A 72089-nucleotide genomic window follows, 5' to 3' on the forward strand; every position below is an offset into this window, starting at 1 on the left:
GGCGCTCGGGTCGGTGATACCGCATTACTTGACTTCAGGAAAGCATTTGACACCGACCCCCATTCCAGCTTACCGAGTAGTGGACGAGATTTGCATTTGGATTCCAGACTTCCCTGCAGACAGAACTCAAGACGTCGCTCTCATCGGAATAATCGACAGATGTAAATGTAGTTTCCGGAGAACTCGAATGAAGTGTGATCTACATCTACGTGATTACTCTGCTGTTCATAATAAAGTACCTGGCAGAGGGTTCAATGAACCACCTTCATGCTGTCTCTCTACCGTTCCACTCTCGAACGGCACGCGGAAAAAATGAGCACTTAAATTTTTCAGTGCGAGCCCTGATTTCTCTTATTTTATCGTGATGACCATTTCTCCCTATATAGGTGGGTGCCAACGGATTGTTTTCGCAATCGGAGGTGATTGAAATTTCATGAGAAGATCCCGTCACAACGAAAAACGCCCTTGCTTTAATGATTGCCACTCCAATTCACGTATCATGTCTGTGACACTATCTCCCCTATTTCGTGATAATACAGAAAGGGATGCTCTTCTTTGTACTTTTTCGATGTCATCGGTCAGTCCCACCTGATGCGGATCCCACACCGCACAGCAACACTCCAGAATAGGGCGGACAAGCGTGGTGTAAGCAGTCTCTTTAGTAGACCTGATGCACCTTCTAAGTGTTCTGCCAATCAATCGCAGTCTTTGGTTTACTCTCCCCACAGTATTACCTATGTGATCGCTCCAATTTAGGTTATTTGTAATTGTAATCCCTAAGTATTTACTTGAATTTACAGCCTTCAGATTAGTGTGACTTATCGCGTAATCGAAATTTAGCTGATTTCTTTTAGTACTCATGTGAATAACTTCACACTTTTCCTTATTCAGGGTCAATTGCCACTTTTCGCACCATACAGATATCTTATCTAAATTATTTTGCAAGTTGTTTTGATCATCTGATGACTTTACAAAACGGTAAATGACAGCATCATCTGCAAACATTTTAGGACGGCTACTCAGTTGTCTCCTATATCGTTAATATAGATCAGGAACAATAGAGGGCCTATAACACTTCCTTGGGGAACGCCGGATATTACTTCTGTTTTACTCAATGACTTTTTATTACTACGAAATGTGACCTTTCTGACAGGAAATCACGAATCCAGTCGCACATCTGAGGCGATACTCCGTAGGCACGCAGTTTGGTTAGAAGACGCTTGTGAGGAACGGTGTCGAAAGCCTTCTGGAAATCTAAGAAGACCGTTACTGTGTACAGTGTATATAAATGATGTAGCAGGAAGAATCGAAAGCTCTTTTGGAGTGTTCGCAGATGATGCGGTTGTCTATCAAAAAGTAACAACGCCAGAAGACAGTATCAATTTGCACAATGACCTACAGAGAACTGATGAATGGTGCAGGCTCTGGCACTTGACTTTGAATCTCAGTGAAGGTAGCATATTGCGCAATACATAGCAAAAGAAATCCACTACTGCACAACTATACTATTGATGAGAAACTGCTGGTAACCGTGTGTACCGTAAAATATGTAGGACTAACAATCCAGAGAGACCTTAAATGGAATGACCACGTAAAACAAATAGTAGGAAAAGCAGATGCCAGACCGAGATTCATAGCAAGAATGTTAAGAAATTTGTAACTCAGTTACGAAAGTGGCTTACAAGGTGCCTGTTCGACCGATTCTTGAGTACTGTTTATCAGTCTGGTATCCTAACCAGGTACGACTTACAGAACAGCTAGAGAAGATCCAACGAAGAGCGGGCCGTTTCGTCACAGGATCGTTTAGTTGGCGCGGGAGGGATACAGAGATGCTCAACAAGCTCTACTGGCACACTTTACAAGTGCGGCTTCGTGTACCACGTAGAGGTTTACTGTTGAAATTTCGAGAGAGGACTTTCCGGGAAGAGTCGGACAACATACTACTCTTGCAACATACATCTCAAATGGTACAAATGGCTCTGAGCACTATGGGACTTAACATCTGATGTCATCAGTCCCCTCGAACTACTTAAACCTAACTAACCTAAGGACACCACAAACATCAGTGCCCGGGCCAGGATTCGAACCTGCGATCGTAGCGGTCACGCGGTTCCAGACTGAAGCGCCTAGAACCGCTCGGCCACATCGGCCGGCAACATTCATCTCGTGAGACGATCACGACGAGAAAATTCGAGAAATTAGTGCTGATACTGATCTTTACCAACGATCATCCTTCCCACGTGTCATTCGCCAGTGGAATAGGGTCGGGAGAATCAGTTAGTGGTACCATAAGTATCCTCCGTTGTTTGACTTATTAACATTTGAATTTATTCTCGTTCATATGTTTCACATTTTCAGAAAAGATTTTCTTTCAATTATCAATCTGTTTCACACATACCCTCTTTTTTGCTGAGTCAGTTATTTTTCTGTCAAAATGGTAAAATTCATTTCGTTTCATACTTTCAAGAGCCTCATTTCGTACTCTGATTCACCGATTTCATACGACTTAATTCCAGTATTATCCATTACCCTTGTTATGTTTCTGTTGATATTCGCCATATAACTTCTTTTCAAGACAGTGTGCATTCGTTTTAACAGATCTTTCAAGTCCTTTGCAATCTGTGATAGATTTACAATATCGGTGGTTAAATTACACGGCTGTCTCACTCCCTTTTCAGCTACTACTTCCCTTTCATGTCCATCGACTCTTGCAAATGCAGTCTAGTTTTACACTATGATAACTTCAGAATTTCAAGACCATACTCTTGTCAACATTGTCTAGAACATTTTCTAAATCTACAGATTCTGCGGCTAGCACGACCACTATCGTTCTTCCTTCTTAAACCATGTGTTTATTGACTCGCAGCTGACTTTGTTCATCACTTTTATCAATTCTACCTTCCGCTGTGTTACCGATTAGAAGTATACTTAAATTAATGCATTTTAGTACCTGCTCTGATATGGTGGATTACCGAAGGTGGTCCATGCCTGCTATAGTACCAAAATTTCGCAGACGTTGTTTTTACATTTACTACTGGAGATGCCTAAATAAAGCGAAACGCGTCTTTATTACAGTCGCAAAAGACAGAATAACTCCTATAGGTGAAGTATAGGTAAAGTCTGTGATACAAGCACGTGACCGAGCTATTGGCCTAACTGTGTGGCACTAGGTGGGGGAGGATGGCGAGTCCTTCGCCAAACTGGAGGGTAGCTCAAGGGGAAAATATATATATATATATATATATATATATATATATTTAAATGGCCTAATGTTATGTGCCTGAACGAGGTTAGTTTTCTCCATTTGTTTCATTTCCTTAGTCAACCACAAAAGCGCATCGTCTGATACCTTATAACACAGCTTGGAGCCTTGTCAGTGAACTCAAATCAGCGAAAATGTAAGAAGTTCCTTCGTGCCCATGTCATGTTATATCCAGCTGAACAAACTCCCTGATTAGAGCCCGTTTAGTTACCAGATTTCGAAGATGATAACTTCAACCATTTTAGCGGACGCGTCGAGGTGTGATGAAGCGCCTTCGTATTCGTCAAACCATGAATACTTGCCTCCCAGTGAACATGGTGGTTGTTATCTTGGAAGAGGGAAGTGTCCACAGCATACTACTACTCGTGATGTGCAGAAGAAATAGGAACACTTGTCACCGAGAATGACATAACGACGCAGGTTCATATACAAGTTGTCTTTTTGTTTTCCTGATTTCCTGTCTGCAATCGCAGTTTTCCAAGTTATATACGACTTATTCGTGGACATGGTGGTCTAACGGGTAGAGCACTAGACTTCGGTGTTGGAGGTCTCCGGTTCAATCCCAGAAAGAAGTGGAGACTTTTCCACGTTCCAGTCTCTCGAAGACGGGTCTGGGTCCACTCAGCATGTTATCAAACGGGTACCCGTATTCTTTCCCGGGGGGGGGGGGGGAGGGTTGGGGGGAGGGGGTAAAAAGTATAGGGGGGCGATGAACCCGCCACCCTCCCGCTCCTAGTGCCACATAGTCAGGCCAATGGCCCGGCCACGGGCTTGCATCACAGGCTTTACCTTTACTTTACCTATAGGAGCTATTGTGTCTTTTGCGACTGTACCAAAGACGCATTTGGCTTTGTTTAAACATCTTCAGTAGTCAATTTTTAGGCTACTGTGTTTCCATGCGTTCTTATACAAAATCATTCGAGATTTAGTACACTGTACTGCACTGACACAATATTTTCTCTTTATGTGTTTTTATATAAGAGGGGATCAAAAAGTTTAGAAGGCCGCGCAGTCCAGAATCGGTATGCCAGTTAGACAAAATCACCGTGAGCATTGAGGCAGTCATCCCACCCACGCAACAGGTTGAAGATACTCGTCTAGTAAACCACCGTGTCCTGCTGCGTGAAGAAGCCCATAAGTGCCTGCTGCACAGCCTCGTCCGCCAGGAGTCGTCGATCCTTCAAGGCATTTTTGAAGGGAGCGAAGGCGTGACAATCGTATGTGGAGAGGTCCGAACTATAGGGCGTGTGTAGAGGGGCTCCCATTTGAGTTGGCGTAACTTCTCTGTTATGACATTTTAGATATGGGAAAATGCGTTATCATGAAGCACCGTTCCACAACGATAGTTTTGGACAGACATGCTGCCGCATAAACACTCTTTATTCTCCGATATAAGTCGGACGATGTTTATTCATCGTAAACCCAGAAAAGAATAACAGTACGTTGGTCTTGTTTGGAAGCATTCGCTAATAACGTCGCCATAGTTCACGCTTCCGCTTTGATTGAACGCGTGGTAAAGGCACGACTGCCACACTAATCCCAAATGCCGGTGTTTATACATCTGTGTCGGAGTCGCGCTAAGTTGCATACAGAGTGTTACAAAAAGGTACGGCCAAACTTTCAGGAAACATTCCTCACACACAAAGAAAGAAAATATGTTATGTGGACATGTGTCCGGAAACGCTTACTTTCCATGTTAGAGCTCATTTTTTTACTTCTCTTCACATTAATCATGGAATGGAAACACACAGCAACAGAACGTACCAACACTTTGTTACAGGACATGTTCAAAATGTCCTCCGTTAGCGAGGATACATGCATCCACCCTCCGTCGCATGGAATCCCTGATGCACTGATGCAGCCCTGGAGAATGGCGTATTGTATCACAGCCGTCCACAATACGAGCACGAGGAGTCTCTACATTTGGTACCGTGGTTGCGTAGACAAGAGCTTTCAAGTGCCCCCATAAATGAAAGTCAAGAGGGTTGAGCCCAGGAGAGCGTGGAGGCCATGGAATTGGTCCGCCTCTACCAATCCATCGGTCACCGAATCTGTTGTTGAGAAGCGTACGAACACTTCGACTGAAATGTGCAGGAGCTCCATCGTACATGAACCACATGTTGTGTCTTACTTGTAAAGGCACATGTTCTAGCAGCACAGGTAGAATATCCCGTATGAAATCATGATAACGTGCTCCATTGAGCGTAGGTGGAAGAACATGAGGCCCAATCAAGACATCACCAACAATGCCTGCCCAAACGTTCACAGGAAATCTATGTTGATGACGTGATTGCACAATTGCGTGCGGTTTCTCGTCAGCCCACACATGTTGATTGTGAAAATTTACAATTTGATCACGTTGAAATGAAGGCTCATCCGTAAAGAGAACATTTGCACTGAAATGAGGATTGACACATTGTTGGATGAACCATTCGTGAAGTGTACCCGTGGAGGCCAATCAGCTGCTGATAGTGCCTGCACACGCTGTACATGGTACGGAAACAACTGGTTCTCCCGTAGCACTCTCCATACAGTGACGTGGTCAACGTTACCTTGTACAGCAGCAACTTCTCTGACGCTGACATTAGGGTTATCGTCAACTGCACGAAGAATTGCCTCGTCCATTGCAGGTGTCCTCGTAGTTCTAGGTCTTCCCCAGTCGTGAGTCATAGGCTGGAATGTTCCGTGCTCCCTAAGACGCCGATCAATTGCTTCGAACGTCTTCCTGTCGGGACACCTTCGTTCTGGAAATCTGTCTCGATACAAACGTACCGCGCCACGGCTATTGCTTCGTGCTAATCCATACATCAAATGGGCATCTGTCAACTCCGCATTTGTAAACATTGCACTGACTGCAAAACCACGTTCGTGATGAACACTAACCTGCTGACGCTACGTACTGATGTGCTAGTACTGTAGAGCAATGAGTCGCATGTCAACACAAGCACCGAAGTCAACATTACCTTCCTTCAATTGGGCCAACTGGCGGTGAATCGAGGAAGTACAGTACATACTGACGAAACTAAAATCAGCTCTAACATGGAAATTAAGCGTTTCCGGACACATGTCCACATAACATCTTTTCTTTGTATGTGTGTGAGGAATGTTCCCTGAAAGTTTGGCCGTACCTTTTTGTAACACCCTGTATACACTGCAGCAACGCCCTCAAACGGAAACTTTTTCATCTCTCCTTATGCATACACATTCATCTCACGATTCATTTCGTGTTACCGAATCAAAGCACACGAGGGTAATATGAACGTATAAAAACTTGCAAAGTAGAAAATTGTCAAAATTCGTGTTAAAACCTTTGGCTGTCCTATATCTTGCACAATTTGCTACTGGTTTCGCTCAAATGACCATTATCAATTAAGCTGCCACAAACGCCAGGAAAGTTATACCGTAATTTGAACAAAAGTAATTTTGCTCTTTTGAGCTCACCATAGTACGTAAAAATTTTTATTATAATAATTGTGTGCAATAGTTTTTGCGTGTTACTAGCTGTTGATATGGACTCCGCTTCGTGAGAAAAACTATTGTACACATTTATTATTGAAAAAAGAGCAAATTACTTTTATTCAAATTATGGTATAACTACCCTGCCGCTTACGCCAGCTTAGCTTGATAACGGGCATTTGACCTAAACTAGTAGCGAATTTGCGCAGCCGCGCGGGATTAGCGGAGCGGTCTCAGGCGCTGCAGTCATGGACTGTGCGGCTGGTCCCGGCGGAGGTTCGAGTCATCTCTCGGGCATGGATGTGTGTGTGTTTGTCCTTAGGATAATTTAGGTTAAGTAGTGTGTAAGCTTAGGGACTGATGACCTTAGCAATTAAGTCCCATAAGATTTCACACACATTTGAACATTTTTTTTAATTTCCGCAAAATAAAGGACAGCCGAATGTTTTACCATGAATTTTAATAATTATTTGGCGGCTGAATTTCCTCACATGCAAACATACACAAAAGTAGAAAGTATTGTACATTAGTGGAGTGCAGTTTGCTAAAACTCGAAAGCCTGTGCGTAAAGGAACGAAATGATCCAGGAACACACAAAAGACCACTGAATACGCTTTAAATAAAACAAAATTTTCTGGTCTAAATGAGACACTATTATAGTCGCAAAATACGGAATAACTCCCATATTACTCGTATCCTGGTTCATGTTCATGGTGACGTGAATGACTCGGCTTAAGTTAAAGGTAGGAAAAAAAAACTTGGTCACGGCTGCCAGCACCACTTCGCTCGACGCCGCGACAGATCCGCGGCACGCACGGAAGGAATGTTTCGGCATGTCGAGGAGAGTGTCGGTGACGGATCGTGCCGAACGTAACAGCTCTTCTCGGAAGAGACTGGAATGGAGCGCGGGCCGTGAAGACGTCCGTGGGCTGGAGCCTCCAGCTGCAGCTCCAGCTGTGAAGCCCGGAAGCGTCCTTGGCGCGTCGCGGCGTCCTTGCCGCTGTCACGACCTGCACCGCCGCACGATTGTAACGCGCCAGCTGCTGCTGCTGCTGCTGCCGCCGCCTCAGGGCGCCAGCACGCGGAAATGCTCGCTGCTCTATCTCACATCTAGAAAAAGCACACGGACGAGAAACGAGAAACTCTCAGGCGCAATAGGATCTCATTACATAGGCGTCCAAGGGTGAAGGCCGCATCGGCACTTCGTTCCGGACTGGCAGCCCTGTAAGTCTCCAGCTAGCTAGAATGCAGGCTCACACTAATTCCCACAAGCTTTAGAGTCGTCTCTAACCTCGATTTGAAATGTACCGAGTGATCAAAAAGTCGGTATAAACTTGAAAACTGAATAAATCACGGAATAATGTAGATAGAGAGGTACAAATTGACACACATGGTTGGAATGACATGGGGTTTTATTAGAACCAAAACAATACAAAAGTTCAAAAAATGTCCGACGGATGGCGCTTCATCTGATCAGAATAGCAATAATTAGCATAACAAAGTAAGACAAAGCAAAGATCTACATCTACATCTACAGTTATACTCCGCAAGCCACCCAACGGTGTGTGGCGGAGGGCACTTTACGTGCCACTGTCATTACCTCCCTTTCCTGTTCCAGTCGCGTATGGTTCGCGGGAAGAACGACTGTCTGAAAGCCTCCGTGCGCGCTCTAATCTCTCTAATTTTACATTCGTGATCTCCTCGGGAGGTATAAGTAGGGGGAAGCAATATATTCGATACCTCATCCAGAAACGCACCCTCTCGAAACCTGGCGAGCAAGCTACACCGCGATGCAGAGCGCTTCTCTTGCAGAGTCTGCCACTTGAGTTTATTAAACATCTCCGTAACGCTATCACGGTTACCAAATAACCCTGTGACGAAACGCGCCGCTCTTCTTTGGATCTTCTCTATCTCCTCCGTCAAACCGATCTGGTACGGATCCCACACTGATGAGCAATACTCAAGTATAGGTCGAACGAGTGTTTTGTAAGCCACCTCCTTTGTTGATGGACTACATTTTCTAAGCTCTCTCCCAATGAATCTCAACCTGGTACCCGCCTTACCAACAATTAATTTTATATGATCATTCCACTTCAAATCGTTCCGCACGCATACTCCCAGATATTTTACAGAAGTAACTGCTACCAGTGTTTGTTCCGCTATCATATAATCTTACAATAAAGGGTCCTTCTTTCTATGTATTCGCAATACATTACATTTGTCTATGTTAAGGGACAGTTGCCACTCCCTGCACCAAGTGCCTATCCGCTCAGATCTTCCTGCATTTCACTACAATTTTCTAATGCTGCAACTTCTCTGTATACTACAGCATCATCCGCGAAAATCCGCATGGAACTTCCGACACTATCTACTAGGTCATTTATATATATTGTGAAAAGCAATGGTCCCATAACACTCCCCTGTGGCACGCCAGAGGTTACTTTAACGTCTGTAGACGTCTCTCCATTGATAACAACATGCTGTGTTCTGTTTGCTAAAAACCCTTCAATCCAGCCACACAGCTGGTCTGATATTCCGTAGGCTCTTACTTTGTTTATCAGGCGACAGTGCGAAACTGTATCGAACGCCTTCCGGAAGTCAAGAAAAATAGCATCTACCTGGGAGCCTGTATCTAATATTTTCTGGGTCTCATGAACAAATAAAGCGAGTTGGGTCTCACACGATCGCTGTTTCCGGAATCCATGTTGATTCCTACATAGTAGATTCTGGGTTTCCAAAAACGACATGATACTTGAGCAAAAAACATGTTCTAAAATTCTACAACAGATCGACGTCAGAGATATAGGTCTATAGTTTTGCGCATCTGCTCGACGACCCTTCTTGAAGACTGGGACTACCTGTGCTCTTTTCCAATCATTTGGAACCCTCCGTTCCTCTAGAGACTTGCGGTACTCGGCTGTTAGAAGGGGGGTAAGTTCTTTCGCGTACTCTGTGTAGAATGATGATGTTCTTTACAGGAAATCCTCAATATGTCCACCATCATTCGTCAACAATAGCTGTAGTCGAGGAATAATGTTGTAAACAGCACTGTAAAGCATGTCCGAAGTTATGGTGAGGCATTGGCGTCGGATGTTGTCTTTCAGCATCCCTAGAGATGTTGGTCGATTACGATACACTTGCGACTTCAGGTAACCCCAAAGCCAATAACCGCACGGACTGAGGTCTGGGGACCTGGGAGGCCAAGCATGACGAAAGTGGCGGCTGAGCCCACGATCATCACCAAACGACGCGCGCAATAGATCTTTCACGCGTTTAGCAATATGGGGTGATTCTAATAAAACCCCATGTCGTCATTCCAAGCATTTGTGTCAATTTTTACCTCTCTATCTAAATTATTCCGTGGTTTATTAAGTTTCCAAATTTATACTGACTTTTTGACCACCCGGTATATTAGATAGAAAAATCATCCATTTTTCTCTTTTTTAGATTTCTGTGAAAAATTTTTGCTAGTGGTGTAGGTGAAACTACGAGTACAAACAGGAAGGTATGCCACAGGCACCCCTACTGGTTCACCCATTGTAAAGAGGGGAAGAAAAGGCCAAGCGTGAGCTATCCTCCGGACGAATGCCCTCCAGAATGTTTGATACAGTATTGAACTCCGAAACCGACGTACCAAGGGCCAAGGTGACTATCTACATTTACAGCTAGCCATCAAGCGGTGTGTGGCGGAGTGCGCAATTCGCGCCAAAGTCATATTCCCCCCTCCCCGTCTGTTCCACTCCCGGATCGTGCAAGGGAAAAACGACCGTCTGAACGCCTCACTACGAGCTCTTATTTCCCTTATCTTTGAATGGTCATCATTGTGCGATTTGAAAGTTGGTGGTTATAATATATGCTCTACATCCTCGGTGAAGATCGGATTTCGGAATTTAGTGAGTAGCCCCTTCCGTTTAGCGCGCCGTCTATCTGCAAGAGTGTCCCACTTCAAACTTTCTATGATATTTGCAACGCTCTCGCGATGGCTAAATGTACCAGTCACGAATCTTACCGCTCTTCTTTGGACCTTCTCAATCTTCTGAATCAGACCCAACTGGTAAGGGTCCCATACAGACGAACAATACTCCAAGACTGGACGAACTAACGTATTGTAAGCTATTTTCTTTGTTGAAGGACTGCATCCCTTCAGGATTCTACCAATAAACTATGCACACTCACTCGACATACTGGCTCTGCGGTTCAAATGATGCCTTCGCCCTCCAGTAATATTTGCGTTCAAACTCATTGCACATCCGCAGCGAGAGATCCCTATCGACAGTCAGTAGCCTAAGTTGTCCTGTTGAGCACTCCCGCTTCAGGACTTCAGATATGAAATCACTCAGAGCACCTTTCGCCCAGGGGGTAGAGGAGTAATGCTAATGTCACATGGTGAGGCGTCCCCAAGGCATCCGCATGAAATTAAAACCGCACCAACAGCCACAAAAACTGCTGGACACGGCCCCAGGTATCGAGTTAAAGCTCTGAAATACCGCTGAGTAGGTACGTAATTGGGTCGGGTAGTCTAGCGAAATGATTAGCCGGAGGGTTACCTAAACCTTGGGACCCGGGCGCCTCGTCAAAGAATTGATTGGTGGGGCTAGCTGCTGGACGTACCTTCACTTCCTGACTTTCCAAGCTTGAGGACTGTGCTTGGACCTGCAGATTCCTTGCTCCATCAATCAACTGGCCACCCTGATAGATTCAGTGTGGCTAAGTTGCAAGGAGGTGCTATGTGGGCTGAAATGAAGCAGTTTGCGTAACAGTAGGTTGACTGTCCTGCAGAAAGGACAAGTTCCGCTGCACCTCATCCAACGTCGCGGAAGTATCGAGAGGAGCACCTGCCTCCCCATTGGTGTTCGCCGAAACGCAAAGCGGGGAGCCCAACGCCGCGCGCAACGTGACCGCCCTTCTCTGGAACACTAACTTCGATACTAAGCTCCCGAATTCTAAGCTCATACTGCAAGTGCTCCTTCTTTAGAGGTCAGATTCCGGGACAGCCCCTTGAATCCATAGCAAGTTAGGTCCCTACGAAAATCGGAATAAATTAATACAATGCTCGACAGATAGTAAGGGATTCTTATGCACTACGAAATTATCACAGAAAAGACGAATGACCAGAGAAAAGTATAGACAATTCTGTCCCTCCCTCCCCCCCCCCCCCTCCCCGTAAACAGAATGCAAACGCAACTACGCTCTACCTCCAGTTGAAACCTAAATTTATGGATAAAGGGATGTAAGGCGAACGGTTAGGGCCCGTATACCATCATTCGCCATTTCCTATTACTACAAAATTGTTGAACTGGCTCTGAGCACTATGGGACTTAACTTCTGAGGTCATCAGTCCTCTAGAACTTATAACTACTTAAACCTAACTAACCTAAGGACATCACACACATCCCTGCCTGAGGCAGGATTCGAACCTGCGACCGTAGCGGTCGCGCGGTTCCAGACTGTAGCGCCTAGAACCGCTCGGCCACTCGGGCCGGCCCGATTACTATCATTTGGCATAAATGCCTCTGAAACAGGTAGGCCTTTGACAATCACAATTTCAGTTAATTACGACACAGACGGAGTAAGATATCAGATCTTAATAATAGGGCAATGAAAACAGGTACGCCTTGATTAAAAGAGTTTCAGCTAACCTATATTAAGAAATAGCTCTTTATTTAATTAAAAGGGAACAGGCAGGCCTTCAATAACAATAGTTCAGTTAAGTAAAATTACCAAATGGAAAACCGGTAGATCTTCAATGACAACAGCTTCAGTTAAGTAGAATTGGCAAATAGAAAACAGGGAGGCCTTCTTTAATAACAGCTTTAGTTACGCAAAATTACCTAATAGAAAACAGCCAGGCCTTCTTTAATAACAGCTTTAGTTAAGTAAAATTACCTAATAGAAAACAGCCAGGCCTTCGATGATAACAGCTTCAGTTAAGCAAAATGATCAAATGCAAAACAGGCAGGCCTTCAATAATAACAGTTTCAGTCAAGTAAAATCACCAAATAGAAAAAAGGTTGGCTTTCTTTAATAACAGCTTCGGTTAAGTAAGACCACCAAACAGAAAACAGGTAGGCCTTCATGAATAACTGATTCAGTTAAGTAACCAAGAGTTTGAATTGCCACCTCACAAGGGATGGAGCTGAAGAACTATACGCAAAGAGCACAAGACTACACTAAATAGGAAGGCCAAGAAAGGTTACAACGAAAGGGGAAGGGGCGGCCTCCCACGGTCCTTTTCGTTGGGTACAGTCCGGCAAAAGAAATAACACACTAAGGTTAATTAGGAGAAAGCAACGATAACTAGCCAAACGGTATACCCGCATCACTGCAAGACAACGCCTCTACAACGACGGCGAAACGCCCGAAAGAAAACGAGGTCGCCAAACCCAATTACATAGCCTAAGCAACTCCAAATTTTGAGACCCAGGCACCTCCTAAGCCAATATAATTAGCAGAGCGATGACGTGTGCAATGCCCGAACATATCTCGAAACCGGCACCCGACCGTTTTACAAGATAAAGGTACTTACCCCGTGTTCGAAGACGTTTTGCAGGGAGGCCGGCTAAAACCCAAACATCGAGGCACTACGTCACGACAGGGGGGTCTGGTCACAGCATAGAAGGAACACGTCATCGCTCCGGCTCAGCAAACACCATCGGCTCACGCAGTCTAAGACATCCTTTTAGAAAACAACCAAGGCCAGTATCGACTCAGGAAAAGCAAACGACAGCCACAATTCAAGGAATCAACTGATTGTAAAACAGATCAGCTAAGAAATCGCAATGATTGCAACAGACCTATAGGCATCAATAAGAAAAAAACAGTCAAGACCTCAAAACTCGGCCGCCTCACCTCGAGCAAACTGTTTCATCTTCCCAGTCTCACTGTCACTGCCCACGTGTTCCCGCGGTAACCACGCTCTGCTAAGGCAAAGATGTTCTACTAGAGATCATGACGCAACCTAGCGATTGCGCAAGGTTCAGTAAACATATTTTGGCTGAACAAGATGGAGGAGATCGTGCTCTAGGATCGGATATCGCACCACCGTGGGGTCTCCATAATTTAAAAGGTTCTTGCCTCCCTAAAACAGACAGGCGGTCACCGGGCCTTCCACCAAACGACGCCGCGGCTACGCCCCCGCCTGAGGCTGCCCTAGTGTTTTGTCGCAAATGACTCCGGCATCCACGATTAAGACCGTTTACAACTGACTGGTCATGTTCAGCCCATAACGGCTTCACTGACGACGGGGCTCTTAGACTACGTAGCGTGTAGACCGTTATTTCCTTCGGCGACGCCGCGCTGAAGCGTCGGGCGATCGCCAAGGCACGAAGCCTAGGCTAGATACCTCAAGGTCCGGCAGATGGCAGCCGCGCGTTTTGCAACGACTCGCTTTACTACGCCGTGCTTTCACTTTGCCTGTAGCCGTCTACACAGTGCATCTTGTCACGGAACACAGACTGCGCTGTCGCTGCCTCGGAGAGCTAGCCTTGACAATTCACTCTCTGGGAGTAGGAGTAATTTACGTCTGACACTTGTTAACTGAACAAATACAAGGTGTTGTCAGCGGGAATACAATCGAATGTACCGTTCTAGCTGCACTGTAGAAGCCATAGCGTTGTACGTTCGCAGCTCCTGTTAAAACACTAAATAAGGGCTCGTGAGCGATGAGTCGTCTGTATCTACTTGGTGCGATTTCTGTTGCCGACTACTGTTGACTCTTTTACGTCCTTTATTGCTTACTTCCTTATCGTCGCTGTTGGTTCTTGCTGGCTGTTTTTCTACGAGTTGGCCGCGCGGTGTTAGCCGGGCGGTCCGAGGCGCTGCAGTCATGGACTGTGTGGCTGGTCCCGGCGGAGGTTCGAGTCCTCCATCGGGCATAGGTGTGTGTGTGTGTTTGCCCTTAGGATAATTTAGGTTAAGTAGTGTATAAGCTTGGGGACTGATGACCTTAGCAGTTAAGTCCCATAAGATTTCACACGCATTTGAACATTTTTTCTACGAGTTACTTATACGAGTCTTCTCCTAGCGAATCCTTAACCCATGAGCAGGTCCTGTATCCCCAATACTAAAATTTTTCTTTTTTTTCCCAGTTGAGTTGACGTACTGCCACCGTACACACAATAGGCGATAAGAAGCTTCCGTTCAGCGGACGCCAATGTTTTGCACCTTTTACAGAAAGTACAATAATAATTCCCTGTATCAACGTAATCACTCAGAGTCTTGGTGGGATCTCGCGATTCCGTCCCGTAAAACCGAAACCAGTTAGGTATGGATAATACCAGTAAATATAGCTGACGATGTTATTCGTAATCCACTGTAAGACAAAAAAAAAAAAAATGACGCACCAAGAAGGAGTTATGCAAATTGGTGGAAAACTGATATTGACACAGGCAAAATTGTAAACTTTAGCATCTAACTGATGGATGCGTAACGCTGCAGCGCAGTTTTACCACACAGTTGGCAAGGATAGTACACAGGGAATATTTCGATACAAGGGCGTAAAATCTTTGCGAATTTTATTCCGTGTACTCAGTAACTATGACTCACTGTTAGGCGCATGGACAATATACGCATATAAGAAGATGGTATCTGTTCTATCGGACATGTACTAAAGAACAGATACCGTCTTCATATTGCTGAGGCTAGCCGGCCATTAACCTTCTTCTTCTGTGCGGATGCACGCGTATTGCCCGAACTCTTACGGAACTCGGTAAGATTGTCTGCCGCGAGTAATGAGTGTAATGGGCAGGTGCACTACGAATGTAGTGTGTGGACATTAAGTTGGGAATGTGGGTCTCACGAGGAGCGTGCAGGGGATAAGTCCCTGCAGTCGCACTATCCTCTTTGCCCTCTGTGGCTCAGATGGATAGAGCGTCTGCCATGTAAGCAGGAGATCCCGGGTTCGAGTCCCGGTCGGGGCGCACATTTTCAACTGTCCCCGTTGATGTTTATCAATGCCTGTCGACAGTGTAAAGTCTTGATTTAATTATCATTTCAATATACGCATATTTCAGCGTTTGAGAGAGGACATTTAGTTGGGCTCGAAGAAGACAGTCGGAGTGATCGGCGAATTGCTCGACATTTGAAAAGGAGCGATGCCACTATGCGATGATGTTGGCAGGAATGGGTGAATCGCGGCCGAACATAGCGTCACGACGGAAGAGGTCAACCAAGAGAAACGACAGGACGTAAGGACCAAGGAATCGTCAGAGAGGCACTCAGAGCCCCGGATTCATCATTGTCATAGATTCGACTTGCAAATGGTGCTTCAGTGACCAAAAGGACCGGTCTCACAGGAAGGAGGCTGAGCTCTCGGCCCTCCTTATACCGACCACCAAGCCAGTTTGTAGCTGTGCTGCGCACATTCGGCCTGGAATCTGATTAACTGGCGTAGTATTGTCGTCAGTGATGAGTCCCTTCACTAATGACCAGCAAACATGTGTCTGGAGACGCGGTGGCCAAGAGCCCCGGCAACTAGGAGTGATGGTCTGGGATGCCATTCCTTCTCGTAGCAGGACCCCTTTGGTTCTCATACCCATACAGCACAGCGGTACGTCGACGATATTCTATGGCCCATTTTGTTGCCCTTCATGGCAAGCCATCCTGGCCTTACATTTCAACAAGATAAAGGCCGCCCGCACACCGCGGGATTTTCTAATGATTGTCTTCGTGCTTGTCAAACCCTGCCTTGGCTCCCCAACTGAGCATTATGTTCAGGGCCTCCAACCATCTCGGTGTTTTGACTATGTAACACGTCAGTTGTGCAGAATTTGACACGATATCCCTCAGGAGGACATCCAACAATTGTGTCAGTCAATGCAAAGCATGAAGACCAGAGGTGGACCAGTGCGTTACTGATTTGCTCAATTTGTGAAGCTCTTTCTCTGGAATACATCAATTTTTTGTGAAGTTGTAGTCATTGTTTCGTATGTACATGTACATCATATGTACAGATTTCCTTCCTATTCGGATAATTCCTTTGTGGTGCACCGTTTTATTTGTGTTAGTGTGTGCATGAAAGACTAATGTCTGTCTTCTCAGGCGCTAGTCGCGCGGGCTATTGAGACTTTTCATAGCGTTGCATATGGCCCTCCTGAACTCACTGATTCCATATTTACATGACATTCGTGAAATCCCAACCGACACTAGCAGCTCAGGAGGATAAAGTGTGTAGCCTCGAAAGATCTCGATTTTACCGCTGTCGAATTCCGACACGAGCTGGTAAATGTTCCGTCTCATTACGATAGGCATAACACGATTTTCTCTACAAGCAAATGACATTCAAACTCGATGTCTTAATGATAAGTCACCTGAGTAATACATGGGGATAACAGTATGTTACAGGGAACAACTTTTATTAGGTAAAATGTTCGCTGACGCTTTCCGCGGACGCTAAACGTCGTTTTATTGAATTCGCCGGCCATGAGATTTCACTGAACTAGTAGTGTCTACTTACCAGGTGTGCTCCATCTGCATGTTACCTATTCCAATAGACTGACAGAGTGATTTTCAACAACAAAACTTTAAGAATGATTATCTTTGAGTGGAGGAAGATCTTTTAGAAGCTTAGTCTATTGCGTTTCATGTAGAGCATGTGACTGACTTACATACAACACATACTGAATATGAACGCCACAGAGTGGCTACGGCCGGCCACATCAGAGGCATGATAAGTTATAAAAGATGCCTAGCTTCGCTGGGATGGGTCAGTGAACATTTCATCTCCAACACCTAGAAGTTTGTTACAAAGAATTTGAAATGTGTATACAAGATGTAATTGGTATAAGTGCAGATATGTGGTACATTAATATGACACGACAGTCTTCCCAGAAACACGTCACAAATTTTACAACCTGATGTTTTCTGCATGGCTGTGACTGCATGAGTAAGTGGACTACCCCTGTCAGTATAGAGTAACGGTATTACATCCTTCGATTTGTCTGTACTTAAGCGACTGACAAGCTGCCTAGGGTGGAATAAGCATTAATGGCTTGCTCTTGTCACATGTACCTGGAGGTACTATCGAATATAAAAACATATGGCTTGTAGTAGCTATAATTATTAGCCTGCAAATGGCATAAATAATGATGTAAGTCGTTCAGTACACCATCGTCAGTTACTGAGAGAAATATACGCACTTATACCGATTACACACACACACACACACACACACACACACACACACACACATAGGGTAACCCAGAACTGCACCGAGGTTGTTCAGGGAAACCTTCTTCATATTTTGCCGGCCGGAGTGGCCGAGCGGTTCTAGGTGCTTCAGTCTGGAGCCGCGCGACCGCTACGGTCGCAGGTTCGAATCCTGCCTAGGGCATGGATGTGTGTGACGTCCTTAGGTTAGTTAGGTTTAGGTAGTTCTAAGTTCTAGGGGACTGATGACTCAGCTGTTAAGTCTCATAGTGCTCAGAGCCATTTGAGCCTTTTCTTCTTCATATTTTGGTATGAGGGAACCACAGTCTCTTGTGGCTCATTACAGAGTAATACCATAATTATGATTCATTCAGTTTGCTACCAAAATCACCCTTGTTTCTATGAAAATACTTTCACAACAGAGAAGATGCCTGTAATATCCAATCACCAAAACGCACAACACAAAATAAGAAAGGGTCCAATTTCTCAAAGGTGCTTAAGTACACGTAAGGAAGGAAAATTAGGGTTTAACGTTCTGTCGACATGGAGGCCATTAGAGAACGAGCACGTGCTCAGGCTGTTCCAAGGATGGTAAGGAAATCAGCAAGCCCTTTCGAAGGAAAGATCCTGGCTTTTTCCTGGAGCCATTTACAGAAATCATGGAAGACCTAAATGTGGATGGCCAGATGCAGATTTGAACGGCCGCCCCTCTAAATGCAAGTCCAGTGTGCTAACCACTGCACCACCTCACTCGGCGTCTATGTACGGAAGCAAAAATTATGTGATATGGTTTCCATCGCTGCAGGAGCAGCTCGGCGTAGAGGTGTTGCGCCGCCCTTCCATTGCATACAATCAGCTCCTATAAGAGACGCCTATTGACAATTCTCCAGCAATAAACCTATCCATAGTGAATCACTGTTAACGTATCCAACACTGATGGGAAAAATGGCGAGATGGAAATAACTGTTGCGAGAATGCAAAAGAAATGCAATAACAGCAACACGTCACCGCATACCATAGTTCTCTCGTGCTAAAATATTCAGAAGGTATCCATTAACAAGCTCTGAAATTTGTCAGTGGATTTCTGGTTCACCCTCTACACGGTAGGCGTCCCAGGGGAATGGTCAATATTCAGGAAAATGAGAAGAACGATCATTCAGAGAAAAAAATTCTAGTAAATGAGGTCTCTAAAATGCATACCTTAAAAGCTGTGAGCACTTGTTCGGCTTCCCTACTCTTAAAAAACACATGTATTCTACTGAAAAAGTTGTGTAAATATTTCGGTATAAATTTTAGAACCCATATTTACTGCATTTTCTTCCTTATAATGATTGTTCCTGTCATATCCCTAAATATTGACCATATCTCCTGGAATACCATATATATACAGGGTGTTACAGGTATAAATGCATATATTGTTGTATGTGGTACTTTATATGTACACACATCAATGTGTTGGCTGTTTTTTTCTCTGCATCGAACAGTCTCCCCAGAAACATGTCACGAACTTTACGACTTGATGTCTTCTGCGTGGTCATAACTGGAGCATATATACACTACTGGCCATTAAAACTGCTACACCACGAAGATGACGTGCTATAGACGCGAAATTTAACCGACAGGAACAAGATGCTGTGATATGCAAATGATTAGGTTTTCTGAACATTCACACAAGGTTGGCGCCGGTGGCGACACCTACAACGTGCTGACATGAGGAAAGTTTCCAGCCGATTTCTTACACACAAACAACAGTTGACCGGCGTTGCCTGGTAAAACGTTGTTTTGATGCCTCGTGTAAGGAGGAGAAATGCGTACCATCACGTTTCCGACTTTTATGAAGGTCGGATTGTAGCCTATCGCGATTGCGGTTTATGGTATCGCGACATTGCTGCTCGCGTTAGTCGAGATCCAATGACTGTTTGCTGAATATGGAATCGGTGCGTTCAGGAGGGTAATACGGAACGCCGTGGTCGATCCCAACGGCCTCGTATCACTAGCAGTCGAGATGACAGGCATCTTATCCGCATGGCTGTAACGGATCGTGCAGCCACGTCTCGATCCCTGAGTCAACAGATGGGGACGTTTGCAAGACAACAACCATCTGCACAAACAGTTCGACCACGTTTGCAGCAGCATGTATCAGCTCGAAGACCGTGGCAGCTGTTACCCTTGACGCTGCATCACAGACAGGAGCGCCTGCGATCGTGTACTCAACGACGAAACTGGGTGCACGAATGGCAAAACGTCATTTTTTCGGATGAATCCAGGTTCTGTTTACAGCATCATGATGGTCGCATCCGTGTTTGGCGACATAGCGGTGTACGCACATTGGAAGCGTGTATTCGTCATCGCCATACTGGCGTATCACCCGGCGTGATGGTATGGGGTGCCATTGGCTACACGTCCCGGTCACCTCTTGTTCGCACTGACGGCATTTCGAACAGTGGACGTTACATTTCAGATGTGTTACGACCCGTGGCTCTACCCTTCATTCAATCCCTGCGAAACCCTACATTTCACCAGGATAATGCAGTGTCGCAGGTCTTGTACGGGCCTTTCTGGACACAGAAAATGTTCGACTGCTGCCCTGGCCAGCACATTCTCCAGATCTCTCACCAATTGAAAACGTGTGGTCAATGGTGGCCGAGCAACTGGCTCGTCACAATACGCCAGTCACTACTCTTGATGAACTGTGGTATCGTGTAGGAGCTGCATGGGCAGCTGTACCTGTACACACCATCCAAGCTCTGTTTGAGTCAATGCCCAGACGTATCAAGGCCGTTATTACGGGAAGAGGTTGTTGTTCTGGGTACTGATTTCTCAGTATCTATGCACCAAAATTGCGTGAAAATGTAATCACATGTCAGTTCTAGTATAATATTTTTGTCCAATGAATACCGGTCTATCATATGCATTTCTTCTTTGTGTAGCAATTTTAATGGCCAGTAGGGTAAGTGTAGATCAACCGTTTTCACACTTCAGCACATGACCTGCTGTGCAAAGGAAGGTAAGGATTAATGGTTTGCTCTTGCCGCGTATACTTTGGAGGTATTAAGCAACCCAAAAACGAACTACTCGTAATAGCTATAGTAATTAGTCTGTAAATGAGGTAAATACTGATGCAACGTTGTTCAGTACAATACCCTCAGTCACCAATAGAAATATCTGCACTTATACCAATAATACACCGAACAAGAGAGCAGTACAGAAATTAGGAACCTAAACAGAGCCAAAGCGTGAAGAGTCTCGTGTCAGAACAACTGACACTAACTGTACCTGACGGATCGTTTGAATTTGCGCATGCAAAGGCCTCACTGACTAATTTCCATGCTAATGAATTCGAAAATGGCGCAGCCTATCGAATATTTTTCCTCAGAATTATTTCTGAACACAACTTACCCTGCAATATCCTTACGAGCTTTTCAAGACTGTTTCTTACCAACCTACGTGTATATCAGCAGTGTGTTTGAGCTGCTTCCCGTATTACGTGACGCGGCATCTTCTGGTCGAACTCTCGCGGCAGCTGCGGCTGCAGCTACGTGGGGTGCGTCTTCAGCTGCACGGGACTCGCGAGAGCAAAAAACCTGTGTGAGCCGTGCGTCAGTTTGCACGCAGCGGGCTGCACAGAGGATGCGCTGTGCTGCCCGTAAAGCAGGCACGCGCCGGCCTGCGGCGAGCCGGCTGAGGCCGCTACTCTGGAGTTCCTGCAGACGGTACCAGCTGCTCCGGCACTCTTGTCGCTAGTCACTGGCCGAGGCGTCCAAGTAATCCTTGGCGTCCAGCACCCCATCCCGAAGAGCATGTCGAAAGATTAAAAAGTCCCTGGCTGCCTGCACGGGAAACTTATTGCAAAGCGAACTACTTATCTTCTCTGACTTCGTAGGGCAATTTAAGAGAGTGTTGCGCCAGACGCGTTTCACTGTTGTTTACGAAGCACCCTCAGTGGTGGTTGGTGTTTATTAATTTCACACGTAGGGAAGTCGGCAGGCTTTTTCGTCGTTGTTCATACAAGCTGTAGTCGAAAAACTTGGTTGCACTTGCACTTGGATATTGGCAAACTTGTCTTTCTTTTGCTGCAATAGCTGTATTTGCATTTGCTTTGTGTATGTTGAACTCACCGCACACAAGATAACAAATAAAGGCACAATAACACAGTGATTAAGTGATGAATGCAAAAAGTTGAAACCAGAATAAAATTTCTACAGTGAAAATCCATGCGGCAATCTACATTTCGTAGCTCGTAACATATAATAATGATAATAATAATAATAAATTAAATGAAATTTAAAAAGAAAGTTATGTGGTACTGTTGGCTAGGAGGCTCCAAAGGTCAGATTCAGCTGCTTAGCTACAAAGGTTTTTGTGTCTGAAAATAATTTCTACAAAGCTGGGTACCCATGTAGTAACTAGTTCTCCTACACTGGCTCTTGTACCAAAAGTTTAATTGATTGGCGACTCCATGGGGTGTTCTGTGCACCACGACCAGATAACGGATATAGTTGGATAGAGAAACAGCATTGGTCGTATTTTTTTTGTTTTATTATCCGCAAAATCGATTTTCGGTCACTTAGTGACCATCCTCAGTGCTAGAAGTTAAAAATTTCACGTAACGATCAGAGAGTATAAAACAGAAAATCACAACTACACCTGCTTATGAACATAACAGTTGGTAGGAACATACCTGTAACATACAATTAAAATTGGTAGGCACTGGTATCAACAAGCTCAGAGCGATCACATAAACTGAGGCCGCTGTTTACATGCACCTGTTTTACACTCTCTGATCGTTACGTGAAAATTTTAACTTCTAGCACTGAGGATGGCCACTAAGTGACCGAAAATCGATTTTGCGGATAATAAAACAAAAAAATACGACCAATGCTGTTTCTCCTTCCAAAAGTTTAATTATATCTACTCTGACAGTAGCTCTGTGCATTATTGTAAGAAGTGATGGCGCCAGTGACGGATAGCGTTGGACAGATATTGCGAAAGGCGATATGGAGAGAGAGAGAGAGAGAGAGAGAGAGAGAGAGAAAGCGAAGTGAGGCGAGTGTTGGCCAGCACGTGGTGGGCGGTCCACAGGGAGCGACGCACGTGTTGGGCCTGACCTTCCAGCCGAGCTGTTCCCTCCCCAGACACTGCTCGCCGATAGCTGGCCCGCGGCAGCGCGCCTGCCCAACGCTGACAAGCCGCAAGACGCGCCGCCGGCTTACTACGAGACACGGCTGGCCGCTATGCTACGACTGGTTTAGCAACCGGCTTTTCGAATGATGCCATCCTCGCTCTCAGGTGCTCCACCGAACGAAAAATATCGATACTTCACACGCGGCTAGTACCTGCACCTCTTCCATTGGTTCCGGTCGTTGGCCATGCTCTCGTGGTCTGCCAGAATCTTCAGGCCTTTCTTGACTCCATCCATCCACCTCAGTTTTGGTCTACCAAGGGGTCTCGCCATTTCCGGCATCGGTTCTAGCAGAGTCTTCGCCATCCTTGACTCTCGTCTCTGTACATTTTCCAGAAATCCAGTTTTTCTGCTCTTCATTACAACTGTCACATCTAGTTCATTAAACATCATGTGGATCTCTAAATATTCCATTTTCTGACACGGATCCGAAGCATTTCTCAACGCCTTGTCTTAAAAATGTCATAATTTTTTTCTCCATCTTCTTGCTCAGTGCCTATGTTTCAGTTCCGTAAATTAAAGCTCGCCGTACGGTTGTCTTGTACATGCAGAGTTTTGTTGTTCTTGCTAGCAGTTTGCTGCTGAATGGTTTTGCCACTGAGAATAGACACTTCTCTGCGGATTTTACCTTGTTCATCATCTCCTCTTCCATGTTCTCGAACACAATCAAAGTATTTCCTAGATATTCGAAGGACCCAGTCTTCCTAAACTCCTTATCTTCTGTTGTGAATGATCCCTCCGTTTCCTCTTCACTGTTTCTTGTTACAATCACGTGCTCAGTTTTGTTTTGATTTGTCTTCATATCCACTTCTTGTGCCTCCTGTATTAGCACTTTATCTGTTCTCTCTGGCTCATCTTGCTCCTCCGCTATAGCGACAGTGCCATCGGTATTACACGTTTCCCTTATAAAGTTAAATAGGCTGAGGGAGCTGCAGTCCTCCCGTTTGCCGGCTGTGTCCACTGCAAGACATTCAGAGTCCCTGCCTCCAATCCACACTTTACACTTAGTTTTTCCAGTGCACATTCTGGTTTACCTAATCAGTTTCAAAGGTATCACTGATTCTCCATTAATGTTCATATGCTTTTGCTGTAGACACTATCGTAGCATTTTTTGTAACCTATAACTAACTCACTTGTAATCGTTAACTAATTCACACACACACACACACACACACACACACACACACACACACACACACACTCTTCCTCTACCCTCCCCCCCCCCCTCCCCCTCCCTCCCTCTCTCTCTCTCTCTCTCTCTCTCTCTCTGTCTGTGTGAATGTGTAAGTTCCACAATCACAATCACTCTCTCTCTCTCTCTCTCTCTCTCTTCCTTACACATACTCATACACACACACAAATTATATACCATTTTTTAAAGATGTCGTATTTGGCAACGCACACAACCTACACAAAAACAAATGAACAAACATAAACACTGTAATACTGTGCCGAGTGCGAACATAAGTAACTGTAGTTCTATGCCTAAAGTGAGGTGAAATGCAAGTATCACCAATGCAGCGCAAAAGAAAGTGGAGAAAGGCTAAAACTGCCATCTGTGTATGTACAACAAAATTTATTTAGACCTCGCCCTCCTTTAACAAAGAAGGAAAAAGCATTTCTTTACGGATTATGTAAACGAGAGGCATAAACATAGTATGTAAATTGTGCACCAACTTTATAAAGAAAAATTGCTTTTAATTTCTAACAACCAAAATGTAAAAACATAGGTATCCATTTTTTCCAGAAACTCCATAGAAGATGCGTTATAAATAAAAGAGAAACGCGTCTGGTACAAAATTCTCATAAATTAACAGTAAAAAGCTTAAGACAGAAAACCAATAATTTACAATGTGCAACAAAATTTTAGAATCACTTTTTCGAAACCACGTAATTGTCTCCACTTCTGACACATAATTTTTAAATTTTACACAAATATGCCTACAACCTTTCTCTATTGGGGTGCAAAATCTTGGCGCCCTGTGACGTCACCTTTGGGATCGGCGACGTTTCAGACAGCAATCTCTCGACCCATGAAAAAAATAAGGAGAAGAACAAAGAGAGAGAGAGAGAGAGAGAGAGAGAGAGAGAGAGAGAGAGAGAGAGAGCTCAGAAGTTCATGTGAGTTGTAAGATGGGTTAATTATTTCAAATTCGTACCAAATTTTACCAAAATTCTGCCCAACGCCACCATGGACCTGTTACCCACATTTCATGAGTTCTTTCAACGCCTCTGCTTTGGAGTGTCGTGCGACAGCAATTTTCGCTCTGTTATAAAGGGTAGAATCACTAGGGACCGTTCATAACCATTACAAGAAATTTGAACATGATCTGAAGCAGCAAAGGATTTTTATGCTTTTTCGGCACTTCTGTTTCTGTCCCTCCCGTGGCATGATCACAGGGGGAGAGAATAGGATGCAACATTAACATATGCGTGAATAAAACGGCAAAAGCTCCCTCAGGTCGGCAACTCCATTGTTCGCAGTTACGCACCTTTATCACCTTTATTGAGCATGTTACATATGTACCAGTCAGAAACTTCCACACGCATTGAGCTTCTCGGCTGCTCTAGTGGCTGAGTACAAGCAAACCCCACCTAAGGGGTGTCGAAGGGCTTTTATAACCCTTAGGCGCTAGAGCGGCAGTGAGGTAGAATGGGTATCGAAGTTTTTGACAGGTTCATTTATAATGTGCTCAGCAGAAGTGCGTGGGTGGCACCAAGGATGTCACCGAACTATTCACTCCCATGCTAATGTTGCACCTTCCCCATTTCCACATGACCCCCCGCCCGCTCCTACCGTGATCATGCAACAGGTGGGAGCGAAGCAGAAGGGCTGAAAAAGCATTACCACCCTTTGCTGCTCCGGGTCACATTTCGATTTTCCACCGTCCGCAGTGGTTCTCCCCTTCATATCAGAGGAAAAATTGCGATCGTACTACACTCCATAGGGGTCATATTACGTTCGATGGGGCTGCAGCCATGGGATGTCCTTAGAGTAGAGCTGAAAGGCGCAAGGGTTGGCAGCAGTGCCGAACTTTGTCGAGAACGTTGTCCTCCTGCTCATCGCACTGCGAATTATCGTCTTAGACTGCGAAATGTCTGAAAATCAATGCCCCAAGGAAGAGAGCGAAAGCATGCGAACGTTTTATAAATGTTTAATAGTGTAACTGAGGCGGTACGTGGGTATCAGTGAAGAATTCAACTAGTCGGATGTGGGAAATCGCCTAAAAACCACACCAGACCCGCCGGCACGCCTGTCCTCGTCGATAGCCAGGCGGATTCGATCCATGAACGGCCCTCCAAGGACACCGAAGCGGCGCACTAATGTGCGGCTGTCCGGACGAGTTCAGTTGAAGATGAGTGAAAACAAGAAACGCTTCTTGGCATGAATAAAGCTATTTAAAAAAAAGGTTAATTGTTCCTCTTCATCAAGTAATTAGCCTGCTCACAATCAAACATTTGGAATTTCAAACCCACATTTAGAAAACCCAGAAAATAAAAACTACCGTAGATATGATAAGGAAATTACAACATATGCTAGAGAATCTCAGAAGAATTTACATCCCGTGTCATACGTGCCATCTATCATCGCCAGATTTCAGCAAGATCGTATGAAGTGAAAATGGCGACTGCACAAACAGTAACGTGGTTTACAGAAATAAAATCGCCATCCATAGGTTGTATGGATGTGATTCACCTGATGCGGAGACAATTAAGGATCGGTATCGTAAGTGGCAGATGTGAAAATTACCGAACTATCAGTTTCATAAGTCACAGCTGCAAAATACTAACGCGAATCTTTACAGAAGAATGGAAAAACTGGTAGAAGCCGACTTCGGCGAGGATTAGTTTGGATTCCGCAGAAATGTTGGAACACGTGAGGTAATACTGACCCTACGACTTATCTTAGAAAAAAGATTAAGGAAAGGCAAACCTACATTTCTAGCATTTGTAGACTTAGAAAAAGCTTTTGACAATGTTGACTGGAATACTCTCTTTCAAATTCTAAAGGTGGCAGGGGTAAAATACAGGGAGCGAAAGACTATTTACAATTTGTACAGAAACCAGATGGCAGTTACAAGAGTCGAGGGGCATGAAAGGGAAGCAGTGGTTGGGAAGGGAGTGAGACAGGGTTGTAGCCTAGTCCCAATGTCATTCAATCTGTATATTGAGGAAGCAGTAAAGGAAACAAATGAAAAATTCGGAGTAGGTATTACAGTCCATGGAGAAGAAATAAAAACGTTGAGGTTCGCCGATGACATTGTAATTCTGTCAGAGACAGCAAAGGACCTGGAAGAGCAGTTGAACGGAATGGACAGTGTCTTGAAAGTAGGATATAAGATGAACATCAACAAAAGCAAATCGAGGATAGCGGAATATAGTCGAATTAAGTCGGGTGATGCTGAGGGAATTAGATTAGGAAATGAGACACTTAAAGTAGTAAAGGAGTTTTGCTATTTGCGGAGCAAAATAACTGATGATGATCGAAGTAGAGAGGATATAAAATGCAGACTGGCAATGGCAAGGAAAGCATTTTTGAAGAAGAAAAATTTGTTAACATCGAGTATAGATTTAAGTGCCAGGAAGTCGTTTCTGAAAGTATTTGTATGGAGTGCAGCCATGTATGGAAGTGAAACGTGGACGATAAGTAGTTTGGACAGGAAGAGAATAGAAGCTTTTGAAATGTGGTGCTACAGAAGAATGCTGAAGATTAGATGGGTAGATCACATAACTAACGAGGTGGTATTGAATAGAATTGGGGAGAAGACAACTTGACAAAAAGAAGGACCGGTTGGTAGGACATGTTTTGAGGCATCAAGGGATCACAAATTTAGCATTGGAGGGCAGCGTGGATGGTAAAAATCGTAGAGGGAGACCCAGAGATGAATACACTAAGCAGATTCAGAAGGATGTAGGTTGCAGTAAGTACTGGGAGATGAAGAAGCTTGCACAGGATAGAGTAGCATGGAGAGCTGCATCAAACCAGTCTCAGGACTGAAGACAACAACAACAACAACAACAACATCGTAAGTGGGAACTGAAAGTGATCTGAAACATTCTGGCGGTGCACGTCTTAGTGTTTCGGAAGAGACAATTGCGGCCATCAGACAAGCCTTTCTCAGAAGCCCCGTCAGTCAATTCGACAGGTATCTGGACAACTTGCATCGTGTAGAACATCAGCGCCTTCCTTTGTATGCTTACAAAGTGCAAATTGTGCAATGTCTGATGCCGAACGATAAACCATGCTGACAACAATTTCCTACTGATATGCTGCATCATACTGACATGAATGCCAGCTTCCTGGTAAGATGTTTAGTATTGGATGGAGCAACCTTCCATGTATCAGAAGTGTGGTGTCACCGCCAGACACCACACTTGCTAGGTGGTAGTTTTAAATCGGCCGCGGTCCATTAGTACATGTCGGACCCGCGTGTCGCCACTGTGTGATCGCAGACCGAGCGCCACCACAAGGCAGGTCTCGAGAGACTGACTAGCACTCGCCCCAGTTGTACGGACGACTTTGCTAGCGACTACATGGATGAAGCATTGCTCATTAGCCGAGCCAATAGTTAGAATAGCCTTCAGCTAAGTCCATGGCTACGACCTAGCAAGGCGCCGTTAGTAACATTGCATGTATCTAAAGAGTCTCACTTGTATCGCCACAATCTCCAGATGTACCAAAAGGATGGATTAAAGTTAAGTATTCCAGAAGCTACGTACTTTTCTTTATAGCATTCATAACGTATCCTGTTTCAGACCTCACGCACCCTGCTTTGGCTTAGCGCGTGCCTTTCGGCTTCCTCTCATTGTGTCTAGGCTGTCTTGTCTAGACACAACAAGAAGTTGTTAATTGGCATAATGTGTCGATCTGGGCCTCGAAACATCAGCATACTGTCACTGAACACGTTCGTGATAGCCCCAACCGACCAGGATTGTTTATTTGCAGAAAACACAATGAATGAATTAGTGTATCTGGACAAATTGGTTCAGTTTTTATATCCTCTGACATAAAACTTGCAATCCAGCACCATCTTTCAACAAGATGCAGCTCCACCACATTGATCAGCGGCTGTTCGCAAGTACCCATATACGAAATTTACAAATCGCTGCATCGGGGGGCCGGCCATAGTGGCCGAGCGGTTCTAGGCGCTACAGTCTGGAACCACGCAACCGCTACGGACGCAGGTTCGAATCCTGCCTTGGGCATGGATTTGTGTGATGTCCTTAGGTCAGTTAGGTTTAAGTAGTTCTATGTTCTAGGGGACTGATGACCTCAGAAGTTAAGTCCCATAGTGCTCAGAGCAATTTGAACCATTTTTTTGCATCGGGGGTGAGGTCCCATTGCCTGGTCACCACGTTCACACCCCTCCCCCCTCCGCCACCTCTCGATTTATTCTTGTGGGGTTTCATGAAGGACTTCGTGAAGGTGACCAAAATGCACTGTATTCCCCCGTTAAGAGAGGGAGGAGATTAGTGTTTAACGTCCCGTCAACATCGAGGTCATTAGAGACAGAACACAAGCTCGAATTAGGGAAGGATTGGGAAGGAAATCGGCCCTGCCCTTTCAAAGGAACCATCACGGGATTAGCCTGAAGTGATCTGGGCAAATCACGGAAAAAGTGAATCAGGATGGCCGGACGCGAGATTGAACCGTGTCCTCCCGAATGCGAGTCCAGTGTGCTAACCACTGCACCACCTCGCTCGGTCCCACGTTAAGACGTATCACTGATGCGATTGCAACAGTATTAGAGGACACGTTACGATAAACATGGCAAGAAACTGAATACAGGCTATATTCTTCGTGCTACATGTAGAGGGTACCGATGATCGTTAGATAAACTATTTGAGTACCTGGCGTTGCCCGAGTACGTATTTATTCTAGTCTTCTATTAGTCCATCTCCTCTTCCACCACTTTCTATGAGCATCCCCTCTCCCCTCCCTCCCACTCTATCGATCCCCTGCAGCCCCCCTCTGACCATCTGCACCATCCCCCCCTGTCGAACTGCTTCTTCTTCCTCTATCCATTTCCTTCTTCTCCCACTGATCCTTCCCTCCTGTCCATCTCCGCGGCCCCCCTAAATAGGAGTTTGCTGGTTCTTATGCCCGCAGTGTTTCTTTCCAGATAATTAGTAATATGTGTACCAAGTTTGACTGAAATCGATTAACGGCTTTAGGTGGAGCTTTTTACCCGTGGCTTTAACCGATTACGCACATGTCACATACATTTCACATATAATTAACATATTTTACACATATTTCTGTTCGTATTTGACCTGTTGCGAATTTCGCTGTGGAGTTTCGTTTCAACGCAGCTCTATGTTTATGACGGCATATCTCTTAGAGTAATACAATTACATAGTTGCATTCAGAGGCATGTGTAGATACTGTAGGCGAAAAATGTCACAAATAGAGTCAGTAGCAAAGAAGTAATAAATTTAAACGTAATGTCTGATGCGGCAGTTTCAGTGCATGACCAGCAAAATGTACTAAGCGATAAAGTTTTTTTTTCTTTCCATCATTTTGTGGGCTTTGTCAGCGAGATGAAGTTTCGTAATGGTCTGAAATCATGTGCAAAATCTGTGCTCTCGTTCTCAAGTACTGAATGAATATAATCTGGCTACTTGTGCGTCGTGAGCTACGATACATTTGCACCTCTACCCCCACCTCTTTGATAGGTCGACGGTTTTTCCCACACAGTATTTCTTTCCAGTCAATAAGTGACAGTAAGTTTGATTGAAATCGGTCCAGTGGTTCACAAGGAGAAGTGGAACAAAGGTGCAGTATATTTATACATCCACTTTTGTAATAGGTGGGTATTCTTTGAGATGCTGTAGCATACAGCATATCTCATATCTACTGTAGCTTTTTTCCCTGGGTCTTTGACATGTGGGAGGTTTAAAAGGGACGCCGGCATATTAATCAGGTCATTGAAGGATACACCGGTTCCCGTGAGATCACTGCAGTTAAGCGCTGTTGGGCGTGGCCGGTACTTGGATGGGTGACCATCCAGCCGCCATGCGCTGTTGCCATTTTTCGGGGTGCACTCAGCCTCGTGATGCCAATTGAGGAGCTACTTGACCGAATAGTAGCGGCTTCGGTCAAGAATACCATCATAACGACCGGAAGAGTAGTGTGCTGACCACACGCTCCTCCTATCCGCATCCTCCCCTGAGGATGACACGGCGGTCGGATGGTCCCGGTAGGCCACTCGTTGCCTGAGGACGGAGTGCTTTTTTTTATTGAAGGTCTGAGATAATTCTCCTTTAATGTCCCGTCTCAGTTACAGTTACACATTTTTACTTAGCTTACACGTTTCGGTCTCACCGGATCATCTTTTCAGCTTTAAGTAGTTGCGTCAGTAACCTCTTTTGTTTGCTCAGAAGCCGGCCGAAGTGGCCGTGCGGTTAAAGGCGCTGCAGTCTGGAACCGCAAGACCGCTACGGTCGCAGGTTCGAATCCTGCGTCGGGCATGGATGTTTGTGATGTCCTTAGGTTAGTTAGGTTTAACTAGTTCTAAGTTCTAGGGGACTAATGACCGCAGCAGTTGAGTCCCATAGTGCTCAGAGCCATTTGAACCATTTTGCTCAGAACCACATATCATACAGTACTCCGATACGTGGTTCTGAGTAGAAAAGACGGGTTGCTGACGCAACTGCTTGGATCTGAATATGATCCAGTATGTGCAACTGACGAAACAATAAATGGGAATTATGTTAACTGTCTAAACAGTGGTGAATCTCTTAAGACGACTATGTCGACTGTAGTGGTTTTCCAGGACGTTGAGGGGCCACGTCGTTTGGAACGAGAAACCGCGCCTTCGCTGTTAGAACGTTCATTCTCGAGCCACTGTTGAGTCAGTAGCGCCAGCGTTAGGGGCCGGGACGTGCTCCTGCCCGCGGACTGCCGTTTACGCAGCGCTCACGCGCCGCCCTCTCCTGATATGTGCTCCGCAGACACCGGCCGCGCGAAGAGCCGACGCGTCACCCGCCAGCCACACTCTGCGATCGCGGAGAGGCACGTTCTTCCGCGCGGAATGCTTATCTCTTGCTCGAAAATAGGTGCCGCTGGCTGCACGTGCCGCCGTTCTCACTCCCTAGATACGTGTTCGACACACTGCCCAAGTGCTCGTGGCACCTGCATAGGGCGCACTGTCACATACTCCCAACCTTCGACGGGCTAGATTACTAATGGTCTGCCATCTTCAGGCGACGCTCGGAACCTGGCGCATGACAAAAGTCGGATTTCTCATTGGAGCTATTGTTGCTGTGTTCTTCAGAAACAGGTTCGCTGCAGCTCTGCACGCTAGTTTATTTTGTTCAAATGAAACTATGCGGTTCTACAGACATTTTCAAGTCTCAAACATTCATGATATATTTATACATAAGCAGATTGAGTCTCCTACTCACTAGAAATATGTGGAACCTGGTAGTCAAGGAAGGCAGGATTCGGCTACGATTGTGGATGGGACCGTAATCAGTTACTATTGGTTCCCTTTGCAATTACACACATTTTAAAACGATAATTCCAGTCTCAGCAATAAAGATATCACATTTTATTAAGGAAAGAATGAACAACTCTGTAATTAATAGTGCTTTCAGTGCGATACAATTTACCAAATGAGAATAAAATAAAGACACAGCAAATAATGTTTTAAAAACAAGACAATGTGGTCCTAATTCGAATTTTAAGGCAAGTAAGCACAGTCACGGCTGAAGGCTTTTAACGCTAAGAACGGCAATTATAACAAATTTAACAAACATACAGTAAAACAGCAAATATAACAGCAAAGGTTAATATAAAAGGACAAGCAACTGATCACCAAAAAGGTGAGGCAAATTATGGTGCCTTAGTAGCACAATAGTTTAAACCTGCTGTAACGCTAAGAACGGCAATTATAACAAATTTAACAAACATACAGTAAAACAGCAAATACAACAGCAAAGGTTAATTTAAAAGGACATGCAACTGATCAGCATGCAGGTGAGACAAAATGATGGTAACGTGGTAGCACAATCATTTAAACCTGTCGTTACGCCAAGAAAGGCAATTATATAAAAAATTTAGAAACATACAATAAAACACCAAATACAACAATAAAACACAAGGACCAGTCACAGACGGTGCACCAGAAATCGGCCTTTGAGTAGGTCCGGCAACAAACACTTTCGCGAGCGATGAGATAGGCAGCCAAGAGTTGCATTCACTTCACAAGATCGTAACTCAGACTAGTGGCAGTCCAACGAATGACTAATGATAATCTTGATGAGACTACCTGACATCCAATGAACCAAATGCAAAGATGTAAAAATACACCAAAGCTTGAACCGGCGGTCTGGACTCCGCCTGCAGAATACTGTGCTTAGGGTGCCCGGACGAGAAAGGAATCACTACCATCAGAGTAGAAGAATTGCCAACCAACCTACAATCAAGAAAGCTGTCAAACTACACGCCTCACCGGACAGCAGCGGCAAGGCGAGGAAACATAGACTGCGGTTACATAGAATAACCTCCACGGCAGGTAACTGGGGCGTTAGCGGCCACGAGGCAGGGAAAAATTACCGCTGGTTGAACTTAATAAATAGTAACAAACTGAACGCAAAAAACACTAATTAGAAGTCCAGGAAAGCTAATCATTTCCGGCTTCCCCAAGTGCTACACTCGCTGCTCTTTTCCTCTGCAACACTATGAGCAGCAACACGAACCCAAGTCACTGGAGAATCGCAAGATCTCACAATGGTGGAGGTTTCTCTGCTTGAATCCTAATGCACTCAGCTTAAAGCAGGCAGGATCCGGTTTACTACAAAGTCGTTCACACTCGTGACGAAAGGCCTTCGATCCGGCAGTCGATGCGCGCCGCCAGCGGTCCTGGCGTGGACCTGGCTCCTCCTGAATCCCCAACCGACCAACACACTGACACGACCCAGAAGAAGAACGACGTCGCCCCAAAGATAGGGCCACAGTTACTACATATCGATAACCACCGCTGCTGCCACTAGCGGACAGGCAACGCTTGTGAAACTAAGTGACACCAGTCAACACGAGAAGAAGACCAGCAACCGCTACCAAGTCAACTGAATGATACGGTCTGGCCTCGAACAGAGGACGAAAACCTACAAACAGCACCAACACGAGCTGCAGCACGGCTCAATACGCGCTAATCATTATGCCACCCTTGCACGGTGGCTTTGCACAGCTGCACGGTCTAACCTAGCACGCCTTCCTCCTCAAACCCATAGGAGCAATACCACCAAGTTGGCTGAGGCGTGAATGGGACTTTGTACTGAGGAGGAAAGCTTGCTACAGTAGTCTGTGCAGTTGTAAAAGTCACTGTGCCAGGGTGGCGTAGTGATTAGCGCATCTGCTTAGTGAGAAGGAGACCGAGGTTCGAATCCCCACCTTGGTACAAATTTTCATTCATCGTTCACCCTCCGTACATCATATTCTGTATAAGCCTGTTCATCTCTCTGTAACCACTGCAATCGACATCCACCTGAAGCAGCATAATGCAATAAGCCTTCGTCTCCTAAGAGCAAAATACCGGCAAGTTAAGCAACGATGATAGCGATGGGCAGCGATCACGCACCCTTCTCTCCAAAATACGCCGCCAAGACTCAGTAGTATTAAGATCTGGTGAATGTGGTGGCCAGGGTAGAACCAATCTTGGACGATGCGAGGTGTGTGAACAGGGGTTAAGTGATCTTGGAATACAGCATCATCTTCACGGAACAAACATTGAACGATACTATGGACCTCATCAGCCAAAATAGCCACGTAATCCTTGGCAGTAACACCCCGTTGCAGAGCCACTCTTGGACCCACAAAACACCACAATATGGCTGCCCGAATTATCACCTCACCCCTGCCATGTTCCACTTCTGCAACGTGGACTAGGCCAGAAGTTGGAAATAGTGTGGAACAAGATTCATCCAACCAAATGACATTCTTCAATTGTACCATTGTTTAGGTTTTATGGCTTCATCATGTTTTCCTGTTGCGGGGATTTGCATGACTGGTGAGTGGTTTCGGAATTGCAGCTTGCCCTGCAGTTTCCAGTTTGTGTAGCTCCCTTTGTGTTGTTTTGGTGCTGACAGAGATCGACAGAGCGACTTTAGTTCTGCAGTGACTTTTGCACCTGCCATCCTCTTATTTTTTGTCACAATCGTCTTCAATAACTGTGTGCCGCAATCACTCAACACACACTGTCGTAGGCGTTGTGGCTTAGCGGATGATATTTTTCCGCTTTGCCTGTATGCGGTATAAATCTTCGACACGGTGTACTTGGAAACTCCAAACTCTCTAGAATACGGAACCACCCAACATAAGAGCACCAACAATTCGCCCATGTTCCAATTCATTTAGCTCCAACATAAGGCATTCACTCCCACACAGAATACTTTTCTCACCACGACAGATACTTGCAACGTATTCGGGATATTGCACAGGTGCCGTTCGTCGTCAAATACGAGGTCATTTCGGAAAGTAAGGAACGTTCGGCTGCTAAATGGAAACCACAGTGAAAATCCGATGAAGCGTTGTACAGATGTGGTGTGAGTGTCTGTAGTATGCCCATAGACAGCGTCGCGTCGCTGTTCTCAGGTCTGTGCACACAGTAAGCGCCTAAAGATTAATCAAAAAATAGTATTTCCCGCCACGTATGGATGCCTGCCGGGAGATTTCGCCTGATTTCACGCAACCCCAAATAACATAACTGTCATGGATTTCCTTCTTCGTGACACTTCTCAGCCGCACACTGCACAGGTAATGAGGACGCCTTGCCACCTTCTTCGATGGAAAGCATTTGATTACCCACCATACAGACCACAATTGGTTCCCTCTGATTTTCATCTCTGCTCGAAGACAACACTGTGGCGCAGACAACAAACTGCAGTCCACTGTAGAAAATTGTCGGAAAACACAGTGAACGGTGATTTATTTTCAAAGAATATTCTTAAGAATTTATTTTATTTACTAGCAATTCATCAATAATATTAACACATTTAATCACACTATGTAAGCATGGAAGAAGTTGCCAGGGAGTAACTGATGAAATCATAACCAAATTCCTTTTAACAAATGGGAATTTTATTCACTTTAATAGTGCCTAAAGCATTTTTTTAAAAGAAACAGATTTAAAATTATAATCAGAAAGCACCCTCTAAATATAAAAGTTACAATTTATTCAGAGGCAGAAAGAAACAAGTTGTGACTGTATGAGCTTTCGGGCAGAGAACCTTGCCACTCCCTTTTGACACGGCCGTAGTTACGACCGCTCACAACAGCCTCTGAAACACTACACTGGTGCAAATCTGCAACACACCAGATTTCAATAATATAAGAGTTTTAACAATTTACACAAGCACTCAAACTATGCATCCCCGTAGGAGGGATGGAAATGGTACAAAACACTAACAATTGAAATATTAACCTTGCCACCGAAGGTGCAACGTTATTTTAACTTCTAAGAAAAGTCTTACGGTGAAAGGGTGGTAACTTTATGTACTAAAATGATCGTTTAAATAAAAGCCCTTGAAATGCAATCTTATATAAAATTCTACAAGGTTGGCCAAACAATAGTTAAGATGCTCTACAGTACATAGATACCGCCTCTCAAGATCGTGGGCAATAATATCAAAGTTTCCAAAGATCAAAACATATTTCAGGTATTAGGCCGTTACACTCCAAGCAATAAATTCGTTAACACACCAAATCCGACAAACATGACAGAGGCAGCTACTAACGTACGGTAGATTGATAGGGAGATTACCAAACAACCCGAACCGCATATTGCTCTTACCCGCCCCTACTCCACAAGGTAAAAACGGACCATCCAAGTTATAATCAACCACCTTCCCGCTGGTGGGCAAACGGAGAAGAATGGTGGGACTACCCCGAAGCAAAACGGCTGGTGACCTCACCAAGAAAACAAGTAGAATTTAACAAGAGTAAATCAAACAACATATCACCAATCACTTAACTTCTAATGAACTGTGATTTCTCGAGAAGACCTGGCGCAGCACCCCCAAATCGCTCTCCCGAACCGTCCGCTGCCAGCCGCTTCAACGGACGCAGGAAGGCGCGCCTATCTCCCGTCTCACGGCGTCGCAGCTCGCACCGCCCAGACTGATGTCGTGGGTTGACTCCTGTTGCTCTCGTGTCGACCGCGAAGCCACTAACCCTCGCTATACGACGCGGCCCACTGGACTCACGTGGCGACTTCACATGCGCCGACGCCCAAGACGGACAAGTAAGTCATCTTGTGTCTCAGTGCGCGACCGACCAACCGATCGATCCAACCGCCAATGACTATTGCCCGAGCAAACTCGAGCAGACTGGCGGCCTAACGCGCAGACACAGATGCAGAAACTAAGCCCCGACCGGGCGACCACTCGCTGAGTTCTCTTACTGGCGGAGTGGAAAGACTCTCATTTTTCCGGCTTTAAAGGTTGATCCGAACGACAGACATACTAGCACTCCGAACGACAGACAGACACTAACTGCCTAACAAATGCGGACGAGAGACCGACTAGTAAGCTGGGGACGAGAGACTGGCCCAGACTGATCGACTGGCGAGCTCATAGTGCCCCTTAAATGCACGTGAACAGGCAACTTTTCCCCTTTCCCAACAGAGAGAGACGCCAAAGCTGCGATTGCCACAGCGGCGCCACCGCCAGAAACGGAGGGCGACTGCTTCACAATACGCGCTGCGGCGCGCTCTACAAAACAGCAATTTTTACCACGGCTCACACAGGAAGCTGACTTCTGTGGAGAGGGTATTGAGAATTTGATACGACACTTCGACATATGTCTGAGTCTGAACGGCTACTACATAGAAAAGTGGCCGGTAGATGTAGCTAACTGTTGGAAATAAAACATTTTCGATTTTCACTGTGGTTTCCATTACGCGACCGATCGTTCCTTATTTTCCGAATAGAATTCGTACAACAGCGCAATCTGCAGGAGTGGTTAACATCTGCATTTATCTCGCGGCGTTCCCGCATTTTTGTCCAAATCCCGTTGATCAGCAAACTGAAGCTATAAATTTTTTTTCCACCACTGGCACTCGATAGCCGCCGTGTTGCTGTGCGTTAGCGATGCCGGGTGAAGAGGCTCGTTACCGTCCGGCGAGGGAAACTCTGAACGATAACTTCCTTTCTTGGGTATCAGCTTGTTAGTGACGCAGATGAGGCTGGAACCGCGGCAGACTACATCGGCCGTCAAATGCCTGCTGAGCTCGTCTACCCGTGCAGCGCCCGCCTTAAGGTTTTGCGCAGATCCAGCGTTGGCAGCGCGGCAGCAGGTATTTCCTGGACAGACGTCGGCGTCTGCCGCGCTTGCCTATATTTGGCGGCGGCCAGCCGGTTCCGCTGGACCACTCGGCGGACCATTACTCGCCGCCCCCTCTGGCCTCCGCGCTTATTGTCCGGCGCGACGGCGGGGCCGGCACTGACAAAGGCCGGCTACACGAATCCCGTGTTCCACAAAAAACCAGACCACCCGGCGAGCCCAAAGTAAGCTCCTATCTGCCCAACTAAGTAGCACTGTAGCCGCCACAAACATTCACTTGACAGAGGCACTCTTCATTCTATAGATCCACACTGATAGGATCCACGAGGGTGTAGAATACGTAACATAAACAAAAAATATATAATTAATATTATACACACAACACATAATACACTGGTGTGCAACACTTAAGGCCGAAAGTAATTTTTGCGTATTGTGTCACTGCCAAGCACGAGGCTTACTGAAAAGTAATGCCTCCGCATTTCTTATGTGAAAACTGTCAAGGTTTTTTAAATGAAACAAACGCTACTAACATTGATTTGTATTAGCAGACTGAAGCGACGAATGAAAATTTACATCAAGGCCCGAGTTCGAAATCAGGTCTCCTACTGACTCCATGCAGTTGTGCAGTTGTGGAAAGAATCTGTGCCATAGTGGCGTAGTGGTTGGCGCATCTGTATAATGAGCAGGAGACCTGGGTTCGAATCCAGGCCTTGGTATAAATTTTCATTCGTCGCTTTAGTCTGCATAATACAGAGTGGTTATAATTAAACTTTCCCTATTTAACATGTTATAACACGGAAACTAATTATCAAACTTGGTACCATTAATGTTTAGAGTATGGGGTGCATGATTTCCATGCGTCACAGCGCCACCGTCCAGTTCTAACTATGGCCAGCAGGTGCCGTGATCAGTCATCGTGATGCACAGTCTCACACACGTGACCAGTCGCAGTGCAATATGAACTTGAACAAAAAGAGCAGGGCACTATTGGTGACACTCTATTATCAAAACAACAGCAATGCTGCAGCTGCACCTCGAGAATATCGCCGGCTGAATGGATTACGGAAGGGTTCGCTTTCTCCACCTGCTGTGCGGAGCATGATGAAGAAGCTCGAATCAATTGGAGTACTGGGCGTCACTCTGGGGAGAGACCAACGACCGGTTGTACCACAGGTCGTAGATGAAATCGCTGTTGCTATGGCAGACAACGTTTTTCGCAGTTTCCTATCCTCAGGCAGTGCAAATGCTGTGTCACGACAGTTGAACATCCCGTGGTCCACTGTACGGAAAGTGCCTCGAACCATTCTCAAATGGTATCCGTACAAGATCCATGTCGTACAGCAGATTGCACCACAGGACGTACAACGACTTATTAACTTCGCTCTCCACTTTCTTGCAAGGATTGAAGTTAGCGAAGTCTGGCCATGGACCATCCTATGGACAGACGAAGATCATTTTGCTCTGACGAGTGTGGGGATCTTCACCTACAGTCACTGCGCATGAAGTTCCTCGCTATGTGAAAGTGTCACCGTACGGCGTGGCTTCAAGGTTACGTTCATCATTGGTCCATTCTTTTTTGAACAGGTTGGCGCTCAAGGTCCAAAGACGTGCAGTGTTATTGGTCAGGATTACAGCGATATGCTTCGCCTTCATGTCATACCCGCCCTACAGGAGAGAGACGCATTGAACTCAACTGTTTTCACGCAAGATGGGGCCCCACCGCACATCGCTCGTGAAGTTCACCTGCTTCTCCGAAACATATTTGGAAACTATCTAATTATCAGCCGATCGTTTCCAAATGCTTGGCCGGCTCGATCACCTCATCTCACTCCCTGTGATTTCTGGTTGTAGGGCTACCTGAAAGACAGGGTTTGCCAGCAGTTCATTCACACATGTGCTGATCTGGAGCGCAGCGTATCTGGAGAGGTAGACAGCATACCTACGGAAATGCTTCGTTCTGTTGTGCAAAATGCAATCCTGCCCTTTCAGATTCTTCTGGATACTGATGGGCGCCATACTCACAAGGGAACCTCCCCATCGCACCCCCCTCAGATTTAGTTATAAGTTGGCACAGTGGATAGGCCTTGAAAAACTGAACACAGATCAATCGAGAAAACAGGAAGAAGTTGTGTGGAACTATGAAAAAATAAGCAAAATATACAAATTGAGTAGTCCATGCGCAAGATAAGCAACATCAAGAGTGATACGAGCTCATGAGCGCCGTGGTCTCGTGGTTCGCGTGAGCAGTTGAGAAACGAGAGGTCCTTGGTTCAAGTCTTCCCTTGAGTAAAAATTTAACTTTCTTTATTTTCGCAAAGTTATTATCTGTCCGTTCGTTCATTGACGTCTCTGTTCACTGTAATAAGTTTAGTGTCTGTGTTTTGCGACCGCACCGCAAAACCGTGCGATTAGTAGACGAAAGGACGTGCCTCTCCAATGGGAACCGAAAACATTTGATCGCAAGGTCATAGGTCAACCGATTCCTCCACAGGAAAACACGTCTGCTATGTTCTATACGACACTGGTGACGGCATGTGCGTCACATGACGGGAATATGTTGTCGACCCACCTAACTTGTACACTTGGCGAATGGGTAAAAAGATTCTTCTACCTTGCCCGATTTAGGTTTTCTTGTGGATGTGATAATCACTCCCAAAAAAGTGATGAAAACATAAGAGTTTGTCACATAAACTGCAACAAATGAATGCAACAGTTTCCCAGCCGTACAGTTTTCCCTGTGCTCTGTCAAAACATATGTTTTTAACATTTTCAAATTTTTCCGTTTGTAGACCGTCAAATCCTGCATATGCCCAAGCAAATCTGAACATGTCCTGGAATTTTGGAGAGCGAAGATAATTATGTGTGAGTGCCTGAACTTTAATAATTGTCTGAAAATAAATAATTAAACTTTTCGCTCGAGGGAAGACTTGAACCAAGGACCTCTCGTTCCGCAGCTGCTCACGCTAACCACGAGACCACGGCGCTCCGCAGCTCACAATTACTTGATGTTGCTTATTTTGCGGATGGACTACTCAGTTCGTATATTTTTCTTATTTTTTTCAAAGTTCCACACAACTTGTTCCTGTTTTCTCGATTGATCTGTGTTCAGTTTTTCAAGGCCTATCCATTGTGCCAACTTATAACTAAATCTGAGGGGGATGCGATGGGGAGGTTCCCTTGTGAGCCTCTTTTGTAGTAGTAATGGTACCAGTATGGAATGGTATGATGTACCACAGCAGCACGTTAAAAGTGTTTCAGTTGAAATGATTCTGCGTAATTTGTCTTCCCCATGTCCTTTGACATTAATGCTACAATGTTTGATACGCGTACAGTAATTAGGTTCCGTGTTATAACGTGTAGAGTTGGAAATGTTTAATTACAACCAACTGGTACATCTTAGATGTTAGAGACTTTAAAAGGTCTCTGGAACCATGTAGATTAATTTGCTTTAACATTCTATATTCTTCATGTCTACATCTTTGCTATCCTCTGCCGCTAGAGGGCTCCCCATTGTAGCGAATAACATGACGGTGTGTAACGCAACTACGTTGGTGCTTGAGAAACAGTGTGCTGTAATCAAGTTACGAATTTGAAGAGTGCGTTCGCACACAGAGCACCCTCTCCTTCAGCATGACAATGCGAGGTCACGCACGAGCGCTACGACAACTACACTACTGGCCATTAAAATTGCTACACCATGAAGAAATGCAGATGATAAACGGGTATTCATTGGACAAATATATTATACTAGAACTGACATGTGATTACATTTTCACGCAGTTTGGCTGCATAGATCCTGAGAAATCAGTACCCAGAACAACCACCTCTGGCCGTAATAACAGCCTTGATACGATTGGGCATTGAGTCAAACAGAGCTTGGATGGCGTGTACAGGTACAGCTGCCCATGCCGCTTCAGCATGATACCACAGTTCATCAAGAGTAGTGACTGGCGTATTGTGGCGAGCCAGTTGCTCGACCACCACTGACCAGACGTTTTCAGTTGGTGACAGATCTGGGGAATGTGCTGGCCAGAGCAGCAGTCGAACATTTTCTGTAACCAGAAAGGCCCGTACAGGACGTGCAACATGCGTTCGTGCATTATCCTGCTGAAATGTAGGATTTCGTAGGGATCGAATGAATGGTAGAGCCACGGGTCGTAACACATCTGAAATGTAACGTCCACTGTTCAGAGTGCCGTCAATGCGAACAAGAGGTGACCGAAACGTGTAACCAGTGGCACCCATACCATCACGCCGGGCGTTACGCCAGTATGGCGATGACGATTACACGCTTCCAATGTGCATTCACCGCTATGTCGCCGAACACGGATGCGACCATCATGATGCTGTAAACAGAACCTGGGTTCATCCGAAATATTGACATTTTGCAATTCGTGCACCCAGGTTCGTCGTTGAGTACACCATCACAGGCGCTCCTGTCTGTGATGCAGCGTCAAGGGTAACTGCAGCCATGATCTCCGAGCTGATAGTCCATGCTGCTGCAAACGTCGACGAACTGTTTGTGCAGATGGTTGTTGTCTTGCAAACGTCCCCAACGAGGCCGTTGGGATCCAGCACGGCGTTCCACATTATCCTCCTGAAGCCACGGATTCCATATTCTGCTAACAGTCATTGGATCTCGACCAACGCGAGCAGCAGTGTCGCGACACGATAAACCGCAATCGCGATAGGCTACAATCCGACTTTTATCAAAGTTGGAAACGTGATGGTACACATTTCTCCTCCTTACACGTGGCATTACAACAACGTTTTACCAGGCAACGCCGATCAACTGCTGTTTGTGTATGAGAAATAGGTTGGAAACTGTCCTCATGTCAGCACGTTGTAGGTGTCTCCACCGGCGCCAACCTTGTGTGAATGCTCTGAAAAGCTAATCATTTGCATATCACAGCATCTTCTTCCTGTCGGTTAAATTTCGCGTCTGTAGCACGTCATCTTCGTGGTGTAGCAATTTTAATGGCCAGTAGTGTACAACAATCAGACGCTTTGGATTAATTATCGCTGACCGTCGTCCATACAGTCCCGACTTGACTAGATGCGATTTTCATCTGTTTCCAAAACTTAAAGAACTTATTCTTGATAGTGGCGATGTGGTGCAAGCAAATGTGAATTTGTGGCTCCGTCAACAAAGTCAAACATTCTGCAGTGATAGTATAAACAAGCTGGTCTCTCGTTAAGAGAAACGTGTTCATCACCGGGGTGACTATGATGAGCAGTAGACAATTGTATATGAAGAATAAAGGTGAACAATATTAATAACGTTTGTTTTATTTAAAAAGCTTTAAGAGTTATCACATAAATAATTCGGAGATATTACTTTTGAGCACGCCCTCGTAACACTGCTAGATGAAACTTGGACCATACTGAGCCGTGCTCCGGCTCGCGTTTGTGCCGTTGACAGGTTGGCGTCGTGTATTCGCATTGTGACCTCTCGTTTTCTTAGTGCGTTCACTGGCGCCGCTACGTTTGCTCGCTTTGTCTGTCCGTGAGTGGCAGCAGCAGCGTTTATCGAGTTCTGGGGTACTATCTTTGGAGTCACCTCTAGTCTTTACGGGTCGTCGTGTGTCGAAGTTCAGTGGGGACGGAGCTGCAGTGCGGTCCAACAGCACCAGTACTCGCCGAGGGGTCTGGCGATATTTGCACTGCCCGATGGAAGGATGTGGTCGCGAGAGTGCACGACCACGTCGAGGTCCGGATTCTGCGAGTTTAAGTTGAATGGATCATTATATTCGAGTAGTGCAACTTTCACTTGCGTGTGTGTCCGTCCGTCGAAGTGACCGCATGCCATCAGGCTGTCAGTTGGCGGTTTTATACTCCGACGTTTCTCTTGCCTGACTTCATTGGCAACGACCGATGGTTGGTTGTTCGGTCGGTCGTCTCAGTGGACGATGTGTTTCTGGTTTTTCGACCGTTTCTGTGTTCAAATGGTTGAAATGGCTCTGAGCTCTATGGGACTTAACTTCTGAGGTCATCAGTCCCCTAGAACTTAGAACTACTTAAACCTAACTTACCTAAGGACATCACACACATACATTCCCGAGGCAGGATTCGAACCTGCGACCGTAGAGGTCGTGCGGTTCCAGACTGTAGCGCCTAGAACCGCTCGGACATTCCGGCCGGCGGTCTCTGCGTTCAAGTCTACGTGCAAATCGTCTTGTTACTGTATAGTGACTCTTTTAACATTGTTTGAGTTGTTTGTGAAATTGTCTTTTGTGGTTCCATGTCATCTAGTCAGATTTTGAATAGGCAGTTTGGTCTTAAACCTATCTGCGTTCTAGGATTTGGTGGAGCCAACTTGTGTAAGTAAATGCTTGTTATTTGACGATGTTAACTGTTATTCTATCGTGGTATTTATTATCGCATATTAGGTGGATTTTGCGAGTGTCCTGGTCGGCGTTTAAGCTGTCCCTAGTTTGAGTTGCCATCCAGTTAAGTGAGCTGCCCGTTTCACCGCTTACGCAGCTGTAGGGACTTTTTCTCAGGTCGAATCTTGGAGCACTGTCTGTGGATCACTCCCTTCTTTATTTTGTCTGATTATGTCAATTGTTTAAAAATAATATTTTGTTAAATCATTCCTATTGCTTGTGGCCTTCAGCCAACAAATAATTTGAATTCTTCTTAACAAGACCTTCAGCCGTCAGTGTAGCTTGTGTTACAGTCAGTTTTTTAAATCATTGTTTTAAAAATTATTTTGGTATTTTTAACCTATAATTGTGTTCCTCATTCGTAATTCAAGCCTTCAGCCGTTAATTGTTCTGAAGTATTGCTCGTGGCCTTCAGCCGACACAAATAATTTTGAATTCTTTCGTAATAAGGCCTTCCCCCGTTAGTGTAGCTTGTGTTACAGTCAGTTTTTTTTAAATGATTGTTTTAAAAAAAATTATTTCCTTAAATAAAGTGTACGTGTTTACAGTGCAACCAACGGTAACTGATTAGGCCCCGTCCACATCTTTTCCTGCTTTCCCTAAACACCACGTCTCACATACATAGAAATAACTGCCACACTGCAGCACAGAAGACAATTTAAAAGAAAACGCATTGAGATGAACAGAAATGACAGTTTTATTGAAAGACTGAAGTCACCACGATTGATTATGGTCCCCTGGACGTAACAAAAAGCTGAACATGGTTCTTAATAGCGTGTCTGGCCACCACATCCGGGAATGCATGTGCTGCGACTTGCTACCATGCTGGCCGAAAGTTGTTAAAGAGTTTTTGTCGTAGGGCGTTCCATCATCCAACGCCAAGAAACCAATTGTAAATGAATGTCAGTACAAATCAATAATTGCCTAAAGAATATTTCTAAAAATTACATTTCGTTAATTTTATATTGTAATTGAAGAATTTTTCCATTAATAAAACGTTCCATTTAATGTTTTTTTTCATTTTTAACCCATTTACTATCGTCTTGGCTGACATAGTAATTCATTAACATTAATGCATAGAGGTATCTATGTAGGTAGGTACCTAACAGAATTTTCTTTAAATTTGATTATGTTGACGAATGTGAACGATTTAACCTTCAAAAGTAACCTGACTTCATAAAAAAATCTTAGCAGGTATGTAGCGGTACAAATATTTTAAAGTTTTTATTTGTAGCTTTGCAAAGGAGTGAATTAGTTTTAAAATTTAGGATATCTTTTTTCCCACAATTTGATGCTCCACAACTTTGACGAATGCCGCTTTCAGAAGCTGCTTTGAGCTACTGCGTTAGGTCACGAGCATAACTCACTTTTCCGCCACGTTGATAACAATTACCGATCTTTGACGATCGACTGTAGCCAAATGGATGATCCAATTTCAACTTTTAACTAGGTCATTCTACGTGAAACTTTATGCTCTTTCAGTGTGGTGTTTTGAAAGTTTTGTACGATGTATCGTTTTGGAGTTACAAGCGAAAAACTGGAAGATATCCAAAAACTTGGTGGTTTTTCGGCCATCAGAAGTTTAGCGCAAGCCAGAAACCGTCTCAAATTCGATTAACTCTTATTTGGGCTGCCACGTCGATTAAAATTATTTTCAGCTTGTCCATATTTGTTGGCGAGCGCAGCCTTTTTTTGGACTGTAAAGAAAGAGCGGTCTGTCATCTCCAGTTTGGCGAAACTTCCTGCCGCTAGGTACCGCCTCTGGCGAAGACGATAGCCACAGGAAGAGCACACGCGCGGCCTATCAATGATATTTTGAGGTGCATGCATGTAAAAGATATAGCCTTTGGAGAATGGGATGGTTTTTGGAGCGCATAAGCCTTTACTTCTTAAGTAATAGAACCCAGTACATTGTCCTCGATAGTGAGTATTCATCGGAGGTGAGGGTATTATCTGGAGTGCACCAGGGCAGTTTGGTAGGTCTGCTGTTGTTTTCTATCTACATAAATGATCTTTTGGATAGGGTGGATAGCAATGCGCGGCTGTTTGCTGATGATGCTGTGGTGTACGGGAAGGTGTCGTCGTTGAGTGACTTGTAGGAGGATACAAGATGACTTGGACAGGATTTGTGATTGGAGTAAAGAATGGCAGCTGAGTCTAAATATAGATAAATGTAAATTAATGTAGATGAATAGGAAAAGAATCCCGCTGATGTTTGAATACTCCATTAGTAGTGTAGCGCTTGACACAGTCACGTCGATTAAATACACTCCTGGAAATGGAAAAAAGAACACATTGACATGGGTGTGTCAGACCCACCATACTTGCTCCGGACACTGCGAGAGGGCTGTACAAGTAATGATCACACGCACGGCACAGCGGACACACCAGGAACCGCGGTGTTGGCCGTCGAATGGCGCTAGATGCGCAGCATTTGTGCACGGCCGCCGTCAGTGTCAGCCAGTTTGCCGTGGCATACGGAGCTCCATCGCAGTCTTTAACACTGGTAGCATGCCGCGACAGGGTGGACGTGAACCGTAAGTGCAGTTGACGGACTTTGAGCGAGGGCGTATAGTGGGCATGCGGGAGGCCGGGTGGACGTACCGCCGAATTGCTCAACACGTGGGGCGTGAGGTCTCCACAGTACATCGATGTTGTCGCCAGTGGTCGGCGAAAGGTGCACGTGCCCGTCGACCTGGGACCGGACCGCAGCGACGCACGGATGCACGCCAAGACCGTAGGATCCTACGCAGTGCCGTAGGGGACCGCACCGCCACTTCCCAGCAAATTAGGGACACTGTTGCTCCTGGGGTATCGGCGAATACCATTCGCAACCGTCTCCATGAAGCTGGGCTACGGTCCCGCACACCGTTAGGCCGTCTTCCGCTCACGCCCCAACATCGTGCAGCCCGCCTCCAGTCGTGTCGCGACAGGCGTGAATGGAGGGACGAATGGAGACGTGTCGTCTTCAGCGATGAGAGTCGCTTCTGCCTTGGTGCCAATGATGGTCGTACGCGTGTTTGGCGCCGTGCAGGTGAGCGCCACAATCAGGACTGCATGCGACCGAGGCACACAGGGCCAACACCCGGCATCATGGTGTGGGGAGCGATCTCCTACACTGGCCGTACACCACTGGTGATCGTCGAGGGGACACTGAATAGTGCACGGTACATCCAAACCGTCATCGAACCCATCGTTCTACCATTCCTAGACCGGCAAGGGAACTTGCTGTTCCAACAGGACAATGCACGTCCGCATGTATCCCGTGCCACCCAACGTGCTCTAGAAGGTGTAAGTCAACTACCCTGGCCAGCAAGATCTCCGGATCTGTCCCCCATTGAGCATGTTTGGGACTGGATGAATCGTCGTCTCACGCGGTCTGCACGTCCAGCACGAACGCTGGTCCAACTGAGGCGCCAGGTGGAAATGGCATGGCAAGCCGTTCCACAGGACTACATCCAGCATCTCTACGATCGTCTCCATGGGAGAATAGCAGCCTGCATTGCTGCGAAAGGTGGATATACACTGTACTAGTGCCGACATTGTGCATGCTCTGTTGCCTGTGTCTATGTGCCTGTGGTTCTGTCAGTGTGATCATGTGATGTATCTGACCCCAGGAATGTGTCAATAAAGTTTCCCCTTCCTGGGACAATGAATTCACGGTGTTCTTATTTCAATTTCCAGGAGTGTATTTGGGCGTAGCATTGCAGAGCGATATGAAGTGGGACAAGCATGTAATGGCAGTAGTGGGGAAGGCGGATAGTCGTCTTCGGTTCATTGATAGAATTTTGGGAAGATGTGTTTCATCTGTAAAGGAGACCGCTTATAAAACACTAATACGACCTACTGTTGAGTACTACTCGAGCGTTTGGGATCCCTATCAGGTTGGATTGAGGGAGGACATAGAAGGAATCCAGAGGCGGGCTGCTAGATTTGTTACTGGTAGGTTTGAACATCACGCGAGTGTTACGGAAATACATCAGGAACTCGGGTGGGAGTCTCTAGAGGAAAGGAGGCGTTCTTTTCGTGAATGACTACTGAGGAAATTTAGAGAACAAGCATTTGAGGCTGACTGCAGTACAATTTTACTGTCGCCAACTTACATTTCGCGGAAAGACCACAAAGATAAGATAAGAGTGATTAGGGCCCGTACAGAGGCATATAGGCAGTCATTTTTCCCTCGTTGTGTTTGGGAGTGGAACAGGGAGAGAAGAAGCTAGTTGTGGTACGAGGTACTCTCCGCCACGCACCGTATGGTGGATTGCGGAGTATGTATGTAGATGTAGATGTAGTCAGTCCTGCGCGTAAGTTAGAATTCACCCCAAGTTTCCGTCCTTAGAGGAGATATATTTTTATGAAATCTGATTGTGCTGTTTAAAGCATCCTGTATTTCGCTCGTGCCGTAATCACGGAGCGTGCTCTGCTGTCAGATGGGAGGCTTGCGACCTGCAGCGAGACGAGACGCTGGTCGGGGCTGGTGTGAGCGGTCGCGAGCCCCCCCCCCCCTCCGCCGCCCCCTCCCTGCCGCACTCTACCCCACCGCTCTTACTCCCAAGCGGACTGCCTTATTCGTCGGCGTGTCCCGGAATGCAGCCAGCGTGCCTCTGGAAACCGCGCCACCGTGCTCCGTGCGCAACCGCTGCCGCACACTGACCGCTGCCGGGCCTCCGTCCTTTTTGCTCACCAGCCTGGCAAGTTCAGGGTCACCGAGTGAGATGGCTCTGTGCTGAACCTATGCGTTCGTAAAGCGCTGCGGGCCAACGCCAGACCCCGCTGTGTGCAATTTGATATGCCTACTTCGGGAACCAACTTGTGCAGAAACCAGATGGCAGTTACAAGAGTCGAGGGGCATGAAAGGGAAGCAGTGGTTGGGAAGGGAGTGAGACAGGGGTGTAGCCTCTCCCCGATGTTATTCAATCTGTATATTGAGCAAGCAGTAAAGGAAACAAATGAAAAGTTCGGAGTAGGAATTAAAATCCATGGAGAAGAAATAAAAACTTTGAGGTTCGTCGATGACATTGTAATTCTGTCAGAAACAGCAAAGGACTTGGAAGAGCAGTTGAACGGAAAGGACAGTGTCTTGAAAGGAGGATATAAGATGAACATCAACAAAAGCAAAACGAGGATAATGGAATGCAGTCGAATTAAGTCGGGTGATTCTGAGGGAATTAGATTAGGAAATGAGACACTTAAAGTAGTAAACGAGTTTTGTTATTTGGGGAGCAAAATAACTGATGATGGTCGAAGTAGAGAGCATATAAAAGGTAGACTGGCAATGGCAAGGAAAGCTTTTCTGAAGAAGAGAAATTTGTTAACATCGAGTATAGATTTAAGTGTCAGGAAGTCATTTCTGAAAGTGTTTGTATGGAGTGTAGCCATGTATGGAAGTGAAACATGGACGATAAATAGTTTGGGCAAGAAGAGAATAGAAACTTTTGAAATGTGGTGCTACAGAAGAATGCTGAAGATTAGCTGGGTAGATCACATAACTAATGAGGAAGTATTGAATAGGATTGAGGATAAGAGAAGTTTGTGTCACAACTTGACTGGAAGAAGGAATCGGTTGGTAGGGATCACCAATTTAGTATTGGAGGGCAGCGTGGAGGGTAAAAATCGTAGAGGGAGACCAAGAGATGAATACACTAAGCAGATTCAAAAGGATGTAGGTTGCAGTAGGTACCGGGAGATGAAGAAGCTTGCACAGGATAGAGTAGCATGGAGAGCTGCATCAAACCAGTCTCAGGACTGAAGACCACAACAACAACAACAACTTCGGGAACCTGCTTCAGATTTGATGGCAAAGGAGGAGGTATTTAAATTACACACTGTACGATCGGAATTAAAGTTCTACCTTTTAGAAGTGCCATCATTTTCTCCCATTTGGCTATAAGGTGGTGCAAAAGCTTTGCGCCCTGAGACGTCATCCTCGGCCAAGGTAACGCTTCAACAGCAACGTTCAACACATGCAAAAAGAAAAGAGGGCTCTCCCTGAGAAATCCATGTGGGGTGTAACACTGGCAACAAATTTCACAATTCTGCCGAGGAAATCATGTAGGAGAACCGCTGCTCAGAATCGGCACGAAAAGGCCTCAGAAGATGTCATAAAGGGCGCGAATGATACCACCCCTTCCCTTGGAGCGTACATTTTCATTTCGCGTTCGAAGACGAGATTTTGCAGTGCAGTGTGCAGCAGGACGACATTCTTGACAACCTTCGACACTGCTGACTCGACCTGGACGATTCTGCCCTTCGCTGTGGATTTCGTGGGCCTGCAACTGCACTGATCATGATCTCGCCCCTTTGGAGTATGGCGTGACTACAGCTGTTGCTCTGCTGTGCAAGATGGAACCATTAGAGACTGTTCAGAACCATTCGGCGAAATATGAACGTGTTCAGAAGCAGGAAAGAGTGTTCATACTTTTTCACCCTCCCTTTTTCGGGCCCTCCTGGGGTAGGTGCAAAGGGCGCGAAATGTCTCTGTACAGGCACACCCATCCACCGACCCCTACACGCAGGTGGGACAGCAACCCACTCCACACTACCGCACGCTGGTCGCGTGTGAAATCAGAGGGGTGTCGAAAGGGTCGTCTATCCCGCTGGTGGCTAGGAAACGGTGGATGGGAGTCTCTGTTCACAGACATTTTGAAAGTGCCCAACTAAGGTGCACAGGTGACGCCGAAGGTGTTTCCAAACTTAGCCGTTTTATGGAGACCCATTGTCGTTTTAGTCTTGTGCGTGCCAATGTCGAACGTCCTCTCCCCCTCGCGGACATGCCCTACCACAGCACAGGCGGGCGAGAAAAAGGAGGGGTGAAAACGTCTAAATACCCTTTTTTGCTTCGGATCACGTTCAAACTTCGTGGAATTGTTTTAAGCAGTTCATAATGGTTCCACCCTGTATACCACAGAAAAAACTGGCACCACACTACTCTCAAAATGTCCGTAGCAAAGCGCTGAATCGTTTGGGTAGTGTCAGCAGAGTCAAAGGTTGTCGAATTTTATCCTGTTGCACATCACACTGCAGACGGTGGTCTTCGACCGCGATATGTGTGAAAATGAACGCCCCAAGGGAATGGGTAGTTTCGTGTTTGTGACACATTCTGGGGCCATTTCCTCTCGATTCTGAGCAGCAATATATCTAAAATTTTTCTTCGTCCACCCATTTCTTTGCAACAACTGATTTCCTTCCACGTCCTTGTTAACTCCGAGCTTGTGCTGCATTTCAAAAGACACCTTTATAGGCGGGACGCTAAACCGTAATCTTCCATTCTTCCTTCTTGTTACCGTTCCAACAAGTGATAAAACAATCAATAGGCCGGTATTCCTGCTACGATTCTCACTGTCATTATTCTGGCCGTAATCCACTTCCGTCGACTTTCTGAGGACACTCGTTTCATTTTCTGCGTCCTCCTGTTTTCATTTGGTTATGATTGTCCGAGGGCACTAGTCAACTTCATTTGGTTATGATTGTTCGAGGGTCGTCCGCTACTGGTCTGTAAGGTTACAGACTGAGGAGCTGTGTGCCGTCGTTAGACGTAGTATAACACTATTCAAAATTATTTTATTCATTACTCAGAATACATGCGTTGCTTTGTCTTTTGAGACGGATGGTGTCTACGTAATCCGGGGAGAAATCCGCTGAATCCAACAGCGGAGTCACGGCTGCTGAGTACGCTATATCAGCTCTGAGCGGAAGTCTATGATATCGCTGGCGAGGTAGCACGCCCCGTCACAAGCCCTGCTTGGAGATGGCGGTGACCGAGACGTTTGTGTTTGATTCACACGCACTTTTGGGGAGTACTCAATCCCTCTTAGACGTCTGCCCTTGTTGTCCCATAAGGTGACTCGCAATGTCGGATACCGTGATATCGTGCTGAATTCTGAACCTGGCCAGCGGATACGGTAGGCCGTCCGAGACGCTAGAGTTTTAAGGAAGCTTCTGCCCTTGACCGGTGCAGTGTTGGTACACCCCAGGACTTCCCACCAGTGCTGGTTGTTGAGCTGATTTCAGTACTGGATGCTGGCCTTCATCATCCGAGGCTACGGATAGCTAATCTCTTGAGACAGCAACTCCGACACTAGGTCACTCTCATACACAACGTGTTACTATACCATAACAAGAGAATCGAGTGTGAACGATACGAAAGCTATCGATCCTAAGGATCGAGTGCTCTACGTCAGTGAGGGTGGAGTTTTCATGTCGTCGAGAGAGGCTCCGCTCCAAAACGTCATTCGTAATGGCCGAATCGGTTCTGCTCTTCTAGTGTTGTCAACGGTATTCAGTTCCGCTACACATGCTTAACGAATATGTTGCAGCGTCTTTACTGCTAAATCACACTCCTCCTAGGAGATGTTTGTCCTGCCTAGTGACTTTTACATTACGAGTGTAACGAAGGCAGTGCGATCTGTACCCTTCTGATCTCGCTCGAAGCCGCACACAAGAGTGTCGATGTTGCTGTCTTCCTGACCGAGTAACGGTGCTGAAATGTTTACGCTTCCCAGTTGGCGGCTGTTGATACTTCCGCGTGGTTGAGTAGCGCCGGCTGTTCGAACTTAGAAAAGTTTGCTCTCTCGTTTCCTTACTAACTTGTCGCGTGATAAATTATTCTACCAATACATTTTATTTAGCAACACACCACACTTTTACTTATGATTGCGACGCCAGCTCGCAAATAATTTCCGGCTTGCCACTATTATTTCGTTATTTATGACAAGTCCGGGAAGACCTCCAACCACTGTCATAGCTTTCCTCGAATTTTGTCAGAGAATAACTTACGGACGAACTGCATTGGTGCAGAGACCTCCTTGTGCACTAATTTCAAATGCTGCACGCAATTCTGTCAACTTTTCCTTGTTTTTCAAATAAACGATCGCTGTTATTTATCGTTCGCCGGAGCTACAGATCACTTGCCAGTTGCACTAAATGAAAGAACAGGACATATTTATGCTTGCTGTCATTAAACTGGCGCAATTGGATTTCGCGAAAGAAATCGCCGGTTTTTAGTCGCCGGTGAAACTGAGAGCGAGCTCGTGTTCCCTTAGCGGGCTCTCGCGACCGCCACACTTTGACTTTCTCCCTGTTACGCCAGTCATATTGGCCTGGAATACCCGTCGGGCGGACGCCGCTGGAATCCTTAATCAGGCCGGCCGCGATGCCCCGGCGCCAGTTGACGGCCTCGGCGAGTTTCCAGTAAGTCGCCACGTCGCTTTTGCCGTCACTTCTTGTCCGGCCGGCGACTCAATTGCCCTGTCTGCGTCGCATTCCACAACCGTGAGGTGGCTGGAGCCAGTACGCATCTGCTACTTGTATTATCAGTAACACAGCGGTTGCGGAAATTTTCAGTTCTTTACGTACCTCACATGCAACGTATCGTGTCCGTCGTAATTTTAACTGAAGTGCTACACTGCAAGAGGCGTTAGACTTCGTGCAATTCGCGATGTGTCAACCACCTGCCACTCGTTCACCTACTTCTTTACATGGTGATTGTCTTCCTTTTCCACTTGTGTTTTGCTCTTTGCTACGGAAGTTATTCTAGGATGACAAGGGTAGTAACTATTACATAAACAAGTTTTCTGCGTGCCATTAGCACGCGAAGTGTGCGAGTTGCACTGGAGACTTCACTTCAATGATGCTACTCCAGGCGGGTGTAAAATGAATGTGCGCAGCGGAAACTAATAAACGCTAAATGATGATTTGGCCCTGTCTGACTACCCCCTGAAGCAGATCTTATCATCTCTTAATTCTATAAATTACAATCTAAACATAAATGGATGATGAAGGCAACTAATACTACTAAATGATAAACGTTGTTCCTGCTTATATATTTATTGTAGATTAAAAAAGCCTTTATATTACAAAGTTTGCATTTCCTAAGTAAAATTACTAATCAATTGCCCAACTCTGCCCCTTATTATGACTGCGCGGTCTAATATCAATAGCGCGAAATGACTGACATCATCTACGAATCAAACACTAGAAGACACTACCTTCAAAGATTATCTACGGTCAAGATTTTAAACATGGCTGCAGCAGCAACTGTTAAAATTCTTCACTGACGACGCCTTTTGGCATAATTGTTTCATTATTCTCCAGTGCATGATGTAATTTTAGAAATGTACTTCTGATGAAGGTATATTTATATGTACCGAAACCTTGGTCAAGAATTTTAATAAAAAAATTCCATCCTGCAACTGTTTTTGGCTGCCATCCTTTATTGTGAATTATCTACGGTGGTGTGGAACCTCAGTGGAAATAAACTAACATGATCACAGCTGTTTAGCATTGATAGCCCTAATAAGCCGAAGCAGTTTGCGATATCACCGTATGTACTGCGTCCGGTGCGTCGAAGTGACGGTTCTCGTACTCGTCTGCGACGATGGAAGAACTCCAGCCACAAATAAACTCTTTCAAGGACTAGGACGGCAGAAGGCGGTCCTCTGACTAATACACTCTAATACTGTCTTCTCCTCTCTGTGATCTACAGACGAGAAACGCGAACTCCCAACCACAAGGACGGAGTCCAGATACCGTCTCAGCGTAAGTATAGGCAGAGGAAGTGCTCTCAACTACTGAACGCTGCGTACTCAACGACGACTTCCAACCCGGAGGTGAAGTCCAGAATCGTATAGGTTCGGAACAGTACAGTTCCTAACTGTTCTAACTATAAACTCTAATGAGAGCAAAGACAGTAAGTCCGTCTGTACCAACAAACGCTGATATCGAGTGACCGTCACACAAGGGCGCTCACAACGGAAGACCACGTCTCTCCACCGCTGGCCTCCCACCTTCGTAATTCCGAAAACGAATCATATTCTCGAAACCACGGAATATTCCCTCTCTCTACAGATGCTTCCGAACGCCGACCAACCATATTTTAGTCTTTTGTCGTCAAGCGTGGAAAGTTTGCGAGGAGAAACCTATACTAGTACATTGGTGTGCTTCTGAGTAAAAATCCGCGGAAATAACCCAGCCTGCATAATTTCCAAGGTGATGATTCCTCGTTCCTATCAGCTGTGTACAAGTTTTTAGTATTTTCCGAAGTATAATCCTTCCAGTCCAGCTACCATACCGGCCAGTCGCGACTCTATTGTGCTCAGGCACTCAGGTGCCCCAAGGTCCGTCTTGCTACTTCCTGTGTTTAAGCAGCACCAACACACCTGTGTGGGCCTTCCACCCAGGGCTTGAGTTCCGCCTGCCGTTTCATTTCCACTGTCGTTCCAACCTCTACTAGTATAGGCAATCAGTCATTACGCCGTTCTGATAATAAAGACAATCCGTCACCTTTCATGCAATAAGCGTTAACAATTATTTACAAGGCGTACGTGACAACGTCAGTGTCCTTTATATATTAATATATACGATGTACAGCCTATCAAATAATACCTAATTGTGGTTGTAGTTCACGGCAAAGTATGTGGATGAGTGCTTGTAAGATGCGAAATTGTAGCCACCTTACACAGTGTGGTTTCATACAGTATGTAACTATTAGGTGTACAACTTTGGTTGCGCTGTTTCACAGTGCATGGCAGAATTGGCAAGTGGTGGTGCAGGTAGTAGATCGAAAGTGTCATGCAACAAGCTTCGGCATTTTTAAACATAACACCATGAAAATATTGGTCGGTTTGTGATTGCTTCATAAAGTTATTGTCGACTGAATTTGTCAACTTACGGGCCCAATTTTCGTCGTTTGCGGGAAGTGGTAATTTTCAGGCGGCTCATAAAACGCAGCGTAAGACCTATAGTGAGGCAGCTGTTAGTGAAATAACGAGCAGACAACCGTTTCAACGCTTCAGGAACGGTGTTTTCATGTCGAGGAGCCTCAAGGCGGTGGAACGGAGGTTTTTCGAAGCTACTGAAATCGACGGAAAAAATCACAGGAGATCATTATCGAAAGCAGTTGATCCCTTTGTACCGACCGCTGAAAGACAAACAGCCACAATACAGCGATAGACATGAAAACGTGATTTTACAGCAAGACAATACTCGACCTATGTCTTAACAACAACAAAAAAATAAATAAATAAATGGTCAAATGTGTGTGAAATCTTATGGGACTTGACTGCTAAGGTCATCAGTCCCTAAGTTTGCACACTACTTAACCTAAATTATCCTAAGGATAAACACACACACCCATGCCCGAGGGAGGACTGGAACCTCCGCCGGGAATATAAACTGTGTGTGTGTGTGTGTGTGTGTGTGATTTTTTTATCTATACTATTCTGATTTTCACTTTCTAAGGAAATTACATGTTTATCGTAATATATTTAATGTAAAATACGTAATGTCTTAAGAAGGATAAAATAAATTAATAATAAATACTATAATAAAGTATGTAGTCTAAAAGGCAGTGGGGAATAGCGTGCGAAACAATTGCTTCACTTGGTGCACATTTCAAACTGTGTATGATTTTAAAGCTATTTGCTATTTGTTGTGACATTTCTTGTTCTGCTGCTAATACTTTTTCTTCTTTTTTTGCAGGTAAGTCCGATGTACAACATTCCCTATCGATCCACGGTTAAACAGTAGAGGTAAGACACAAGCAATGAGTAATATTGCTTCTTCCCTTAGGCTCTTCTGTTTTTATTTTTATTTCATTTTCGGTGTACAATGTAGATACAAAATGGGAAAATATCCGAAAGTAGCCCTTAATCTTCTGCATAATTTTGTTCGATATTACTAAAAACTATTTATTCTCCGTAGAAAAGATCGTGTTAAACTTAGCAGATGGAAAACGTTGCGTCTCAATTATGAATTGCGTCTGTCAGGTATACATCTCAGATACAATACTGGTTGGCTTTTCAGAGCGTAATGATATTTCATATTCATTCGTCGTCTGTTTTGGAAAAGATTAAAGTCATGGTTCTGCAACAACTTCGGATCTTGCCAGGATGGGATGGTCTGCGTGCATCCGTGGTACAGTTACCTGTAACAAAGGTGCAAAGACAAAAGAGGGTTTATGTGGAAAGGACACACAAACATGTGGCTCCTGAAGAGAGGTTGTAGCGTTTTCAATAGCTGCTGGGGCAACAGTCAGGTTGACTGACTGGTCTGTCTTTGTAATATCAGACAACATGACAATGCTAAGCTGGTACTGCGAACGGCTGAAAGCAATAGGGAACCACAGCCGTTACTATTCGTGAGGGCATGCAGCTCTAGAGTGAAGCGGATATCCAGGCGGTGACTTCTGAGGAAAATATTCTTCTTGAATTAAATAGACAGACAAAATCGAAGCTTGCATTTTATTCAGACAAGTGATAAAAACCCGAGCCATTATTAACACCAGGTCAACATAAATCATTCTTGAGACAACGCTGCAAAAATTAAGTATCTGCAATCATTAATTGAATGTACTTAGCCGCGCGGGATTGGCCGAGCGGTCTCAGGCGCTGCAGTCATGGACTGTGCGGCTGGTCCCGGCGGAGGTTCGAGTCCTTTCTCGGGCATTGGTGTGTGCGTTTGTCTTTAGAATAATTTAGTTTAAGTAGTGTGTAAGCTTAAGTCCCATTAGATTTCACACACATCTGAACATTTTTTGAATATACTTCTCTCCAAGTTAATTCTTTGCGCAAACCAAAAGCTATTTGTTCTAAAATGCCTTTATTAAGTAGTTGTTCTCAATAATATGGTTGTAGGAACTGGGTACATTTCGCCATGCAATCCAACATCGGGCAACTGTCACATCCGAGTGCTCCATCAATCTGGATATTTCACGACCTGACCAGCCGAATAAACTGAGGCCCATAAAGAGGGCCCTTACAAACTAGGTGCTCATAGCTCCGAGCTGACAACCTGTAGCATGCATTCCACTGACACCATATCACCGCCATTTGCGACTTCAGTGCTGTCAAGCGAGAGCAAGAGGGCAGGGTGGAGGGCTGTTGTGTTTTCTGATGAAAGCTGGTTCTGCCTCGGTGCAGTGATGGCCGTGTATTAGTTAGAAGGGGGTCAGCTGAGGGCACACAACCAACGTGTCTGCGTGCTAGTCAGACTGGACCTAAATCTGGAGGTATGATCTGTGGTGCGATTCCGTATGACAGCAACAGCACTCACATGATTATCTCAGGCAAACTGACCTAGTACTCTACATCTACATCTACATTTATACTTCGCAAGCCACCCAACGGTGTGTGGCGGAGGGCACTTTACGTGCCACGGTCATTACCTCCCTTTTCTGTTCCAGTCGCGTATGGTTCACGGGAAGAACGACTGTCTGAAAGCCTCCGTACGCGCTCGAATCTCTCTGATTTTACATTCGTGGTCTCCTCGGGAGGTATAAGTAGGGGGAAGCAATATATTCGATACCTCATCCAGAAACGCACCCTCTCGAAACCTGGCGAGCAAGCTACACCGCGATGCAGAGCGCCTCTCTTGCAGAGTCTGCCACTTGAGTTTGCTAAACATCTCCGTAACGCTATCAGGGTTATCAAATAACCCTGTGACGAAACGCGCCGCTCTTCTATAGCATGAGACCTGATTAGCTTATTTCTGAAACATTTTGTGGGCATTCTCAGCTGTGTGGCCTGTACTTGACAATGCTACACACAGAACCAACGAAGTCTTAGCTGGGTTTACAGGAAGACTTTCAATGCAGGCAAAATTCATTGACCGAGTTTTTTTCCAATTGCTATAGTGCGGATAATACAAAGCTGGCAGTCTCCCACAAATGTTAACAAATGAAAACACTGATCACCTGAGGGGAAAGAAATTGTGCAGGTGTAGAAGCCGCGCCTCATTCTTGCAGGACGGTCATGTTGTGTGTTTCTGTGATAGCAGAACAGCACTATTCCTCGACAAGGTTGGCAACATCGCTAATGAGGTGGTTTAGGCCCAAACTCTACTAGAATCTTACACAACTGTGGTTCAAAATACCCCTTAAAAATGCGTTGCTTTGTTCTAAAGTGCTAGGTCCTACGGGGTGAAACCTATGGGGCTATATGCAGCATGTACCTTACAGTGACCATTCGGCTTCCTAAAGTTGATACGGGACCAGAGTATAACTTACAAGTGCACTAATTAGTTGCATTTATGCATTCTATTTTCTAAAGGCATTCTTACATACTCTCTTTCCAAATTGGGCTTCGGCATATGTGAAATACCAGTAACCAATAATATGTTACTTTTTCAATATTTCCCAGTACATCCAGATTTATCTCAGATAAAATAGCTCATCTGGACACAATCCCCTATGAAATAGCATTTAATCATGGATTTGCATTATGAGACAGAATTTGCATCTTTATCTGTATTTATCACAAATGCAAATTTTTCAGGTCCCTAGCAACATGCAAAAGAAAATCTGCAAATCCAGAATAGAAAATAGTTTTTTCCGAAGATTCTTAACATGAACTAAATGAGAAAAACGGAATGGTGACTCACTAGTCAACCACATGGTAAAAGCCACTACACTTATCTAAGATTACAATGAATTATGAAATAAAATATCAAGCAGCAGAAGGCGAAAACAGCACAAAAACAAAACATGACTGAAAAGTTAAAAATAAGAACATTCCACATAGGGTGACTGGGAAGCAATGTCTTTCACACTGTAGCAAGATATTTTTGGTTTTAAGAACAAATAAGAGGAGTTGAACTTGCAGAAAGTGTTCAGTGAGACATTTGTCACAAATTTCAAGCTGCAAAGAGAGAGGAATTCCAGAGAGGGCTGTTTTAAGTGCTCTCAACCTACCCAAAGTGCAGACACAATTCAAATAAATGGTATGCACACACACAAACAAATCAACTCTACAATTTTATTGTGCATGCATCCTAACACCCCCTGAGAATGTAGTAAAGTGGCAGACTTAAGTGTACACACACAGTTCATGCACGCACAATTGTGAGTACTCTAAATTGACAGTAACCTTTCTTTCTGCTAGCTCGAAGGCAGACACGTACACGGGATGGAGGCATGTCTCAGTAGTGTGTAAACAATACTTTAATACACTGTAGACGCCTTAATATTCACTTACAATTAATCTGTACACCAATCTTGTGATTCGACTTGTTGTGCCGCCATCAGAAGCAGTATTAAACGGTGACTTTCCAGGGTAACGCTCGCCCACATACCACTGTTATACGGAGTGTCGATATGTTCCCTTGGCCATCAGATCTGTCTCCAGACGAGCACATCATTCATGAACAGCATTAACCGTCCTTTTATTGACAGACCAAGTGCAACAGATGTGGAATTCCATCCCACAAAATGACATCCGGCACCTTTGCAACACAATGCAAGCATGTTTGCATTCAACATTTTGGTGGTTACACCCTTTGCTAATGTACTAGCATTTCGCATTTGCAATGGCTTATCTCGCTGTGATCTTGCAATGTTAATCACTTAAATATGTTACCTGGACAAATGTATTCTCGACATTTCATTACTCTCCATTAACCATTGTTTGTTGTAGTAATTTTTTTCCATTAGTGTACATAGGAGTAAGCATTGCACTGCCTGGCTCTTTTTAGGAACTACGCTCTTGGTATTTTAACAGTAAACTACACCGCGATGCAGAACACCTCTCTTGTAGCGGGTTGGGTGAGCATCTCCTTGACACTTTCGTACGTGCTGAATCAACCTGTAACGAAACGTGCTGCTGTTCTTTGGGTCTTCGCAATTTCCTTTACCGGTCCTTTCTGGTACCCTATCCCAGACTGACGAGCAGTTTTCAATTTTTGGTTCGAACCAGTGGACTACACTTCCTGAGGATCATTCCAAACAATTTGTCTTGTATCTACTTCACCTGCGATTAGTTGTATGTGGTCGTTCCACTTTAAATTGCTCCTTACACTTGCTCTTAGATATTTAACAGATGTGACGGCTTGCAGTGATTGTCCTGGAATCATTTAATCATTGAGTAACTGGTATTTCTGCTTATTAATACGCAATTACATTTATGTTGAGAGTCAACTGCCAGTCCCTGTACAACATTACAGGTCGGGATTGATCTATGAGGCCTTAAATATCTTATTTGTATCTGTCAGATGGTATGCAGAAATTGAGATTTCGGGCATTTATTTATATAGTTTTGCGTGATTAAGTCCCGACGCTATGCAAAGCTGTTATTTAGTTACGTGCGACTTGCGATCTGATACGTTTTATTTTCCGATAATAAATCATATTTTTTCTGATTACCGTTAAAATATAATGACGATAAATGTTTGAAGTCATTTGGAATAATATTTTAATAACTATGTAGATGACGTGACGTCATTCTTTTACTCTTAAAAAAAAGTGTTAATTGTGCGTTTATGAAGGTCAGCGTCGGGATCAGTGATTACGAATCGAGAAATAATTGATTTGACGAAGTTCAATTGCACACAATCGCGTCGGGCGAATTATGATCTTGGAATTGATTGTAGATGTATGCAGGTCAATTTCGTGATAGGCTAGTAAGCGTCGCGAGTGTGTCGCGGTATCAAGACTGCTTTCACGCCGCCGATGGTTTGCTTTAAACTCGCGAAAATATAATATACGTGAATTCTTAATTGTCACGAAAGGGGAGAATATTTGATGGTTATCCCACTGTTGATGGGCCATTGTGGAGGACGTAAGTTTGGAGAGAAAGATCAATTTCAAAATGCAATATAAATCCTGTTGATCGAAGTAGCCTAGCAACCTAACAGCTCGTACGTGGTTGTCAGCAAAAACAGTGTACTATTCTTCATGCACACGTTTACAGTCTACATCGAGGTGTGAATGATTTGTGGGTGGGAAATAAACATTTCAAAGCATCTCATTGAATAAAAAGTAAGATATAAATAAGTTTATTCGTATATTTTGTTATTTCATGAACAGTGATATTTTCTTATAGTGGTGTAAAGCCTTACGTATTAATAATATTGTGATAGACTGATTGTAAGTGCTCTCGTTACAAGTCGGGTTTTGGGCCTGATTAAAAGTAGCTGGTTCTTAGAGTCTCAAAGATTAAGTGAAGAATAAAATCACACTTAAATAACGCTGCATCGAAACACACTATCTTTATACTATATTAAGCCAGCTATTCTGGAGCCGGCCTGTGTGGCCGTGCGGTTCTAAGCGCTTCGGTTTGGAACCGCGTGACCGCTACGGTCGCAGGTTCGAATCCTGCCTCGGGCATGGATGTGTGTGATGTCCTTAGGTTAGTTGGGTTTAAGTAGTTCTAACTTCTAGGGGACTGATGACCACAGATGTTAAGTCCTATAGTGCTAAGAGCCATTTTTTGAGCTATTCTGGAATCAGGTGGTACCGTGGCCGTGTAGTTGTGTGTTGTCAACAACAAATAGGTAAACACAAACATAAACATTTCTCATGCTCTGATATCGACGAGGGAAAGAAGAGACGACATCGACGACATACGCGTATACATATACAAACGGTATACGTGACGCCTTACAATAAAACACGACAACGTCACGGTATACCTGCAGCAGGCACCAGACGCTCTATCTGATTAAACGTATTCCGTTACCACTATCTAATGCAGAATTGACCACTAGATGTAACGAGAGCTGGACCCGCCAGTATAAGAGGAGGCAGGAAGTTTTGTGTTGTCGGTAAAGAAGCAATAACAGCAGCATGAGTCAGTCAGGAGAAGTCAGTGATTTCGAACGTAGACTAGGAATTGGATGTCACCTAAGTAACATATCGATCAGAGACATTTGAGCCCTTCTAAAGCTGCGCTAGTCGGGTTTTGGCGATGTGACTGGAAACGCCAAAGAATAGCCACAACTGAACCGTGATCAAGCTGATCAGATGCACTGACGAACAGGACCGTCGCAACATTGCGGAGAATCGTTGTGAAAAATTGCATGAAATCAACCGAGGGTAGCACTCGTGAGCTTCAAAGCGCCACCAGTAACTAAGCTAGCACAATGATTGTGCGTAGGGAGTGAAACGAATGAGCTACAACGCTCGAGCAACTCCTCATTAGCCACACGTTTCCATAATCAGTATTATGAGTGAGGTGTAAGAAGCGACGCCACTCTACAGTAGATGAGTGGAAATGAGTGATTCGGAGTGATGAATCACGGTATACCCTATAGCAATCTATTGCAAGGGTCTGGATAAGTGAGTGATGGAGAACGTTATCTGCCATCATGTTTAGCTCCGACAGTGAAGTACGGAGAAGTGGTGTTACGGTATGGGGGTATTTTTTTGTTGTTGTTAGTGTGTGGGAGACTTATTGCGCTAAGAAAACGCTAAATGTGGAAGGATATGAACATATGAACACGTTTTACAACACTGCGTTCAGTAGAGGGACAGTTCAGAGGCGATGACTGTGTCAGCACGACAGTGTATTCTGCATAAAGCAGTACCTGTGAGGTAATGGGTGGTGGAGAATAATATTCCCGAAATGGACTGACCTTCCTAGAGACCCGACTTGAACCCGATGGAACACATTTGGGTGAGTTAGAAAGTCGACTCCTCTCTAGACCTCAGCGTCCAGTATTATTTCCTCCTCTAGTTTCGCCTTTTGAGGAATAATGGGCCACCATTCCTCCTCAGACATTCAGACACCTCGTTGAAAGTGTGCCAAGCAGAGTTCAAGTCGTCAGAATGGCACAAAGTGGACACATCCCGTATGAATGTCCACTAATCGGTGTCCGAATGTTCTTGATCAAATAGTGTAATTGAACGGATGGTGGAAAGAAAGAACTACAGCGGGTAATTCTACGTATGAATAGACAGATTGTTGGTGAGGGATACAGCATTTCTGCTGAAATGAAGTGTGTAGTTGGCAAGTTATGAGAACGGAGCACTTCTCCACTGTTACAGTTATATTTGTATCCACATATCATCCTCTTCTTCCTCTGTCTTTTTGTTTTTCCCAACGACGTAATCATTTTTCACTGTCACAAGGCAAAGACATCGGCAACCTGACGTAGCGCTCGACGTTTACAAATGGAGCACTTTGAACAAATAGTTTGTTTCACTAATTACTCTTGGTTATTGATGAACACGCAGGTTACAACCGCACGAGAAACAATATGAAAGCTAAACTGCTTATTTTCTTATTAGCAATATTAATTTTCTTGATACAGCGTTTTTTTTTCTGTGACAAGCAGGTTTCCCAGTTATATTATCAGCTGTATCATGTTTGTATCATTATTATCGCAACGAAATCTTCCGTTTACTATCAAAACGTGACTTGGCGCCTGTTCATCGAAGAAGGAACCCAGAAGGAGTTGCCTTCGCCTCATCACTTGCAATGCGACGTAGGCGCGCTGTAGGTACAATTCACGTGTGGGCCAAGTATAGATTTTACTCTGAATGAAAAACAGGAACAAATGCACTTACACAAAGACCATGCTGTCATACCTTTTGTCTGACCCATTTTATACCATAATTAAATTACAAATATATCCCACCCACCGAAAGTGGCCAACGTGTTCGGGAGGTTTTTCCTTGTTTGTAACGAAAACGCCGCAAACGCAAATCTCCCCAAATACTCTCAGTTATGACTCTCCCTCATTCCCAATACCAACTTGACGAATTTGATTGGAGGACTTTACAATACTTGAACAATCCATCTTACGTTTAGTAGTGAGAAATGAGAAGTAGGCTACATAAATCAGATAGAATTCTTGGAAAATATATAAAACTGATTTGTAACGACTCTGCAAACGAGAAAGAATCGCCTTTTTATTAATTTACCTCTTTAACTGGATGATTGTTTCTAACGTCGCGTTATGAGGCCATTTGGACCAGCTGAAAAGATCGATGACCATTGTATCTCATTAGTTCGTAAAAAAACCAGTGGCTTGTTAACATGCTACACTGTTAAAACTGATGATCGGTTTCGACTTTGCAGCCATCATCAGATCGAAAAATTACAACAGCCACGTCAGTACATGTACTGACTTCGCGCCTACATATAGCTGCTGCAATTTTTCTGTATGGTGATGGCCGCAAAGTCGAAACCGGTTATCTATTTTAATAAAGTAGCATGTGAATAAGGCCGGCCGAAGTGGCCGTGCGGTTAAAGGCGCTGCAGTCTGGAACCGCAGGACCGCTACGGTCGCAGGTTCGAATCCTGCCTCGGGCATGGATGTTTGTGATGTCCTTAGGTTAGTTAGGTTTAACTAGTTCTAAGTTCTAGGGGACTAATGACCTCAGCAGTTGAGTCCCATAGTGCTCAGAGCCATTTTGAGCCACCATGTGAATAAGACATTGAATTTTATAAGTTGCCTAATGTGATTATACTCTGATGAATGATAGTCGCTCCTGCAATATTGGTGAGTACTCTGGAGCACACGTTTTGGGACTATGCACTCTACAAAGGTGAGGCGAGTTTTGGTCGTCAAGCATTCAGGGTGCTGGATCCCAAAGTAGCACTGAGGAGCGAGTTAATTGGTACATCTTGGACGATACTGCAGCCGCAGTATTCAGGTAGGCCGAAGATGACTTCATGAGGCTTTCAACTACAAGTCAGCAACCTGCCAACCCGCCTTGAGAATACACTTTACATATGGAGAGAAGGCAACTGAGGTCGGCGATCACTGTATGAAACGGCTTTCAAGACTTTTCATCGCCTTGGTGGAAGTGACCAAAGAAGTGTGGATTGTAAGACTTTACACCGAGTCGTGGAATCGCTTATTATATTTGAAACACTGCTGACCTGCTGCCCTATGCTGAAGGAATCAACAAATAGTATGAGGGCGGATCCAGTAGCGGAAATAACCATCTACAGTTCAGATACACCCTAATAAACGAACATAAACGGAACAGAATCAATGGTATCGACAGTAGCATTTGTATTTGGGTAATTAGTTAAGGGGTTTATAGGACTTTTATTGTGGCAGAAAGTAGTTGTAGTATTGGCATTTTTGTAGTACTGTATTGCTAGTAATGTTTATAAGTACTAGGAATAAATAATTAGTGTACACATTCTTTATTACCCACAAAAATGTAAAACTAAATTCGTAAATTTATGAAAATAAGGAGCCACCATTTCACTCTACCCTCTTTGGTCACTGTGGTTACCTATGTAGTTTAGAACGACAAGTATTTGAAAAACTCTCCTCGGTGTAATCCATTTTATATGTACTGTTTGCAAAGGAAGATTAAACAGTTCAGATCACTTCCAGTCAAAAGTTGTCATAGGTATCTAGTCAGTTTTCTGTAGTTATTGATTTGGGCTGTTTGAATGAAAATAAAAGAAACTTAGAGATATTATCAGACTCACACAGATTACTAATTGTAATAAAGAGTTCATCTATCACCTCGTCTTCGTTCTCTTCCTCTACAAAATAACAGATATAAAACATTTTAGTTGTCGTTTCAAACCTGGGAACAATTTCGAACTTTCGACGAAAACTTCCACCGTCTGCATTAGGATAACTGTCTGTCGTGACTTCTGTTGCGTTAACAGCCACGACCCTCAGTTGTTCAAATTCAAATGGTTCAAATGGCTCTGAGCACTATGCGACTAAACTTCTGAGGTCATCAATCGCCTAGAACTTAGAACTAATTAAACCTAACTAACCTAAGGACATCACACACATCCATGCCCGAGGCAGGATTCGAACCTGCGACCGTAGCGGTCAGGCGGTTCCAGACTGAAGCGCCTTTAACCGCACGGCCACACCGGCCGGCTCTCAGTTGTTCCTGATGTTTTATTAGAGGATGTAGCTGCGAAAAACTTAGATCTCGTAATACTACAGGCTTCCAAATATCACAGAACTGTGCACGAGAATCCGCAAACCAGATAATTCGCACCCTGGTAATAGGGGCCGAATGATAACTTATTAAGAGTGAGGTCAGAGACAATATTCCGAACGCCGAATGGACCCCACACACGCTGAGAGCCGGCCGCGCTTGAGATGCACGGCCACCCCGGCGACGGTGCGCCTCGCAGCGCACTTCGGCCGCGCCCTATCTCGCTTCTCCAGCGGCTGCGGCGGCGCCTTTGAGGCCTTGTGCACGCCCAGAGGCGTTCCTGAATACCAAGTTGGCTGTCGATATCCTTACCTAGCTGGATGCCTGCTGCTTTCCCAAAACGTTGTCCATTACCATTTCCCGCACGGCGCACGGACGCCGAAGACTCCAGTTCAGATTACCTCTGCTTTGAAGAAGCAAAAGACGACGTTTGTTTCGCTTTGCCTGTAAAGGAGCGACAAAATACCTAAAAGAAACCATGCGCTGTCCTTTGCTGTAAAATTACTCAAATTACACTTCTCGCCGTACGTTTAAATCAGAGCACCACTGTAACACCGCAAGCCCGCTACGGTCGCAGGTTCGAATCTGCCTCGGGCATGGATGTTTGTGATGTCCTTAGGTTAGTTAGGTTTAACTAGTTCTAAGTTCTAGGGGACTAATGACCTCAGCAGTTGAGTCCCATAGTGCTCAGAGCCATTTGAACCATTTTTTTGAACCACTGTAACACGCCCGGGGGTACAAATGGCAGGGGGTACCTTTAAACTGTTTATCTCACTTTCTCACCGTGCGCCCTACCCACACCACGTACCTGATAATCCCGCGGCGGTCGTATTGTTCTGCTCCACACTGCTGCTGGCTTGCCTGAAATTATCTATCGAAAAATGCAAGCGGGTTTAGGGGAGCCACTCAACGTCAAGCACAACACTGACCTACGTCTAGTATGAACATCTATATTCTGAGATTATAAGAAATCACAGGTTGGACTGTTTACATTCTAAGTCATAAGTTTTGACGTCAACTTCTAGGTGATTGTGTTGTGACTTGGCAAGACAGCCAAGTCACTATGAGAGGAAGCCGAAAGGCACGCGTTTAAGCTCACGCAGGCTGGCGTGAGGTCTGGAACAGGTCAGAGAAATAAGACTAGCAAAACAGGAGGTAACTGGTAGAATACTTTAACTTTAATCCATAATTGGAGAACATCGGTCTGATGGTACAGGCATCACAAGTTAAATATTTATTGATAATGGCGCCTTGCTAGGTCGTAGCAAATGACGCAGCTGAAGGCTATGCTAACTATCGTCTCGGCAAATGAGAGCGTATTTGTCAGTGAACCTTTCCTTGCAAAGTCGGCTGTACAACTGGGGCAAGTGCTAGTACGTCTCTCTAGACCTGCCGTGTGGCGGCGCTCGGTCTGCAATCACTGACAGTGGCGACACGCGGGTCCGACGTATACTAACGGACCGCGGCCGATTTAAAGGCTACCACCTAGCAAGTGTGGTGTCTGGCGGTGACACCACAGATTGTCCGTCCACCAAATCACTTGGACGAGCGTAGCGTATCCGAACACGGCGCGGATGATTGTTGATGATGCGAAAGCCGAATAATCGAACGAAAGTTCTTACGCTCGCCACGCATACACAGATTTCTTTTGGTACCAGTCCTCCTTGACACTAGTAATGTTATAACACTGTTCGTAAAGTTAATTTTTCAGTTCTCAGTTCTCACTTGTACGAGCGTGCGCGTAACCGTCGCGGCGCGGCTGATTGTTGATAATGCGGAAACGCGATGATCGAACGCACTTCTCACGCTCGCTACAAGACACTGGCACTTGACTGCACTCTTTTCTACATCTACATCTACATTTATACTCCGTAAGCCACCCAACGGTGTGTGGTGGAGGGCACTTTACGTGCCGCTGTCATTACCTCCCTTTTCTGTTCCATTCGCGTATGGTTCGCGGGAAGAACGACTGCCGGAAAGCCTCCGTGCGCGCTCGAATCTCTCTAATTTTACATTCGTGATCTCCTCTGGAGGTATAAGTAGGGGGAAGCAATATATTCGATACCTCATCCAGAAACACACCTTCTCGAAACCTGGACAGCAAGCTACACCGCGGTGCAGAGCGCCTCTCTTGCATAGTCTACCACTTGAGTTTGCTAAACATGTCCATAACGCTATCACGCTTACCAAATAACCCTGTGACGAAACGCGCCGCTCTTCTTTGGATCCTCTCTATTTCCTCCGTCAACCCGATCTGGTACGGATCCCACACTGATGAGCAAGTATAGGTCGAACCAGTGTTTTGTAAGCCACCTCCTTTGTTGATGGACTACATTTTCTAAGGACTCTCCCAATGAATCTCAACCTGGTACCCGCCTCAGCAACAATTAATTTTATATGATCATTCCACTTCAAATCGTTCTGCACGCATACTCCCGGATATTTTTCAGAAGTAACTGCTACCAGTGTTTGTTCCGCTATCATATAATCATACAATTAAGGATCCTTCTTTCTATGTATTCGCAATACATTACTTTTGTCTATGTTAAGGGACAGTTGCCACTCCATGCACCAAGTGCCTATCCGCTGCAGATCTTCCTGCATTTCGCTACAATTTTCTAATGCTGCAACTTCTCTGTTTACTGCAGCATCATCCGCGAAAAGCCGCATGGAACTTTTGTGGTAACTAATTTTTTTCAGATTACATTAGTTCATTCTGGGAGACCGAACACGGCGCGGATGATTGATACTGTGCGGTACGACACGCAACGGGAGCATACACAAATAGGTTATCAGCGGCACTGCTCATTTTTAAATTACTTCTTGACGCACTTTCCTCTGAATCATTTGCGTATTTTATCACTTTACTGTAATAGCACCTGTAGCAACACTTCAACTTATATACTCACAATACCTCTCACATGCAGAGCTACCCACAACACAACATAACATTTTCGTATCCCGTGCTCGACTCTCCACAGACGCGGCTGCCCGCAAAGATACTCCACAACTCCGCTAGCGATATGACAATACGCTTACACCACTTTAAGGTTTTAAGCATCAGCTGCCCTGATTAATAGCGTCACAGAACAGCCCAGTTTAAAACATAGGCATAACCTGATATAAACGCAGCGTCCAGAAGGGAACAGAAAAACAGCGTCTGTACCTCTCAGAAGTTAAAGGCAGAATAGTTTTTATGTCTTAGATGAGGTGCTGATTGCCTCACGGCAATGCAATACCCACTCCCGCAGTTGAAATTCCTCTAGCATAGCAACTCCAGTTGAAGAAATACACTGTCGAGTCACATTAATGTGACTACCTGTCAAAACCCCGCTACGAGACGTGCATGAAGAGAATCAGCGAGGTTCTGCAAGGTACGGACAGGGATTTGAAGCCATACCGATTACACTGCCGTGGCCAGCTGCGTTAGGTATCTGGACTGAGAATCCCACGAACAGCCCTATCGAAGTGTTCCCACAAATTCAGGGTTGGACGTAGTCCCAAGGATAGTCGCATACTTAGGTCGGTCCACTGTGCCTTCCAGAATGACCAGATCACCCAGGGAATGCTGTGAGAAATCTCTCCAGACCATAACGCGTCCTCCTGGTTGCAGGGTATTTGCTTTCACACGTTTCGCGCCGTACACGATAACACGCCATCTGCACGATGAATCATAAAACGTGATTCATCTGAAAAGATCACCTGTGGCCACTGACTGGACGTCCATTTATGGTACTAACGTGCAAATTCCAGCCCATGAACAGCTGTCAGTATGGTTCAAAATGGTTCAAATGGCTCTGAGCACTATGGGACTTAACATCTGAGGTCATCAGTCCCCTAGAACTTAGAACTACTTAAACCTAACTAACCTAAGGACATCACACACATCCATGCCCGAGGCAGGATTCGAACCTGCGACCGTAGCGGTCACGTGGTTCCAGACTGAAGCGCCTAGAACCTCTTGGCCACACCGGCCGGCCAGTCAGTATTGGTGTATGAACCAGTTGCCTGCTACGGAGGGTCATATGCAGCAACGTTCGCTGAACCTTCGTCGAAAGGAAGAGAGCCTTTAGTGAACGAATGAAGGAGTACTGGAAGAACAGGAAGAACAATTGCTCATGAATGTTTCGCGTGGTCTGATAAAAGGCCTGCAACGTGTGTAATAATAGCAATAATAATAATAATAATAATAATAATAATAATGCGAACAGTAACGTATATGTGGAATTCAAGAAATGTCAGTGCTGCTAGCATTAAGTAATTTCCTCACTACGTTCTTGTAGAATGTGAATAGGAACGTAGAACAACAGTACAGAAGGAATCAATGTAGAGTTCAGTTGGACAGGTCAGACAAAGAAAGAGAAATAATAGGGTAAGATTAGTGGGTGAGATGCAAGGACAAAATAGAATTAGAATGGGTCGAGAAAAGCATGGACAGCTTACAGTGTGGCAGAAATACTGTTTCACTGCTGGACAGAAGGCAAATAGCTGCGATGTACCTGGAGGGAAGCTACGCTAGTAATAACAGACAAATTAATAGTTTCTCCATGTTTGGATCATGCTGATTTCGCAACTGTTGTTCAATAAATGGATAGTCGCTCCAGTTGCTTAATTAGAACTCTATTAGTTTCACACGACCGGTTCCGGCCTTTATATTAGGTCCTTATCAAGTGTATCTGAAAGCTATGCTGTAGATAAGCGACGTCAAATGACCATTAGACGTGGCTTCTCTT

Source organism: Schistocerca serialis, chromosome 7, assembly GCF_023864345.2.
Source record: "Schistocerca serialis cubense isolate TAMUIC-IGC-003099 chromosome 7, iqSchSeri2.2, whole genome shotgun sequence".
NCBI lineage: Eukaryota > Metazoa > Arthropoda > Insecta > Orthoptera > Acrididae > Schistocerca > Schistocerca serialis.